This window comes from Myiozetetes cayanensis, unplaced genomic scaffold, assembly GCF_022539395.1.
Source record: "Myiozetetes cayanensis isolate MyiCay16 unplaced genomic scaffold, myiCay2020 scf34, whole genome shotgun sequence".
Taxonomy (NCBI): Eukaryota; Metazoa; Chordata; class Aves; order Passeriformes; family Tyrannidae; genus Myiozetetes; species Myiozetetes cayanensis.
In genome coordinates this window covers 764,878-825,825 of record NW_026087566.1, presented here as the reverse complement: position 1 = coordinate 825,825, position 60,948 = coordinate 764,878, and the positions used below count along the sequence as shown (strand labels likewise).

Below are 60,948 nucleotides of genomic sequence, written 5' to 3'. Positions count from 1 at the left end.
CACAGCTGAGACGGGCCCAGGCTACCTGAAGGACCCCGCATGTCCTCAGGTTTCACTCATGACCATCTGACAGCAGCGGCAGCTGCTCTGCCAACAGGCACTCGCGGAGCCAAAGCCTCCTCCAGGAGTCGAAGGAGAGGGAAATTTCTGGCCCTAAAAGGTCTCTCCTTGGGATTTCGCTCTCTCTCCACCCAACAGTAAGTACTGGGTTAGGCCCTGGGCTGCTGCCTGGTCACCCGGGCAGGGTCCACGGGGGCTCGGATGTCCCCAGGTTTGCCATTCTCGCTGTGCCTGCAGCGGTGTAAGCAATGCCTGGGGCTTTGCAGCCCGAGTGCCGGAGGTGGATGGGAGCAGGACACCCCCCCGAGTCGCTGGGGTGGTACTTAGGGCTGTAGGCACCTGCTGGACCCCACTGCGTGGAAAACAACCCGTGAGAGGGGAGAAAGTCCCCTCAAAGATGCAGGCAGGGCAGGGGGAGGAGGGTGCCAGCAGCCAGGGGTCCCTCAGTGGCCACTGACCTGTGCCAGGACGAGAGGGGACGGTCAGGGACGTGACGGGCGAGCGGTTTCTGAGCCACCTTCCCACCCGGAGCGAGGGAGCTCCAGGCAGGGCTTAAAAGTCACAAGTCGCCTTTCTCCTGGCTTCTCCTCCTGGAGGTCTAAATATAAACCTCGCCTTGGCCAAGCCAAGGTTGCAGGAAAGGTCTGCGGGTGCTTGGTAGTGTCTCCTTTTGGGAAGGCACCTGTCCCTGCAGAGCCACTGTCCCCCCGTGGGGCAGCAGGGAGGGACCCCCGTGGGGAGAAGGGAGGAGTGGGATCCCTCTGCCGTGCTGGAGTGGCAGTGATGGGATGGCACAGAGCTTTGGAGGCCTTTCACCCCCGCGGGGGCTGCGGGGGCACAGGCACAGCCTAAAGCTTTGGGGTGCTTTGGGGTGCTGGCTGAGCCCCCAGTGCGGGGCTCAGGGCTCGTATCCTCCCACGGGATGCAGAAAAACAGGCAGTGCCAGGGTGTGGGGTATGATTTTTTTGGGTGCTGTTTTCCCCCATGTGGCTGTGGCTGTGCTGGCTTCCATCACTCTCTGCACGGGCAGGAACCACCGGGCACCTTGGGACATTCTGGGGTTTATTCAGGGGCAATCAGCCCCCCTGACCCCACCAACCCTCACTGCTCCCTCAACTCCCCAGAGCCAGGGCTGAGTTGCAGAGTGAAGTTTGCAGATAAGCACAAGCATTTCCTCCCCTGCCCACACTGCCGCTGATGGAGTTGTCAGGGATCAGACTGGGAATGTGGCAGGCGAAGGATTGAACTTCAGGGAGGCAACAACTCCATAAAGCCTGGGGAACAGCAGGAAATCCCAGTCGGCCCCATTATACAGGAGAGATCCTGAGCAGATTGATGCTCTGAGGGCCGGAACTGCCTCCTCCAGTCCTTGCCAGGAAAATGCCTGATTCATAACGGTTTTGGGGCCAAAAGAGCATATTTACAGGAACTGGTTAAAGAGCACAAAGTCCTGCCTTGACTCTGTACTGCTAATATTTGAATAGCATTTTTTGTTTTCTGATGTGGGCGGAAGGGTCCAGATCAGAACAGAAGGGCTCTGTGGAGCCTCGTGGTCAGCTCCCACTTTGCTCAGGGAGATTTGCTGGATTTGGGGTAGGACAACATGCGGCAGCAGGTCAGGAAGAGACATCCATCATCGTTTCTGTTTCCAGGTTGGACTTATGAGGTCGTTTCTGTGTAGGGGAGGAAGGGGGAGAAAGTGGTGGATGTTTTGTGGAATTGTGAGGGCAAAGATCCCAGCTCTAGCTGCGGAGATAGTGGGAAGGGTGCTCGGGCTCTGTGCCTGTCCAGCTGCCTCCTTCCTTGGTTACTCACACAGCCCTTGGAATAGCTCATCTTTGGGTCTTCATCTCCATGTGGATTTGAATGGGACCCCTTGGGAGCTGGAGGACAAGAGTGGTGGTGTGGGGGTCAGCACCCAGAGGGCTGTGACAGCTGCAGGTGCCCCGTGCTGGTCCCGATTTTCAGGGTGTCTGGTCCAGGGTATTGGGGTACAGAGGCTGCCATGGGAAAACTGGCATCCTTCAGCCCTGGGATGCTGCAGGGATATTGCAAATCCCAAAGGAGCAGCAGGTCTGGGAGCTGCTCCCAGCGCTGTGTTGGTGATCCCTGTGGGAGCTGGAGTCTCTTCTGGCATCCCCTGGAGGTGCTGCATCGCTGCCCCCCTCCCATGCTCCCCGAGTGTGGGGACCCCGGGGGGATAGCAGGTCACTGCAGCTCCACGGCATCCTCCCTTCCCCCACGCTGTGCCCTCGCTGCCTTCGCAGCACGGCTCAGATCTGTTCCAAGCCTGACACGAGAGCTGCCGGCAGGGAGGAGCGGGAGCTTTGGGTGACACCCGAGCGCGGGCAGTGGGCAATGGGAAAGCGCAGGGTCCCCTCTTTAACCCTTCCCCCCTGCTCGAGCCTCCACCTCGGCCAACCCCCGTCCCCCCCCCGCCCAAAAGAAACCCAAATCGCCCTCCACCCCGGTGTCTCCCCTTTCCAGCAATCCCCTCCCGGGGGTCAGCAGGGACAGCGGGATGGCGGGAGACGGGGGCACGGGGTGGCATCCCCCGCTCCGGGCAGGAGGGGGTTAGTGCGTTGCTGCGGGGTGTTGCAACCTCCTATTTCCATCTGTGGCCGGGGAGAGTATCCCAGGACTTCACAGCTCCCAGGCTGTGTGTGCCACCCCCGCCCCCAGCACAGCAGGTACCCTCGGGTGGGCCGTGGGCACACGGGCATCGAGTGCCGCAGTCCCCGGTAACTCCAGGCCGGCAAAACTCAGGGAGTTGTAGGAAATTAATTTCCACGTGGCTGGTGGCACCTGCAGGGCTCACAGTTTTCTCTGCAGGGCTCATAATTTCGGGGGGATGGTGGTTTATGCCCCGGGGGGCGCTGGTGCCCCCTCAGTAGGTTGAGCATTGAGGATTTGACTCTTCGTCAACTCAGCCAGTGACAAGATGGGCTCAGCTGTGTCTTTCCAAGGAGCTGGAGCCAGGGAGCAGCACCTTGTTTGGCAGGTGCAGAGCACTCATGGTGGTGGGGACCCCATGGAAGGTGCTGCTGCAGTGGGCTGTGACACTCAGGATTTATTCATCGTGTCCTTCTCCTCCTTGTAAATCCCCCAGCGCTGGCACAGCCTCGGCTCGCTGGTGTCCTTGTCCAGAATGCATCACAAGGATGGAGTGGGTTGGCTGTTGCCAGGAAAGGGGCTGGAGAGTGCTAAGAGCGCTCCTCTTGGTTTCCTCAAGACAGGCAGTCTCCAGCAGGCAGAAAACAGCAGAGCAGCATCACTCCCTTAGCAGAGAAATCGTTCATCATGTGCTCAAAATCAGAGTTGTGGAATAATTGGAGTTAGAAGGGACCTTGAAGATCATATTGTTTTACTCCCCTGCCATGGGCAAGGACACCTTCCACTAGCCCAGGTTGCTCCAGGCCCAGTCCAACCTGGCCTTGGACACTTCTAGGGATCCAGGGGCAGCCACAGCTTCTCTGGGTAACCTGTGCCAGGGCCTGCCCACCCTCACAGCCAACAATTCCTTCCCAAAATCCCATCTAAACCTCCTCTCTGTCAATAGGAAGCCATTCCCCCTTGCCCTGGCACTCCAGGTCTGTGTCCAAAGTCCCTCTCCACCCCTTGAATTTGGCCCACACAGCCACACCAGGGGTGTGTGACCTGTGGTTGCACACACTGAGTGGCCTTGGCTGCTCTGGACCCAGCTGGGGGACTGTGGTGGCATGTGGGGAGCAGGAATGTGCTGCAGCATCCCAGTGCCCCTGTTCTGGCTGGGGAAAGGCATCTCCTGTCGCTGGGCTCACTCTGGAATTGTTTTCCAAAGGCTTTCAGGCCATGCCTCTTGCTGGGGGTCGGGTGGATCGCAGCAGCACAGACTCACCCAGCGCCTTGGGATGATGGGTGCTGTTGGAAGCATCCCCACATTCCTGCTGGCCCACTTGGCTTGGGCCACCCTTCAGGCAGAGCAACAAACCCACAGGGGGTAAAAAGCCACGGTGGTGGTGGCAGGAGTCAGCACAGGGGACGTGTCACTGACGGCAGCCAGAGGTGTTTGAGCCCCCCAGCCCAGGGGGCTGCCCCGCTGAGGGCTTTAAAAACCCCAGGAATTCGAAGGATAATGCTGAAAAATGAAAACCTAATTTTTTTTTTCTCATTCTCTAACTCTGCTGAGCCCACTACTCTTTGATAATAGAGTGGGGAAAAGGGTCGGGGTGACTCCCAATTTCCTCACTGATATTGTTTTCTTCTTGTGAAAACTGAGCCCACTCTCTTTTTACAGCAAAGCAGCCTAAAAATACAGTGAATTTCTAGACCTGCCACAGTGGTGGAGACCCAGCATCCCACAGCAGTGCTGGTAGGAACCATTTGTTTGCAGGAGATGATTTTGGAGACTTCCCTTATCTTTCCAGATGGTGTTTGTGATGTAGTCACAGCAAAGCACTAAGGGATGACAATTTATCCAGGGATAGTAAACATCAGACTCTTAAATGGCTCATTATCGTGTTACAGAAAGGGATGTAAATTTGTTTATGAAATGGCTCGTTTTGTCTGGCACAGATGAGGGTGTTTATCTGAGTTACTGGTAGAAATACATACAATCCTGAAAACAATAATGTGGCTCCAGGCCCTGCTCAGCAGCCAGTAAATCACCCACCTGCAGGACTTAGCGTGGATCTCTCCACCCCCAGTGCTATTTCTGGACAGAAAAAAAAAACATTTTAGATTTTTTTCCGTTATCCCACTTTTTTTTTCCCCCAACTTATGGAAATTACAGTAGGAAATAAACAAATAAATGCTTTTTCAAGCCGTGGCATCCCATAGGACCATGCTGGACATGGGCAGGGACACCTTCCACTAGCCCAGATTGCTCCAAGCCCCATCCAACCTGGCCTTGGACACTCCCAGGGATCCAGGGGCAGCCACAGCTTCTCTGGGCAACCTGTGCCAGGGCCTGCCCACCCTCACAGCCAGGAATTCCTTCCCAATATCCCATCTAGCCCTGCCCTCTGGCAGTGGGAAGCCATCTCCCCTTGTCCTGTCCCTCCATGCCTTGTCCCCAGTCCCTCTCCAGCTCTCCTGGAGCCCCTTTAGGCCCTGCAAGGGGCTCTCAGGTCTGCCTGGAGCCTTCTCTCCTTCAGGTGAACCCCCCCAGCTGTCCCAGTCTGTCCCCAGAGCAGAGGGGCTCCAGCCCTGGAGCAGCTCCGTGGCCTCTTCTGGACTCGCTCCAGCAGCTCCACATCCCTCTTATGTTGGGGGCCCCAGAGTTGGATGCAGAATCCCCCCCTCACCTGCTGCCCACACTGCTGGGGGTCAGCCCAGGACACAGCTGGATTTTTGGGCTGGAATTCTCCTCCTGGGCCGGTGGGGATGTGCAGCAGGGAGCGTGGATGGTGTTTGTGGCAGCACTTGGGACACATGTCACCAAGAGCCCGTGGCTGAGCTGTGACTCATCCCCAAACCTCTCAGGGCCAGCTGGTCCCAACTGCACCATCCTGCCCCACCCCGGGGTGTCCCCATGGGGATAAATAAACGGGATGCAGGGGGTTGGGTTATCCCGTGTGCTTCAGCCTCTGGGTGCTGGTGGGGGTGGAAGTGGGGCCTCCCAGGACGTTCTGGGCTGCAGGGAGCCAAGGAGGGGGTGCTGCAGGACTGTGCTTTGCTTGTGCTGTGTGGGTCTGGTTTCCTGAGCTGCTGGGTGCTGGCTCATCTCCCCTGGTGCTAACACAGCTCCCAGAGTGTGGGCCAGCCCCGGGCTCACTTGGCACCATCTGTCCCCTGCTCGTTTCCTTTGTCACACGAGAGCCCCTTGTTCCTCACTAATCCCTGCTCCAGGGCCCCCGTGCCGGGCACTGGGAGCACTTGGCTGAGCATCACCTGGCTCTGCTGGTTCTTGCTGAGTGAAGCTGATTTACACCTGCTCATGGCCATTCTGGTTGTTTTCTCACTCGGATTTAAGTCCCCATTGGTCCCTCTGGTGTTTTTACAGTGTGTCCTGTTATGAGGCTGAATCTTGCAGGGCAGGTTTACAGGTAAACTTAACTTACACCTCCTTGAGCTGTGTTGGAATGCTGCAGATGGTCAGGGGGTCCCACTGCTGTCTCCCAAGTTCTGGGTATCCGTAGGGCTGAGATCTCTCAGGAGCAACTTGTCTTCACTTGAAACACCCCCAGCTGTATCTGTCCTTATTAACCCAGGCCTGAGTATGGTGGGGAAACAACTGCATCACTCTGGACTGACTCCCCAGGAGACTGCAGGTTTGCAGATGCTCTCCCAGAGCAGAGGGAGGAGCAGAGCCCCAGGGCCAGGGTGACCCCAGCCACTCTCTGTCCCCCACCGCCATGTGTTCATACACAACAGCCAGGAACATCCTTCCCCCTCTTCCTCAGCCCACGGGAGGTTATTTTACTGTGCAGGGGTGAAGTGCCAGCTCTGGGTGAGGTGACTGTCCCAGCAGTCTCAGACAGGACCCTGCCACCCTCCCATCTGTGCTGGTTAAACAGAACCAATTACGCAGCATCTCTGGTACCTCCCAGACCACCCCTGCTATTTCGGAGGCTGATTCATTTACGTGTTGCCTCAGAGCACCAAAAATATCAGAGGAAACTGAATTTCTTTCCAAGTGGAGGCCAGGCACTTCTGAGCAAGAAGCTGGTCCCATCTGCCTGCTGTTAATTGCTGATGCTGAACTGGGGAGGGGGTGAGATGCTCATCCATGGTGTGCCATAGGAAGAGTGTCCAAAAGCTGCAGCTCACGTGTGTCACAGCAAAAAAAAAGGAGTTATCCAGCTCATCTGGGCTGCCCAAAATTTAAGAAGGCAATAAATAGCAGATCAGAGCTTTATGACTGATTTCTCAGCAGGACAATCAACGGGCAGGAGTCTGCCTTTAATTCAGAACCCTCACAGGTCCCACCCAGGTCTTGGAGAGCTGGGGCAGAGCCCCGTGGGACCAGGGGGATGGGAACTGGGAGAGGCAGAGGGGCTGGGCTGAGCCCCTCACACAGCCCGTGTTTGGCTCCTGGCTCCTCTTTTTGGAAGCAACAATCGACCAGAGATGCTGGTGGCTGCAGGGCTGTGGGGTGTGGGAGCTGGGCAGGGGCTTAAGTCCTGGGTTTGATCCCTGGAGTCATCCCACTATCTCTCTGTGGTCACAAAGGGGTCAGAGCAGGACCAGGTGCTGCAAAAGACCCCAGAAAGCCACGAAGCATTTTCATACTCAGGGCAGCATCCCCTTTGAGGCCTCCCCAGCATAGCCTTGTGGGGTGGTGCCCACGCCCAGCATCTCCCTCCATGGCCCTCCTGGCACCTTCCCCTCCTTTCTGCTCCACGGAGCGCTGGCTCTGCCTCCCTTCTCGCCCACCCCCGTGCTCCCTGCTCTCCATCACCCGAGGACAGAGCTTTCTCTGTCTCTCTGACCCCTCAGCCCCCACACCCTGTGTGGGCACGGCACGATGGCTCCATCCCAGTGGGAGGAAGAGCAGACACGGGCAGGAGCAAAAGCTGGCGCTGCTCCCTCCAGCTCCCCTCCTGCTCTCTCTCTCTCTCTCTCTCCTCCTGCCGGGAGAGGAATGAGCAGAGTCATGGGGCTGCAGAAACCTGAGCCCGGCGCTGATCGCTGGTGGCAGCTGGAGGCACGGCCACCTCCGCCGCGCCACGGGCTGGGCACGGCGAGGGGACACGGCAGTGCTTGCGAGTGGGAGGCTCCAGGAAAAGCGTGGAGCCTGCAGCGCCCCGTGCACTGAAGGGCTGGACAGCAGCGATGCTGCCGGAGGGGCCGGAGCCCCACTACGCATCCCACAGCACAGGGGTTTCCTAACGGCTCTGCAAGAGTTTCCAGGGAAACTGAGGCTACCCGGTGCAACAAGCTCCTGCGAGCCCTCAGAGCTGCCAGAAGGTGGGGTGGGAAGCACCCCCGTTGGTCCTGCTTGAGCATGTTTGAATGATGCTCCAGGGAGTCAGACTCGATGGGTCCCTTCCAGCTGGAGGTGGTGTGTGATTCCATGCCCCAGTGCATCCCTGGTGGGACTTAGGGTGACAGAGCCAGACGCAGCCCCAAGTTCTGCCTTGAGCTTTGAGGCCACCGGTATCGAGGAGCAAGTTTCTAGAGGTGCCCAAGTGGAGCAGGGAAATGGGTGTCAATCCAGCATAAATAATTCCAGGAGGAGCAGCAGTGGTGGTAGCTGCTGCCCCACTGCCCAGGCACCATCCCATCCCCTCACACGTGGGGGAAAAAAATCTCTTCTTGCTGGCTTTGATGAGGTCCCACCTTTGGGTCCAGCAGGAGTGGGGTGAGATGGGCTGTGCCCTTCCAGGGTAGCTGCTCTGGGCTCTGTTTTGCATCAGTTTGGGCCACAAGTTGAGTTGGAGCTGGACTCCACTTTGCAGTGATGGGACTCAGTTCATGCTAATAAATAACCCTGTACAGCAATGGCAAAAGCCTCCCTAAAACAGAATCACAGAATCCGTCAAGTTGGAAAACCCCTCTGTGATCATCAAGTCCAACCATTCCTCAGCACTGCCAAGGCCACCACTAACCCATGTCCCCAAGTGTCACATGTACATATTCATCCCCCAGGGATGGGGACTCCACCACTGCCCTGGGCAGCTGTGCCAGGGGTGGACAACCCTTTCTTGTGGAGAAATTTTCCCAATATCCCATCTAAACCTCCCTGGCACAGCTGGAGGCTGTTCCCTCTCCTCCTGTCCCTGTTCCCTGGGAGCAGAGCAGAACCCCCTGGCTTCCCACTCCTGTCAGGGAGTTGCAGAACCAGAAGGTCCCCCCTGAGCCTCCTTTTCTCCAGGCTGAGCCCCCCCAGCTCCCTTGTGCTCCAGACCACAGATTTAAATACAAAAATTGATGCTCTGTCCACTTGATTTTGTTTTTAGAAGTTGCCCTTTCTGAAAGGCAGCAGGTTGCTGCCATCCCTGCAAGCAGCTGCATTTTGAATGAGCATCAAAGCCATGGTGCCAAAATTTAATTCACCAGCGACAGCAAGGGACTGTGGTGGTTTGTAAAATGCAGCTCAAAATCAATACCTCCCTGTGCCATTGCTTTATCCCCTGGCTTTACCATCACCACAGGAACGTGATGCCATTACGCTCCCAGAGTCTCTCTTCCCATCAGGACTATAAATGTCCAGTTCTCCCTAATCTCAAAGGGCTGAGGGTTTGCAGCTCTCAGAGCTGGGGTTCTGAGGAGTATTGATCCTAAAGTTTTTTGGGGTCAGGTGCTCGGCAGCATCCTGGAAAGTTTGGGTTGGCCAGTGGGGTGCTTGTTTTGGGGAGGGTGAGGCACAGAGGTTCAGTGATCCCAGTATTCCTGAAAAGCAGGATTGAGCAATAAGGAATATTGGGCTCATCTCCAGCACAAGCTGGTGGTTATGGCTCAATAGCAAGGCAAATAAAAGTGAACCAAAGTACAGGGGCTCAAGGCAAGAACCTTTCTGGTGCTGAGGAACTTGGTGTCAGGCATCTCAGCCTCTCTCAGGGCATGGCAGACACATCCACCGGGTGCAGCCACTCCTTTCCTCCCCACTTTCCCCTCTCCAACAATGTTGTTGTTGTGCTGCAGAGGAGCCATCCTTAGATATCCTAAACCACCCAGCCTATTCCTGCCTGGGGATCCATCCTGATCCTTGTAACATTAGAAAGTGCCATTATTGCTTTGCTTTTTGGCCCAGGATAAGACTTTAACCCCTGCAGACTCCTTGTGTTCCCCATGGCTGGGTGCTGTGAGGTGGCCATGAGCCCTCAGGACCTGGATCCTCTGGCTGAGGAGCCTTTTCCTTTGGGCACCACAAGTCCCTTGCACGAGGAGCAGCAGGAAAGCTGTCGATGCCCTGCCAAGGGGAGGCAGCTGGAGTGGTGCCAATGCTGTCAAAGGTGTTTTGTTTTGTTGAACAACCACGTTCTAGGTTGTGAAACTTCGTGTCTAACACATTCAGCTGGCGCCAGGGACACCAACTGCTCGGCTCATATGGTGCTCAGCTTCACAGTGCCTTCTGATCAGAGGTGGAATGAGGGTCTGGGAGGAGAACTAGCTCACTTGGTGCTCTAACTAACCCTAAGCTCACCCCAGCCAGGTGAGGGAGGGGATTGTCCTGCTCTGCTCTGCACTGGGGTGGCCTCACCTGCAATACTGGGGCAATTTTGGGCACTTGGTGTGTTCAGGTGGAGGAGACTGAGGGGAGACCTCACTGCAGTTACAACTCCTTTGGCAGTGGCAGAGGAGGGGCAGGCACTGATCTCTGTGGGGATCAGGGACAGGAACCCAGGGAATGGCCTGGAGCTGTTTCAGGGCAGGTTTAGGTTGGATCTCAGGGAAAGGTTCTTCCCCCAGAGGGTGGTTAGCACTGAACAGGCTCCCCAGGGCAGTGGGCACAGCCCCAAGGCTGCCAGAGCTCCAGGAGGGTTTGGATGATCCTCTGGGGCACAGGGTGTGACAATGGGGGATGGTCCTGTGCAGGGCTAAGGATTGGGCTCCATGATCCTTGTGGGTCCCTCCCAACTCAGCATATCCTGTGGCTCCGAGGAGGAACACGCGGGATGCTCTGCCCGCGAGCGACCCACACGTAAATAACCCTTCCCGCCAGCCCAACGTCCCTCCAGACAAACCCACTCGCCAAAACCTGCCATCACCCTGAGCAGAAACGCCCCAAACCCACCCACCCCACCCGCTGTCCCCCCAGGCTGGGCGCGGGCGGCCCGGAAGCAGAATGCGAGGATGGCCAGCCTGCCCTTCATCCCGGGCCCCGAGAACCTGCGCCCCTTCACCCCGGCCTCGCTGGCCGCCATCGAGCAGCGCATGGCCGAGGCCGAGGCGCTCCGGATAAAGAGGCAGCAGGTGGAGATGCCCGAGGAAGAGGAGGTCAAGCCCCGCAGTGACCTGGAAGCCGGCAAGAACCTGCCCCTCATCTACGGCGACCCGCCCCCCGAGCTCATCGGGACCCCGCTGGAGGACCTGGACCCTTTCTACAAGGACAAGAAGGTGAGGGGGAAAGCTTAGCCCGTGGGGTGGACTTGGTGTTAGATGCAAGTCCCAAGAAAAAGAGCAAAGTAGAGACCTTCTCTCCCTTTTGTCTGGGTCTCCTCTTGATGATCCACAGCCCCAGACTGTGATTGCTTCTCCCTGTTCCTTGGGGAAAGCCCCAAGACTTGAGAGGTGCAAACATGCGTAGGGGTCTCTCCTCTGACAGCAGCACTTGGTCTGTGGGTGTATCAGGGGTGTGCAGAAGGGTTAACCCACCTCCTTCCCCTCTTTTCTCCACAGACATTCATCGTCCTCAACAAAGGGAAGTCCATCTTCCGCTTCTCGGCCACCCCTGCCCTCTACATGCTGGGGCCCTTCCACCCCATCCGCAGAGGAGCCATCAAAGTGCTCATCCATTCATATCCTTGACCTCTGGGATGCTGCTCTGCTGGTCAAACCCTGGTGCTCAGGGTGCAAACAGACCTGGGAGAGGGCTGAGAGAAGGGTTTTATTGATGGTGTGGTGAGGAAACCTCTTGGGCTGCCCCCCCAGCATGGCCAGGACCCACTGACCAGCCGACCAGCTCTTCAGGAGTGGGGGATTGGAGGCTTTGGGCACCTTGGTGGCACCAAGAACTTGGTCTTGGTTGGAGAAGGGAGGAATCTGTTTGTTTGAAGAAGGGGAGAAATCCAAATGGTGGAGCTTCCTAGGAAGGGATTGAAGGTGTTTGAGGTCTGGAGAGACTTGGAAAGGAAGGGAAATGTTTACAGGTCAGGGGATCCTGTCCCACCTGGGAAGTGGGTGGGTTGGGGAGCTCAAAGGATTATTTGGGAGAGGGAAGGCAGAGGAACCAGGACATTGCAGTGCAGGGGAGGAGACAACTTGGGCAGTGCTGGGGCTTTTGGTGTGAGACAAGCAGAGATGGAAAGGCAGGAAAGGACCCCAGGAGCAAGAGGGGCACTGGGGTGGGTGGGAAGTGATCCCAGCAGAGCTCTGGTGGCAGCAGAGGTTGGTGGCCAGGAACGGGGTATAAAATGAGGGGGTGTTTGTGGCAGAGGGGCCAGAGAGGCAGGGAAAGCTGTATCCTGGGGTGATGGAGAGGAAGGAGCACAGAGGGGCAAGAAGGGGGGCAGAGCCAGCACTGTGGATCTGGGAAGGGGAGCAGAAAGGAAGGGAAAGAGGCCAGGATCACACATGGGAGCAGGGAGTCTAAGGGAAAAGTGTGGGCACAGGAGGAGCAGGTCAGGGTGAGGGAGCAGGCCAGGCGGGAGCCAGGACAAGAGGAGCAGGGATGCTTGGCCTCATAACCGCAGGAAGGGGATGATCCAGGCAACAGCCACAGCATTTCTCCTTGACCAGGTTTTAAATTATTCAGCATGTTCATCATGATCACTATTTTAACCAACTGCGTGTTTATGACCATGAGCAACCCCCCGGCGTGGTCCAAGAATGTGGAGTAAGTCCCTGTGACCTCCCCTGGCCATGGGGGCCACCCCAGCTCGGCCATCCTCGGGAGGGACAGGACCAAGGCTGAGAGAGGGGGGTGTTGAGTTCCCAGCACCCTTCAGAGCAGGAGGGGTGTCCCTGGAAAACGCTGGTGACCCTCTTGATCTCAGCAGGAATCTACATTAGGCATTGCAAAGAGTGTTTCAGAGCTACCCAAAACCTGGTGGGGGCCCTATGATGGGAGTTCAACCTGTAGAGCAGGTTGGGTTGGGTCATTAGTGACGTTCTGGAGAGGGTGAGCAGATCCACGTGTCCAAGGATCATGGACACCCTGTCCCAGGTGGGAGGGGGATATCCAGCATTTCCTGCTGTGGTTCTGCACAGTCAGGTCTCAGCGGGGCTTCACAGAGAGTACGGTGGGGCTGGGACATCAGCAGGCATCAGAGGTGTTGCAGAATAATCCCCAAAGGAATGGGTACCTCAGGATGCCCCAACTTACCTTATGAGGTGAGGTGAAAAACTCTCCCAGTGCTGAAGCACCCCAGAAATCCATCAGCCCCCCAACCTCTGCACCCCAGCGTGGTCCCATTGCCAGGGGTGGACAAAACCTCATCCAGAGCTGGCCCTTGGACCTAGGGGAGCATCCCCCGAGTCACTGCTCCCGTTGCAGATACGCCTTCACTGCGATATACACCTTTGAGTCCCTCATCAAGATCCTGTCGAGAGGTTTCTGCATCGACGACTTCACATTCCTGCGCGACCCGTGGAACTGGCTGGACTTCATGGTCATCTCCATGGCGTGAGTTCGGTGGGATGGGGGGTGACAGGAGGTTTGGACACTGCTGAGTGCCTGGCAGAGACCCTGAAGCCGTTTCCCTCCCCTGTCCTGCAGCTACATCACCGAGTTTGTGGACCTGGGGAACATCTCTGCTCTCAGGACCTTCCGCGTCCTCCGCGCCTTGAAAACCATCACTGTCATACCAGGTGGGACTTGAAGAAGGACTCTCCCTTCTGTGTACTCCCCTGAGCTCAGACATTCCCACCTTTCACAGCAATTCCTTGTTCTTTTGACAGCTCTAGGAGAAAACAGGAAATAAGGTATTCCACACCTACAGTTTTCCACAAAATTCAGCTTTTGGGTTGTTTGGCAGGGAAAGCCCCTGATGAGCCAGACATCATTTTTAGGGCTCCTTGGAGATACCTTAAGGGGGTTTGTGCCCACAGTGGGTTTGTGGGCTCGATAAACCAAATAGTTCAATTCTTAGAGCCACGAACTCAGTTTTGTCCCCACTGCTGAGTTTGCTTGGATTGAGATATTTAATGGGTATTAGTGCAAGAGCCACGTGGTGAGTGTTTAATATCAACCCAAACCTCCTGCCTGTGGTGTGAGGAGCACGTTATCAGTTATCTCTGGTGGCTGTTGCCCAAATCTGATACCACCCTGCTTGGTACCAGCTGATGCAAGCCCACAGAAAGGATCACTCAGACCCCTGGAGGAAGCACGAGACTGAACTGAAACTGATAATCTCTTGTGGTGAATAAATTCTCATGTCCCTGCAGCCTCCAGATCTTTAGGGTTCACATTTGAACATTTTTTTGCCTTCACCAAACAGGCTAAAAATTGCATTCAGCAAAATGTAAACTGCTGCTTTTTTTTGGGGAACGACATCCCCCAGAGGCCCTGCAGAAATAGCAGTTGCAAAAATAAGCTGGTATGAGAATGGCTGACCTTGGCCATTTCCCAACACAGACAAACCCTTGAAGGACAGGGTTTTTACCTAAATAGTTTGGGGAGCAAGGAGCTGGCACGATGAGAGGGCTGAAAATCATGTCTTTGGAGAATTGCCTCCACATGAGAAAGCTCTGTGCTCAGAGAAGCTTTCAAGATCAATGCTGGGATGTGCCAGCATCACCCATCACCCATGCAGACCTTGGGTGATGGGAACAAAATCCTCCATGGCAAAAGCCCACTGAGGATCTGTAGACGAGCCTCCCCTGTGGAGGAAACAGCTTGGGATGTTGGGAGGGGGAGATGAGTTAACCCAGATGCTTAATGCAGATGTCACTTTGTCACTTTCACTTGGACAAACGGGGGATTCTCCAGCTGGAAGGATCAGGATGGAGGGTCTGGCTGGGCTCCTGACCACCCATGGGACAGCAGCACGTGTGGTGTTGGACCACAGAGGCTTTCCTGGAGCTGAGAGAGGTGCTCAGCATCATCCAGCTGGGCCAGCAAGAGCTTTTCCATGTGCCAGTGTAGTGGTTTGGGCCAAAAAAAGGGCCAGGTCATGACATTTGGGGCAAACAGGAAGTCCAAAGGAATTGACAGGCCGGGGTGAGCTTTGGCTCGTGATATCCCAAGGTTGGGATGGGGAGGCTTGGCCAGCACCGGTCCCAAGGGGAAAGTTTTGGGGGAAGGGTTTTTACTGCTCAGCAATGTGTGGGGACAGGCAGACAGCTGGGATGTGACATGGGACACAGAGCTGGGGGTCTGAGCACGTGCGAGGGGAATTTGGTGAGGCCACACATTCCCCCACCAGATCCGGCAGCTTTTGGGAACACCACAGCACGTTCCCCCGCAATTGGCAAGCGAGCAGTTAGCTCAGTGGTGATACAACTTCTCCTCAGGGCTGAAGACCATCGTTGGGGCTCTGATCCAGTCGGTGAAGAAGCTCTCGGATGTCATGATCCTCACGGTGTTCTGCCTGAGCGTGTTCGCCCTGATCGGCCTCCAGCTCTTCATGGGGAACCTCCGGCAGAAGTGCGTGCGGTGGCCCCCCCCCAACGCCACCTTCCTGGGGGACCTGGAGCTGGACAATGACACGTTGGTCAACTCCACATTTTACAACTTCATGGATGACTTTGCCGGTAACTTCACCGGCAACTTCACCGGCAACAGCACCTTTGATTTCGAGGCCTACATCAGTGATGAAGGTGAGTGAAGGCTCGTGCAGCCCCTTCTCTCCACACCCATCACCCTGGTTTGCTCCTCTGTTTCCCTGCTCTTCCCATGCCAGAACAAGATGGTTTGCTCACAGGGATCTTCCTGCCAAGGTGCTTTGCATGGAGATGTGGCTGGTGGGAAAACGGGTTGTGCACACACACAGGAGGCACAGATGGGATGGAATCCACCTTGACAGGGAAAATGTGGTCCTCCTGGACAAGCTAAACTCCTCCAGAAATGCTTCACCATTGGATAAACCAGTGTCTCCACCTCTCACTGGCTAGTGAGGGCACAATCTCCCACTGGGGTGGTCAAAGCAGGGAGACCAAACCCTGCAGGGACAGATGGGACTTCAGGTGGAAATACAGAGGGAAGGATGCAGGAATGACATTCCTCACCCACTTTCACTGCTGCATCATAGCTGGGTCCTTGCCCAGGTACCACAATGTCCCATGAGCATTGCAACACCACCACAGCCACAGGAGGGGAAGGAGGGAGAGGTGGGACCAGCACAGGTCCTCAGACAGTCCTCCAAAACTGCCCTTTTCCTATCCCTTCTCTGAAAATTCTGTCCCAAAGTGTGGGGGTTTTTTGTTTGCTCTTCGGTTTTGAGGTTTTAAACTCCATGAAAACGTAGAAATCTCAGAAAATCCTCCTGGCAGAGGTGTGTGGTGGAGGGATGGTCCGCAGGAACATTCCACATCTCACTTGGGACCCGTGGCAGAGCTCAGAAGGTCAGGTTATGTCTCGGCATTAATTACAGGAAGGCTTTTGGTAGGGGGGCAGATTCAATCCGTAGGGGGCAGGTGATCTGTGGTGGCACTGCTTGGCAGCTCCTGTGGCTCTGGGTCTGCCCTGGAGTTCTGAGGAGGAACTTTAAGGAGCCCTGGTGTGCGAGCAGGGTGAGCTTCTCCAGGAGGAAGGCAAAAGCTGTGGAGCAGTAGCAGTTTCACAAGGTTTCTCTGGGACTCCATGCTCAGCATTCCCTGGGAATGCCCTGCTTTTCCCAGCAAAACAGGCCAGCCCTGATCCTTTGACCACATGTTAACCCAGTTTCCCGGGAGCCCTGACCCTGGCCAGCTCCAAAGCTGTTCATGGGCTTGGGAGTCCTCTGGGTCGATGAAACACTGCCATGAACCAGCACCAACACAAAGAGTAAAGTCAGAAGAGCTACCCCAATGCCCCATGCTGGGATTCAGTGACATTCCCTGGGATTCAAGGAATTTCCCTGACAGCAAGCTGCTACCAAGAACTTGAAAATCAATATCTGTGTTTATTTAGGTGTTTATTTATTGTTATGTCTTGCTCTTTCCCCAACTCCAAAGCCAATTTCTACTTCCTGGAGGGAGCCCTTGATGCCCTGCTCTGTGGGAACAGCAGTGATGCCGGGTGAGTGCAGTCCCTGCCAGGGGCTGGGGGACCCTCTGGATCCCTGGGAGGGGATGAGGGAGGTGTTGCAGCCAGCTTGGGATAGGACAGCGTTGGGGCTGGGAGTGTTTTCTGTAGGCAAACAGTCTGGGAATCTCAATGGATCAGCTTGGGGTGGGGGTATCAGTCTGGGCATCCCAATGGTATCTGTTGGAGCATTCCAGTGGTGTCAGCTTGAGCAGATATGGATCCAGGCATCCTGACCATATGAACTTGGGTGGTTATGAGTTGGAACATCAGTTTGGGGGAGTATCAGTCTGGTCATCCTCACTGTAACAGCTTTGGTGGGGGGGTTGGTCCAGGTACCCTGGTGGTATCAGCTTTGGGGAAGGTGGTATCACAGTCCAGGCATCTGACTGTCTCAGTTTTGGGTGGTATCACTCCAGGCATCCCAACTGTATCAGCTGGGGTGGGGGGTGGTTATTGATGGGAGCATCCCAATGGTATCAGCTTGAGGTGGTATTTCTCAGGGCATCCTGACTGTACCAACTTTGGGGAAGGTGGTATATATCAGTCCAGGCACCCAAACTTATCAGCTTGGTGGGAAGGGTCCCCCTGGTGCATCTCCACATCTCCAGGGCTGGAGGGTTTGGCTGTGGGTGCCAGAAGGGGCAGTTTGGGGGGCTCACACCGGCTGCCCCCACGGCTCCTTTGGCAGGAAGTGCCCCGAAGGGTACGAGTGCATGAAGGCAGGGAGGAACCCCAACTACGGCTACACCAACTACGACACCTTCAGCTGGGCTTTCCTGGCCCTCTTCCGCCTCATGACACAGGACTACTGGGAGAACCTCTTCCAGCTGGTAGGCACCACATTTCTATCCTTGTGCAAGAGCTCCTCTTGTTTCAGTGCTTGCCCCTGGTCTGAGACAGGGGAAAAGTCATTGACTGGAAACCTGTGGGTCTTTGTCTTGTGGTTTATGGACCCAAGCAGGATTGGCAGAGGTGGTGCATGTCACATCCAGTTTCTCTGACCTGAGAGTGCAGTTTATTTTTCAGGGCAAAGCCCAGGTGTCCTGCAGTGGTGCTGTCAGCTCTGCCATAGAAATCAGAGTATTTAATAAGGGTATTTATTGCAGCTCTGGCTTGAGCTGAGGGAGAGGGTAAGGAGGACAAGACATGTCACTTGTCCCCTCATTGAGTCATCCTCTAGGGAGACACCACAAAACCTGTTTCCAGAGGCTGTTCAGGTAAAAGAAATCCTATGTCTAAAGCTATCCCTGTCTTCTGGAAAGGATTATACCCAGATCCAGAGTGAGAAAAGGACCACCTTGTCCCAAGTGTGGGACCTGAGAAGCTGGGGGCTGAGGGACATCAGCCCCTCACAGCAAAGCGAGTCAATGATGAAATCCTGTCCCATCTCCACACACACTCACAGCCCTGGGCACAAGGGGGATGTGCTGAGACTTATGGCTGCTTCCCACAACTCCCAACCCAGTGCCACAGGTCGCAGGAAGGTCCTCTGGGCAATGACCAGCCCCTTGGGGAAGATGGGAACAAAACATTTTCCTCCTCCCGCAAATGGGAGGGTGTCCCACTGCAGGACATTTGGAAGCACTGCCAAAGCCACACCTTGACAGCCCTGCCTCCTGTCCCCACAGACACTGCGTGCAGCAGGGAAAACCTACATGATCTTCTTCGTGGTGGTCATCTTTCTTGGCTCCTTCTACCTCATCAACCTCATCCTGGCAGTGGTGGCCATGGCTTACGCGGAGCAGAACGACGCCACGCTGCTGGAGGAGCAGCAGAAGGAGGAGGAATTTCAGCAGCTCATGGAGCAGCTGAAGAAGCAACAAGAGGAGCAAGAGAAGATGGTCGGTGGGAAGGGTGGAGGCCGAAATCTCGGGAATGGGGGAGAAAAAGGGAGGCGGCAACAAGTGTGGTGGTGCTTCAGTTTATGTGAAATCCGAGCGTTTGGTTGATAGGAAGGGAAGATAAGAACTGAGTAATCCAGATAGATTTTTTTTATCCTGTGGGGTAAAAAAAAAACAAAAAAGAAGGCTGAAAATATTTAATTTCCACATCCAAATCCCAGGATGGGGAGCACAGGGAGGCAGCAGAGAGGAGCAGCACAGAGGGGAGGTGTTGCTTGAGAGGAGGTGGTGAGGGACAAGGCATAAATGTCATTAGAACTAACAATGAATCTCCTTGGAGTACATCAGGGAGCTAAGGCACAGTGTCATCAGGGTTGCAAAGGTGGTGCCCAAGGAAGATGGGGCAGCTGCAGCAAAGCTAAATGTGTGTGCAAAACGTTTGCTTTGGCCTGGAGACAGCACAAAGGGCTTGAGAGACCCTGAGTCTCACTGGGGAAGTTCTGGTGCCCTCACAGTGTCCTCATGGGAGCCGAGGAAACCTGGTATGGTGGGAGGTCTCCCTGCTCATTGCAGGAAGGTTGGAAATGAATGCTCTTTGAGGTCCTTTCTTCAAAGCATTCTGGGATTCCACAAATATCAGGTTGGAAGAGTCCTCCAGGGTCATCTGTTCCAACCTTTCTTGGCAAAAGCACGATCTGGACAAGAGACATCTGCTCTGTTGTGATCCCAGGGTGTTACCTTAGCCCCTTTTTGGTCCTTGGGTGTGTATTTTCAGCACAATGTGCTTGTAAAAACATGGCCAAAAGCCTCTGCGATGTCTGGTACTGCAGCCCAGCCATTTTCCATCCCTAATCATCGTTTTGATCCATGTCAGCAACATCCACAGGAGCCATCCCTGCAAATCTGTTAGTTTTGGGCAAAACACCAGCTCCCTTGCATGTAGGGAGACACAAAACAATGTCTGACTGTCTCTAGAGCTTATCTGTGCTGAGCCACAACATCCTCTGAGGAAGTGGCTTGTTTTTATCCGGTTGCTCCTGTTTGCAGGATGGGGCTGAGCAAGCCCTGCCCGAGGGACTCCGGGTCAGGCTGAACAAATTAACCAGGAGTTGGCCAGAGGCTTTATTAAGGGTTGTTTTTCCTTCCTAGTCACACAGACAAATTTAAAAAGACAGAGAGAATAAGGCTGAGTGTGAGGGCAAAGCACCTACGAGAAATGGGGGCTCGGATCTATTTAATGTGCCCTGACTGAGAGTGGAAACTGTGTTGGAATCTCAGCAACGTGCAGGGGCAATAGAGATGCTCCCAGTCCTCTGTGGCATCCTTAGGGTGTAGTAAACTTCAGATGTTAATAGCATTGTCAGAAAGAAAAAATAAAAATAAAAAATTCCACGTGCAATAATAAGACACTCGGGGGAAAAAAAGTAATTAAATTTTGATCCAAACATTCCCAAATTCAGTGCAAGCCCAAAAATCTTGGGGATCACACTTCAGAACTATCTTTGAAGATTTTTCTGCTTTCCCATTTGGAATGAAAGCATGTTTCAAAGGCTAAAGTTTCCTGCAAGACAGGACTGAGAAGGTTTGCACAATTTTGTCCTTATGAATTATTCCTCCTGACCAAATTTGAACAGATTTTAATTCATCTGTGAAAAGTGAAAGGGAAAGGCCTGGAACTGCTGGTGAGCTACTGCAAAGAGGTGTAGAATTGCAGAATGGTTTGGGTTGGAAGGGACCTTAAAGCCCACCCAGTGCCACCCCCTGCCATGGGCAGGGACTCCTTCCAACAGCCCAGGGTGCTCCAAGCCCCATCCAACCTGGCCTTGGACACTTCCAGGGCTGGAAGGGGTTTTCCCAAGCCCTCCACAGCCCACTGTGGGACATTCCCGTGGGCTGTGGCCAGGGGGGTGATGGGGCTGTGTGTTGTTGTGCAGTTGCAGGACAGGAGGTCCAGCAGCGATTCCCTGCCCAGCAGCGTGGCCGAGAAGCAGCAGAAGGAGCACGACTCAGACGTCAACAGTGACCAGGACAAGGCAAAGGACTGCAACGGGCAGGTGATCCCCAAGATCACCCTGCAGAGATCCGATACGGTGATTGATGTACGTGCCTGGCCCTGCCTCTGCCATCCCCTGAGGGTGCCCACCCTGACAAACCCCCCTGGAGGGACAGGCTTGTGCCCAGGTCTCTCCACCCTGTGCCCTTTTTTCTGCCTGCTGTCCCTTCAGTGCATTAAACAGCTCTGCATCCATCCCTCCTCTCCTCCTAGTTCAACCCAACTTCTGAGCCGGAGAAACAGGACCACAACCACCTCAGTGTGGGCAACCAGGACGGGCCAGGGCTCGAGAAGAGGGTGGGAAGTGCCATCAGTGTCATCTCCAACGCTGTAGAAGGTACATTTCTCCCAGCCTGGGTGAGGGCTGTGGGTGCCCTGGGGTGTGTGTTGGTGGGTTTGGGTTGGTGATAGTGGCTGTCCCAAATCCCCAGCCCCAGGCAAGGGATGACTCTGGGCCTGGGGTCTCCATACAGGGTCAGGGCACTGCAGTGATGCCTAAGCAAGGCTTTTCATCCTATCTCACTCTGATGGTGCCTGGAAGCAATAGTCCAATATCTCACACAAATTAGGGATTACAGTTCATTGGAGGAGTCTCCAGAGCCAATTTCCCAGGAGCTGCTGTTTCAGCTTCAGCAAAAAATACCATAAACTCAGCAGCACCAGGCTCTGTCCCCCCTGAGAATGGGCACAAAACCCTATGGCCACCCCAGAGGAGTTCCCTTGGATGTCCCTCCAATCTCAGTGTGGCAGGGACACCTCAAATTCTGCCCAGGGGCTGAGAGCAGGATTGGACCAACAGTTCCCTGACTGATCTGCTTTTCCATCCCTCTCCAGTTTGGAGGGTCGAGTCTGCAACCTCACTGTGCCTGGGCATGGGAGGACTCCTCCTTTTGGGACCCCCCCATATTAAACTCATAGGGGTCCATCACCAGGGTGAGGACAGGATCATCCTGCACTGATGTCGTTGTCCTTTCCTGCCCTCAGAGCTGGAGGAAGCTCACCAGAAGTGCCCGCCCTGGTGGTACAAATTCGCCCACACATTCCTGGTCTGGAACTGCTGTTATCCGTGGGTGAAGCTGAAGGAGTTTGTCAAGCTGGTGGTGATGGACCCCTTCGTGGACCTGGGCATCACCATCTGCATCGTGCTCAACACGCTCTTCATGGCCATGGAGCACTACCCCATGACAGAGGAGTTTGAGAACGTGCTGTCTGTGGGGAACCTGGTAGGCAGCTCTGGGCAATCCATCCTTCCCATTGAGAGGCACAGCAGCCCCATCTCCCACCCTGTGGGCAGATATCCCCCCCACCCCACTCTGCTGCTGTTGTGGTATTCAAACAGTGTGGATTCCTACCTGAAAACACTGAGGAAGCACTGCAGGGGCCTGATCCATCATCCCTGCTCAGGGCTGGGCTCCAGGATGGTCCAGATCAAGGGAATTGATGTGGGGGTGGGATCCATCATTCCCTGCTCTCCTCCTGCTGCGGCCTCTGCCTGCCTTGGTGCGTCTCCAGTGTGGCCATGGCCTTGCAGAGCCCTTCTGAGCCATCCTCTACATCACAACCCAGGGTCAGGCACGAGCTGCTGCCAAGCCCTGGCTGGCACCACGCTGTCCTCGTGATGCTGGGTGGCCACAGGGCAGAGAGGGGGCATTGGAGATTGTGGGAGCAAACAGGTCTCCACTGAGCAGGAAGAAAGAATGCTGGCAGCACTAAAAATAATAATAATCAGGGCTTTTCCTGGTGAAATCACTGCAAATCTGAGCTGTCCTGATTTTATAGGTGCATTTAACACCCAGCTGTGGCTGCTCCTGCTCCGAGCTCAAGGCAAATGGCTTTCAGCTGGATGGAATCTGCTGGTGGGAAAAGACCCCTGGTAGTAGTGGGAAATGCATTAAGGGACGGGAGAGCTCCCATCTCTTCTCCTCTCCCCTTGCCCTGCTCCAGCACTTGCTGAGACCTCTCTGAGCACAGGCCCTGGAGTGACAGATGCCAGTGGCTGTGCCCAGGCGGGCAGGACGCCGTGCAGCACATTTCTGCTTTGTCTCTGATTTCAGTCAGGAAATACAAGGGGATTAATGGGCTGGTGCTCAAGGCACGGCCACGCTGCAGGATGGCTCCAGCCCTTCCTTTGGCCCAGCAGCTTTTCTGGCTGGGGATGGTTTGCTGGGAAAGGGCCAGGTAGGGATGGGAGCAGGAGAAGTAGCTCCCACTGAGATGTGGTTTCCCCCCACCAGATTTCCTGTCTGTGCCAGAATTAAAGCTGCAGTGCTGCTGCCTGAATCATGCAGGCTGTAAAGGACAGGAGCAGGGATCAGCTGGCAGGAGCAGAACAGGGGGTGTTTGTGGGCTGGCATTCAAAGGGCATGTGGGGACCACCCCCTGGGATGCTGGAGCAGGAACAGAACAGAGGATGTTTGTAGGCTGGCACGCAAGGGGCATGTGAGGACCATCCCCTGGGATGCTGGAGCAGAAGCTGGGATGTTACAGCCTTTCCTCCCTGCCCAGTGGAGGCACAGAGCTGTGTGTCCCAACACCACCCACAGCCAGGCCAAATCTGTCCCCAGGCCCCTCTGCACGTGCTGTGTCATGGAATTGTATCAAGGATGGCAATTGTCACTTCGCTGAGCCCTCTCTGGAGTAACGTGATAATTCACAGAGCTGTTGTAGTCCCAGGGAAGGAGCAATGTGTAAAATCTACATCAGCTGTCACAAGGCTCAGGGAGGGACAGGGGCATCCCAGTAGCAGCCCAGTTCCCAGTGCTTGGTGTCTGTGATTCACCAGTTATTCAAAAGGGGTCCCTTTGCCAGTGAAATTTTTATTTTTAATTCCCAACTGCTAACTCGCACCTCTGTGTCCCTCCAGAAGAAATCAGTCACCAGTACTCCCAGTCTGGCTTCACCAGCCACACTGGGCAGCAGCTGGGGAGCTTGTTCCCAACTGGGACTGGACCTAAAGGGGCAAAATTCTTTGGGAATACACCAAAAAAAGAGAAGTGCTGCCCTCCCCCTTCCCCAGGGCTCTGCACTGGTTTACAACCAAAGTGACAGGGTGCTGCTTCCCACAGGTCTTTACAGGCATCTTCACTGCAGAGATGGTCCTGAAGCTCATTGCTCTGGATCCCTACGAGTACTTCCAGCAGGGCTGGAACATCTTCGACAGCTTCATCGTCACCCTGAGCCTGGTGGAGCTGGGCTTGGCCAACGTGCAAGGGCTCTCCGTGCTCCGCTCCTTCCGCTTGGTAGGTGCCAGGGAGGGACTCTCAGTGCCCGGGGGTTGTGGATGTGAGTGGCACCAGGGTGGAGATGGCTTGTTCAGCCTCCTTTGTGATGGTCACCAGCTAAAGGTAACACTGAGAGTCAAGCTAAATGTTTAGGGGAGTCAGTCTGTGCTCCTCCCAGAGTGTTTGACCCCTCCTGCCTTAGTAAAACAGCCACGTGGAGGTGTGATGGCAGCGTCACAGCCTTGCTGGCAGCCTGTTGGTAACATCAGCCCCAGCCAAACCAGCGCCCCCTCCAATCCAAACCAACACCTCCCCTCCTTGCTCCCCCCACAGCTGAGGGTCTTCAAGCTCGCCAAGTCCTGGCCCACCCTCAACATGCTCATCAAGATCATCGGCAACTCCGTGGGCGCCCTGGGGAACCTCACGCTGGTGCTGGCCATCATCGTCTTCATCTTCGCCGTGGTGGGGATGCAGCTCTTCGGGAAGAGCTACATGGAGTGCGTGTGCAAGATCTCCGTGGACTGCACCCTGCCCCGCTGGCACATGCACGACTTCTTCCACTCCTTCCTCATCGTCTTCCGCATCCTCTGCGGGGAGTGGATCGAGACCATGTGGGACTGCATGGAGGTGGCCGGCCAGACCATGTGCCTCATCGTCTTCATGATGGTCATGGTCATCGGGAACCTCGTGGTGAGCCTCGGAACTGGGGGGGAAGGTGGGGGGCAAGGGCAGAGGGTGTGGTGGGGACAAGAGTCGCAGAGTCACAGAATCACAGAATCAGTTGGGTTGGAAAAGACCTCTGAGGTCATCGAGTCCAACCCATGACCTAACACCACCACCTTGTCAACTAGACCAGAGCACTGAGTGCCACATCCAGTGTCTTCTTAAAGACCTCCAGAGTTGGTGACTCCACCACCTCCCTGGGGAGCCCACTCCAATCCCAGTCACTCCTTCTGTGTAGAACTTCTTCCTACTGTCCAACCTAAACCTCCTCTGGTGCAGTTTAGGACTGTCCAGCTCAGCTCATCTACAGGGCTGGTTGGAGCTGGATGGGAGCACAGGAACAGGGCTCCACCTCCCTCCCACGGGCCTGGTGGGACGTGCTATGTGTCAGCCCTGTGTGAAACAGGGTGGGAAGCGATTTCTGAGGGACCTTCAGCTGAAACCAGAGCAGGGACTGAAGGGAAAACTGAGGCACAGAAAACAACAACGGGCTTTAGGCAGAGGCAGGAGCAACTCTGGGACAAAAGAGAGCTCAGCTTCAAGCTGCCTTTCTTCTCCACTTGGCTTTTCAGGCTTCCCTCCCTGCTTCCCACTCTCCTGCAGTAAGGGATGGAGGCAGAGCTCTAATCCAGCACATCCCAACACTGGCCCTTTGTTTTTTGGCAGCAGCCTCCCCCGCCCAAATCTCTTTGCAGATTCCCAACATTCCCAGTCCTCACCTCAGCCCAGGAGGTGATACACAACCCCTCTGCACCTCCTGCCGTGGGTCCTGGTCCTCATCACCCCCTCCCTGCCCACCTCCCTCCCTCCCCACTAATCCAAGCTGCTCACTGCCTGCCCGGCAGGTTTGCGAGTTCCAGGAGAGCGTGAAATCCTTTCTAAACTTGGTAACCCTCTCGCTGGCAGCTTTGACTCTTGTTTTCCAGCCTGCGTGGGCCCTGCTCTCCCTTCTTGAGGAGCGGGGCAGGGGAGGGGAGGGCAGCGGCCGCCTGCCCGGATCGCTCCTGTTACTTGCCGGGGTTGTGTAAGCCTTTTGGAATTTGCTTTGAAAAACTATCTGCCCCGGGGAGCTGCTGACGCCTGCGTCCCCAGGGCGGCTGGCAAAGCCCTGCAGAGGGGTGAAAGGAGCCCCAGGGAGAAACACAGAGCACCCTGTGGTGGGGGTCAGGGACTGGGCAGCCTGGAGTGTCCCGCTTCCAGGGCAGAAAGTTGGGATTTGGGTGCTGCTCATGAAAAGTATTTATTTGAGGCTTTGAACTGGTCCCCAGAGCAGGACAGAGCTCGGCCCAGGATGTCCTGGGGGTCTGTGGGTAGTGCTGGGCAGATGAAGGGAGCAGCCCTGGGCACCCCTTGAGCTGCCCATCGCCCACCATTCAGCATTTTGTGATGCCACCTTCGGAGGGGAACCCATTCATTTGGGTTGTAATGCTGAGTGAGGCTGAAAATCACCCATAAACAGCTGGAGCCTCTCCAGAACCATCTGCAGAGAGCACAGGGGACTGGGAATCACAGCTGGGCCTCTGGAGATGTTTCCTCTTCTGGAGCTTGTTTTTTGTAATAGGACAGCCCATACACCCCTCCAGGACACTCTCCTGGAAAAGGCAGGGGGGCAGCAGGGTTTTCAGCTGGTGGGGTCAGCTACAGCACTCCCACAGGTGCAGGGGTTCCCCTCCCTGAGCTGCACCCCAGCCCTGGCAGCTCCCGCCACGCTCTGTGCTGCTGCAGAGCAGAGAAACGTGGAGCACAAACACGTAGAGAGCCGTCTCTGCCCTCTTCACCCCCTCTGCCAGGCTCTCCTGGCCGTGCCTCAGGTATTTCCAAGTCCTGGAGCCTGTCCCAAGTATCCCAGAGCCTCCCCAAGTATCCCAGTGCAGGGAGGTGTGTGTTTCTCTCCGCTTCCCCTGCGGGAGAAATCAGGTGACAGGGCTGTCGTCCTTTACTGTTAATGACACTCCGAGCATTTCCTTTGGGGTTATTAAGGGAAAAGGGAGGAAGTCAGTCGTGTGACAAGGTAAGGGACTCCTGTCCAACAAAGCCAGAGCCAGCAATTAGCTGTAATTGGTACTTAAAGTAAGCATTAAACTGATGGGCCCGGGGATTTATTTAAAGACGAGGTTTAAGGCATGTGGTATGAGCCATGTGAAAGCAGCAGTGACCTTGGATAGCAGCTAATTCCCGGCTCAGATACTGCTGCTGGCACAAGAGGGCACAAACATCAACAGCTGTGGGCTGGGCCCATCTCTGCTCCACACAGAGGGTGCCTGGCTGGGTGCAGGGGTGCCTGTCCCACTCCTCTTCCCATGAGCTGCTCCAGATTTCTGGCGTGCAGGGAGTCAAACTGTGCCAGGGGAGGCCATGGAGGGGTCCAGTCACGTTTTGGGCATGGTGAAGTAGGTGAGATCCAGAGGAAGCAGCAGAGCCCGTGTTTGGAGCTGTGTGGAGCATTTACATCCCATGATCTGACTCGTGCCGAGATGAAATACTGCTTTTCACGGAGCAGAGCAGTTTCTGGGAGACAGGGATGAGGTGGGGGGCTCAGGCTCCTCTGTGGCACTGGGGTGGGGAAGACCCTGGGCATCTGAACTGCCAGGGAAGAGGAGAGGAAGAGCTGCAGCTGGTAGGACAACAAGCAGGAGATTCTCTCCCTGGGGAGAGAAATAACATAACCATAGGATCAAGAGAATCCCAGAATGGTTTGGGTTGGAAGGGAACTTAAAGATCTTCCCATTCCAACCCCCTGCCATGCCAGGGACACCTTCCACTAGACCAGGTCACCCCAATCCCCATCCAACCTGGCCTTGGACACTTCCAGGGATGGGGCATCCCCAACAGAGCTGAGCTGCATCCCTGTGGGTGGTGGGGAGTCCCACACGGGGACCAGCCAGGCCAAGAGCTCCCAGAGACCAAAGGGAGGGACACGGTGATGGACCCACAGGAAAGCTGGTTTGAGAGGGGCTGAAGCTGTGGTTGGTATCACTTAAAAATGCATCAGCAGGACCCAGGTAGTTGGGGGTCAGAGCCCAGGAGGAAGTGAGGAGGAGCATGTCCATGTCCTCCAGGAGATGAGGATGGCATCTCTGCAGTCCCCAGAGCTGGGTGAGGGGAGGGCAGAGCCCACGACACGCTCAGCGAAGGGGTTTCTCCACAGCCACAGGTGGTCCCTGTGGAGCTGAGGTTGGTGCTGGATCTCAAAACCGGTGTTTTTGGGGTTTGTGTTGTCCCCCCCTCCCCTCCCTCCCAGGTGCTGAACCTGTTCTTAGCTTTGCTGCTGAGCTCCTTCAGCGCCGACAGCCTGGCGGCGTCGGACGACGACGGCGAGATGAACAACCTGCAGATCGCCATCGGCAGGATCACCCGCGGCATCGCCTTCGCCAAGGCCTCCCTCCTCACGCTGCTCCGGCGGCTCTGGAAGGGCAAGAAGGTGGCCCCGGAGGAAGAGCAGGAGCCCAGCAAGAGGGAGAACTCCGTGCTGAACCACGTGGACGCCACCCAGGAGACCGCCAAGTCAGGGTACCTGGACGGGCTCGCCGGCAAAGAGCATATTTTCATGGATGAGCTGGACCACATGAATTTCATCAACAACCCCAACCTGACGGTGCAAGTCCCCATCGCCTCGGAGGAGTCTGACCTCTACGAGGAGACCAGCACCCAGTCTGAAACCGAGGACACCACCAAGGTGAGGAAGGCAGGTGGGAAGGTTTCGCCCAGAGCCAGGGATTGCCCCCGTTCTTGCTGTGCTGCTTAAAGAACGATGCTTGTTTGAGTTACTTTTTGCTTTCCCACGGCGTGCGGCAGGAGCCAAACTTGGGGTTTCCCAACCTGGCATTTCCCAGGTGTAAGCTGGAGTTGGGGGGTCGGGTCCAAGCCAAGAGGTTTGGCCTGTTTGGGGTCAGATTATGGGGTTTTTGCTAATGCCAGAGGGGCCCTCACACATCAGGGGTGGTGCAGGGGTCAGTTTGGGGTTAAAGATGTTCCAGAGGAATCTGATGCCAGTAAATCTGCTGATGGCACTATCATTGGATCCACTGCTAATGCCTCCAAAAGCATCATCGGGGGGGGCCATGGAACCAGATGGAGGAGCTTAGCAGGAGTGAACATGAAGCGATGCAGGTTGGATCCAAGGCTGATGAGACAGCTGAGGTCAGCACTGAGGTGTGGGGGGAGCTGTCAGGGTTCATGGGACACTGATCACCTCACTGGGAGGGTGGCAGGGGGACATTGAGACAAGAAACTCAGGAACAGTGGACACAGAAAGGAGGGTGATGGTCTGATGGGAAACTGCTGCTCACACCAAAGTGTTGGGGAAACGTGGGGAGGATGAGGGTGCTGTGATGGAGAGGAGCAGATGCATCAATCTGGAAAGGGGTTTCATAGGAATAAAAGAGCAGTTCTGACGGGTTTGTCATGACTGTCAATGCAAAAGTGTCTGCCCAGGAGCTGAGGGGCCTGTGGGAAGCTCTGTCCCAACTAGTCCTGCTGTGTGCCAGGGTAGAAGGCAGCAGGGTGCTGCTGAGCACCTGGATGTGACTGCACAGGGAGCCCAGGGAGGGCTGGAGAACGAACCAGAGTTCCTAAAATGCTGGAGCCTCTCACCTCCCCCCATCCACAGGAATGCATCTCTCAACAACTGAACACCAGTTCAGACCATTACTGCTGCTGGGTTTGGTGGCTTAATCCAGTCAAAGAGATGTGCAAGCCAAGGGGGTGCCCTAACAACCTGATCCCCACCCAAACAGGCAGGGTGGGCAAAGGCACTTCCATAGCATTGCCAAATGGTTTGGGTGGGAAGGAGCCTGAAAGACCACCCAGTCCCACCCCCTGCCATGGGCAGGGACACCTTCCACCAGCCCAGGTTGCTCCAAGCCCCGTCCAACCTGGCCTTGAACACTTCCAGGGATCCAGGGGAAGCCACAGCTTCTCTGGGCAGCCTGTGCCAGGGCCTGCCCACCCTCACAGGGAGGAATTTCTCAACAGTATCCCATCTATCCCTGCCCTCTGGCAGTGGGAAGCATTCCCCCTTGTTGTGTCCCTTGAGGCCCTTGTCCCTCCCCAGCTCTCCTGGAGCCCCTTTAGGCACTGGAAGGGCCTTTGAGGTCTCCCTGGAATCCTCTGCCTTTTAGCCAGGCAGAAAGGGACCTGGGAGCCTGGATTGACAGGAAGCTGAACATGAGCCAGCAGTGTGCCCAAGTGGCCAAGAAGGCCAATGGCATCCTGGCCTGGATCAGGAACGATGTGGCCAACAGGTCCAGGGAAGTGATTCTTGCCCTGAACTCAGCACTGGTGAGGCCACCCCTCAAATGCTGTGCCCAGTTCTGGCTCCTCAGGTCGGGAAGGACATGGAGGGGCTGGAGCAGGTCCAGAGAAGAGCAGCAAGGCTGGGGAAGGGACTGGAGCACAAGTGCTGTGAGGAGAGGCTGAGGGAGCTGGGGATGTTGAGCCTGGAGAAGAGGAGGCTCAGGGGAGACCTCATCACTCTCTGCAGCTCCTGACAGGAGGTTGCAGCCAGGTGGGGATTGGTCTCTTCTCCCAGGAACCAGCAGTAGGACAAGAGGGCTCAGTCTAAAGCTGTGCCAGGGGAGGTTTAGGTTGGATATCAGGAAGAAATTCTTTCCAGAGAGAGTGCTCAGCCATTGGAATGGGCTGCCCAGGGAGGGGGTGGATTTTCCATCCCTGGAGGTGTTTAAGGTGAGACTGGATGTGGCATCAGTGCCATGGGCTGGAAAGTGTGGTGGTGTTGGATCAAGGGTTGGACTCGATGATCTCAGAGGTCTTTTCCAACCCGGCTGATTCTCTGATTCCGTGATTCTCTTCTCCAGGCTGAGCACACCCAGCTCTCCCAGCCTGTGTATATATAAGGTGAAATTAGAAATCAGGTCTAATTGGTGGGAGCCCCGAGCTGGCCCCTGGGGAGGGTTGGTGCCAGCCGGCTGTGCTCACATGCCGGAGATCAGCTCCAGGTGGAGCCAGAGCCCAGCACACCGCCTTGTACCAAGGACAGCCCACCGTGAGGACCGAAAACCGGGGGGGTTTCTCTGGATGGGCTGCTCAGAAGATGCTGACAAATGCTCTCCCCCTTCCAGAGCAGCTCCTTTGCCAGACAAAGATATTTTTCAGGGTGAAATGAGAGCGGCAGGACCCTCGCGGCTGCTCTGCTCGAGCACTTTGGCATCTTCTGGTTACCTTTTGCAGCTCATCCTGCTGGGCAGGGTGATGTGTCCTGGGATATGATGGGGGCTGTCAGTGGAGCTGAGGGAGCTGGAGGGGCTCAGCCTGGAGAAAAGGAGGCTCAGGGGGGACCTTCTGGCTCTGCAATCCCTGACAGGAGGGGGGAGCTGGGGGGGGTCGGGCTCTGCTCCCAGGGAACAGGGACAGGAGGAGAGGGAACGGCCTCCAGCTGTGCCAGGGGAAGTTTAGGTTGGATATTGGGAAAATTTCTCTGCAGAAAGGGCTGTCCAGCCCTGGCAGAGCTGCCCAGGGAGGTGGTGGAGTCCCCATGCCTGGAGGGATTTAAAAGCCCTGTGGGTGTGGCACTTGGGGACATGGGTCAGTGGTGGCCTTGGCAGTGCTGGGGGGGGGGCTCAATAATCTCAGAGGGGTTTTTCCAATCCGAAAGGACCTGCCCTGAGCACCAACCACAGAGTTCCTGGGTTCCATGAGCTGTCCAAGTGCCCCTCTAGGGACAACCTTCCCCCCATCTCCAGGGTGGCTGGCTCTGGTTTGTCCCCACCTCATCCCTTTGCAGGGCTGTCCTGGAGGCAGGTGGTGTCCGTGTGTCCTTCCCCGGGGTCACAGCTTGCCTGGCCCCGTGCTGAGGCCTCCTAATCCCCTTGTCCCTCCTCTCCCCTCCTCCAGCCCCAGCAGAGGGTGGTCCCACTGATCCTGGAGAGCCACCAGCTGATGGTTCTCATGCCACCCCCACTGCTGTGTCCTGCTCCTCCAGGCAGTGTCCTGCGTGTTCCCAAAGGGTCCCCCAAAACAACATCTTCTCGTGGAGATGTGGCTGTGGCCGCTGAAGCTGCAGGCAGTGACAGTGCCTCAGTGCCCTCCAGGGGCTCCTCCCTGGTTTTTGGAGGATGGAGCAGCTCTTTTATGGACTTCCAAAAGCACGAGCAGCCTCGGGGGAGGATTTTCTCCTTCCCACCAAAGCCAACACCGTCCTGTGTTGGAGATACCTATCCAAGATCTTCTAGTTCCTGCTGCTCCCAGGTAGGACAGGCAGGGCTGGGGATCTGCTCTTCATTCAAGTGCTGCAGAAGGTCTTCCCGGAAAACCAAAAAAACCCTGAGGAAAAAGAATCCCCGGGGCTTGCCAAGGTTTTCTCTTGTTATCAGCCCCTCTGGGCCTTGCTGAGTGGTGTCTGGGAAGCCTGCCAAGCTGAGCTGTGGAGCAGGATGGAGCTGGAGAGAGGTATTTGGGGTGCAGGTTTTGAACTTGGGTGAACCTCAGGCAAAGGGCCCTTCGGCACGAGCCGGGCCGGCAGGATGTGAGAGAAGTGCCACGGTGGCTTCTTAGGTTTCTGTGGGTCTTATTGCACCAAAGGGGGTTTGGCAGAGGAATTCTTGGATGGGGGATGCAAGGAGGAGGAGGAGGAAGAGAGAAAATCAGCCTGAGGTGATGGTACAAGTAGATGGGAGGTGGAGTTGCTGTGCTGGGAGGAAGGCTGTGGTAAGGGGACCTTTTGCTCCTCTGAAGCTGGATGAAAAGTGAAGCTTGTGAAAGCTCAAGTACCAAAACCCTCCAAGGTTTGCAGCCCTGGACAATTCAACCGCTTCACTCTGGGCTGTGTTTCCATAAGGGAGGGACTTGGGGCATCCTCCAAACCACGGGGTCCCACCAGCCAGCTGTCCCGCTACTGCAAGGTCTCTCTGGGGGCAGGAGGAGGGTGGCTGGAGGCAACCAAAGCCCAGGAGTGTCCCTCCTGCAGGGCAGCCCAGCCTGAATCCTCCTCTCCCTCTGCAGAACCCCCTGAGCAGCGACAACGCCTCGTCCCTGTGCAGCACGGTGGATTACAAACCCCCCGCGCCCGAGGAGGAGCAGGTGGCAGAGGTGGCCGAGGAGAGCAACGAGCCCGAGGAGTGTTTCACCGAAGGTGAGGGACCAAGCAGGGCAGGAGACCCTGTGGAGAGGGGCAGGGGGGTGTGGAGAGGGCCAGTGCCAACCAATTCTTGCAGCATAAGGACCCCCCCAGGCTCACTGAGCTCGGCCCAAACTCCAAATCCTCCTGTGCTCCCCCAGAGGTGATCCCCATGGGCCCCAGTTTGAAATGCCAATAAACCAGGAGTAATGTCTCGTTTGGAGGTGACCCCCAGCTCTGTGTCCCAACCCCCAGGCTGCGTGAAGAGGTTTCCCTGCCTCTACGTGGATGTCACCAGCGAGAAAGGGAGGGTGTGGTGGAACATCCGGAAAACCTGCTTCCGCATCGTGGAGCACGACTGGTTCGAGACCTTCATTGTCTTCATGATCCTCCTCAGCAGTGGGGCGCTGGTAGGTCCCAGTTTGGTTTGCTCTGGTCCCATTGGCTCTGCAGCAGCTTCCCAGCCTGGGAGGGCGCAGGGAGGTGGGCAGGGCCCAGGCTCTGGGTGTGTCCTGGTTGTCTCCCGTGCCAGATCGCCCAGCTGTGGGCAGATCTCTGATGGAAAAGCCCGTTTGGCTCAGGTCTGTCCCATGTGCAGCCTCGCAAGGGGATCTAAACATACTCTTTTAAGAGTTCTGGTGTGGCCACCCCTTCCCAGCATGGCTGTTGGTCTGTGGGCTCGAGGGATGTGACTGCAGCTCCTACTCCAGTTATCAATGTCAACCACAAACTATCATCTTCTGCACCTTCTACTCGGCCTCATGTGGGTGGTTCCTCCTTTCACCGCTGCCACCACCGGCTGTTGGGAAGCGCTTGACAAAAAAATTCACGGTTATCATGGGGCTGTTCAGCACCTCCAGCCACTGAGTGGTGCCCCTTCCCAGCTGGGAGGGCAGACTGGGGAATGAGATGCTGGAAAGCAGTGCCAGGGAACGGGCCCTGGAGGTCCTGGTTGATGGCAAGTTGTCCCTGAGTCAGCAGTGCCCTGGCAGCCAGGAGGGCCAACCCTGGCCAGGGAGGGGATTGTCCTGCTCTACTCTGCCCTGGGGAGCCTTCATCTGCAATATTGGGGCAGTTTGGGGTGCCACAATATAAGGAAGATACTAAACTATTACAGAGTGTCCATGAAGAGGTGAAGGGCCTTGATTTGAAGCCATGTGAGGACACTGAGGGCACTTGGTGTGTTCAGCTGGAGAAGACTGAGGGGAGATCTCACTGCAGTTCCAACTTCCTGGGTAGGGGCAGAGGAGGGGCAGGACTGAGCTCTGCTCTGGTGAGCAGGGACAGCACCCAGGGAAGGGCTGGAGCTGTGTCAGGGCAGGCTCAGGTTGGATCTCAGGGAAAGGTTCTTCCCCCAGAGCGTGGTTGGCACTGAACAGGCTCCCCAGGGCAGTGGGCACAGCCCCAAGGCTGCCAGAGCTCCAGGAGGGTTTGGATGACCCTATGGGGAGCAGGTTGTGACTCTTGGGGATGGTCCTTTGCAGGGCTGAGGGTTGGACTCGATGATCCTTGTGGATCCCTTCCAACTCAGCATGTTTTGTGATTCTGTGACCTGGGTGTCCATTTAAATCAACCTCATTAATAAGCTGTGTGTCAGCCCGTTGGCCCTCTGTGAGTTTTTGGGCTGGATGTAACCCAGAGACCCCTGGAAATACCAACCTCTCTGCAGGTTTGGAGGTGAAGGGAGAGGGAGGGAGAACAGAGGGGACTGAGGGGGTTTTCAGACATACTTTACATGTCTGCATCGCGCTCTGAGGTGCAGTTTGGGGATGTCTGAGGTTGTAGCTGGTGCCGGAATTGAAAGCTGTGCTAACCCAGCTGTGCAGCACCCGCTCACCACGCCCGTACCTCTGACTGCTCACACTTCACACGCCAGGGGGGTGTAGCAGTCACCCAAACTCCTAAGGGCGTTTTCAAAGCATCCAGAGGCGTGGGTTGGTGTCCTTGGCTTTTGACTTCAGATGGGCAGGAATTTGACGCAGCTGGACTTTTGCTTTGAGTCAAACACCGCCCCACAAAGCCAGCGGGAAACTTGCCAACAAGAGTTAAGGCCCCAGGTTGATCGGGGACACCAATAAATGCCACCCATCATTAGGCTCTCAACTTCCCCGCGCTTCCCCAAGCCCTGAGAAAGCAGGTGTGGGTGTGGCTGCCCCGGGAAGCAGTGGGTCTAATGGAAGAATGACTGTCACATAGCTCCGTGCCTCTCCCAGGCGTTCGAGGACATCTACATCGAGCAGCGGAAGGTGATCCGCACCATCCTGGAATACGCCGACAAGGTCTTCTCCTACATCTTCGTCATCGAGATGCTGCTCAAGTGGGTGGCCTATGGCTTCAAGGTGTACTTCACCAATGCCTGGTGCTGGCTGGATTTCCTCATCGTTGATGTACGTGATGAGCACCCCTAGAGCCAGAGCCAAGGGGTTTGGGGGCGTCAGGGGACTGTAGCAAGCTGTTGGAAATTAACCCATGTTGTACTTGAAAGGGTAATGGTGTGGCTGTGGAACAAGGGCTGAGAACATTTGTTAAAATAATGGTCCTGCACAGGATGGACCACTTCTTTCCCTGGTTGCAGAAACCCTTTCAAACCACCTGTTTTACACCAAAGCCAAGAACAGCCCATGCTGTTCAACGAGATCCCAGCAGAGACTATGAAGGGTCTCCTAAATGCTCCGTGACAGAGCAAGCTGTTCTTCCTGTGCAGTATTTCTGTGTCCCCCATCAGCTCCACCCTCACACTCAAGAGATGGGGACATCCTGCCCCTTCCATCCCTGGAAGTGTCCAAGGCCAAGTTGGACACTGCTTGGAGCAACCTGGTCTAGTGGAAGGTGTCCCGACCCATGGCAGAGGGGTGGAACTGAATGAGCTTTGAGGTCCCTTCCAACCCAAACCATTCTGGGATTCTGGGATTATTGTGGGTGGTCACCACAGACCTCAAGGACTCAATGTCCGTGTCCCAAAACTAGAGGATGGCCACCAGCCCGAGGAATTGTTGGGGAGAGAGGGAAAGGCAGGAGCTGGAGGATGTGGCTCAGCTGTGTTTCCACCTGAGATGCTGCTAATCCCTTGGGCTGCTCCTTCCAGGTTTCCCTGGTCAGCCTGACAGCGAACTGGCTGGGATACTCCGAGCTGGGAGCCATCAAGTCCCTGCGGACGCTGAGGGCTCTGAGACCACTGCGTGCCCTGTCCCGATTTGAGGGCATGAGGGTAAGTGACTCCCCTGTGTGCTGCTGGCTCTGACCTGGACGTGCAACACTGCACCCTTCAGCAGTCACCTGCACCAGGGACACATCCCAGCTGGTTTTCAGGGGCCTCCAGCCCAAAGGGATTGATGCTTTGGTCCAGTCTGAGTCCACGTGGTGCTGCTGGGGCATGAGCACATGAAGGTCCACGCCATTACCAGCCCGATACCCCCAGCCAGGTTCCTCCAGGGTCTCTTCTCGCCTCGCAGGTGGTGGTGAACGCCTTGCTGGGCGCCATCCCCTCCATCATGAACGTGCTGCTGGTCTGCCTCATCTTCTGGCTGATATTCAGCATCATGGGGGTGAACCTCTTCGCGGGGAAGTTCTACCAGTGCATCAACACCACCACGGGGGAGGTCTTCGACATCAGCGTGGTGAACAACAAGAGCGACTGCATGGCCCTCCTGCACACCAACGAGGTCAGATGGGTCAACATCAAGGTCAACTTCGACAACGTGGGCTTGGGATACCTCTCCTTGCTGCAGGTGGTACGTAACGAGGGCAGCTGCCACCTGCCAAGGGGCAGGGCAGCGTGACTGGCGTCAGGGCTGGAGTGGGATGCTGCCCTGATGCCCACACGGGGTCTATGAGCTGCTTCTTAGCTCCAAAGCTGGGTTTTAACACAAAAAAAAAATGCTACAGAGCCAAAGAGGAAAGGGATAGGGTAGAAGATGGGAGGGGAAGGTGTCAGCAGGGAGCTGCTGCAGATGACAGACAGCACCAAGCTGCAAAAGGACCCCTGCACAGCACGGGATGCAGGAGTGAGGAGGAGAGGCTCTGTCTTACCCCCCTCACCCCTTTGGAAAGTCCAGCCTGCTGTAGCTGTAGGCTGTGGAACTTTTGCACGGGGAGAGTGACGACTGGAAAAAGGGGGCACGTGTCCCCTGCAGGCGGGGAGCGAACGCAGCCGAGTTCCACGGAACTCAGCCCAGCTGAGCCAGGCAGCAAAAGGGCAACTGCTCACCACAATTTCAACAAAAATAGAGCTGTGGGCTCCGTTATGGGCCGGGCTGGGGCCGCTCCCATCGGATCCAGGCAGACTGGTGACTGCAGAATCAGACTGTAAGCCAGGCTGATTAACCTGCTTCTAAATTCAGCTTCCTCTTCGGTCTTGTTGTTCCATCTGATTCAGGAAACAAGATGTGCAGGCCTTTTGTTTAACAAATCAGCAGCAAAAGGCTGTAAAAGATGCAGTGTAGTCCCTGTAAAAGATGCAGTGCAGATCCCCACCCTGCTGGGATGGGAATCCAGCTGATTGTGGAAGCCATGGCACAGAAGTCAGGGCTGTGGAAGTGGCACAGTTTGGGAATGGGAGGGAGCTCTGCTGTTGGGAAAATGTACTTTGGTTTGGGGAGAAGAGTCAGTAGCTTCTTTTCCCAGCCTGGGTTTGCAGCAGTGTTTTGGGAAACCTTGGTAATCTCAGCCCCAGAACAGTCCATGCATCTGCACAGGCAAATCTCCCTATTTCTGCACTGGGACATTTTTCTTGTGGATTCAAATCATGTCCCTCTCCTGCCATTCCCATGGAGAAGCTGCAACTCCAGGCTGAGCAGGAGTGCCCAGAGCTAAACCCCAGAAATGCACCCATCACACTCCCTCCCCTCCCAGCCCCAAATACCTCCCAGAAAATATATTCTCCATTTTCATAGAGTCATTTAGGTTGGAGAACACTCTCAGATCATTGAATTCAACCCTTCCTGTTCCCCTCAGGCAACCTTCAAAGGCTGGATGGACATCATGTACGCCGCCGTGGACTCACGCGAGGTGAGGGGACACGCAGGGAGGTCTCACAACCAGCACCAAGGATCATCCCAGGGGTTGATTCCCCACAGCAGACTGGGAACAGGGTCCTGGAGCTGAGGTGCAGCTCAGCACAGGCTGGGATGGGTCCTCAGCTGCAGCATCACCTCTGGCTCTGCCCTTTGGTGCTGGGGGCTGCCTGAATCCCACCCCTGGCTTCAGCAAGCACGTGGGCTACAGAGTGGGGAGACCCACAAAATTTATCCTATCATGGAATCCCACAATGGTTTGGGTTTGAAGGGACCTTAAAGACTGTCCAGTCCCACCTCCTGCCTTGGGCAGGGGCACCTTCCACTATCCCAGGTTGCTCCAAGCCCCGTCCAACCTGGCCTTGGACACTTCCAGGGATGGGGCAGCCACAACGTCCCCCCTTGCTGAGGTTCACAGCCTCAAAAAGAGCAGCCAGTTGAGTCCCTGTGCCACCCATGTCCCTGTCACCTGCATCCCAGCTGCAGCCTGGCCCCCACAGCGGGCTCCCACCCCACCCAGATACAGCTGGGGCTCAGTCCACTCCTCTTGGCTTCAGTTTTGGGGTCCAAAATCCCCGCTCAGCCTGGAGGGCTCATCCTTCACCCTGCTGTGAGCTCATGCCCTCCATGTCCTCTCCAGCTGGGAGAGCTCATCCCACCCTGGAGAAAGTGCCTGGCTTGCCTTGAGCAATAAATGGGTTATGAAAACAAAGCAGCCAACATTTAACCTCTGAGTTAAATGGGTTATAAAAAAAAAACCCACAACAGCTGTTTTGAAGAGTGTCATGCAAAGGCTGTTTTACCATGATCCATCCCCAAAAGTGTCCATGTGGGCACACACTGCCATGAGCTAGTGCAGCAGGAAGGGCTTCCTACTGTCCTCTAACAAACCTAGGTGTGGGGGGGAAGTTGGGTCATCCCACACACCCACGGGCCTGAACTTATTGTTTTCATTGCCTTTTTTTAGCACCAGAAACACCCGCTCTGCTCACCCCAGCTGCTGGTGCTCAGCTTCCAGGGCCCTCTGACAACAGCTCAGGCTCCTGCCTCCCACAGCACCTGGGGCAAAGCTGGTTTGGGAGGAAATCCACCCTGTCCTGCCAAGAGCTTCCTTTGAAATGGGGGGAATCAGTGGGGCCAGCTTGGCGTGTCTCCAGCCAAAGGCAGCGCAGGATTAAGGGGTGCCCCTTGAGATGAGTGCTGCCCAAGGCTGCCAGGCTGAGCCAGCCCCAGCCCAGGCTGTGGACTCAGGGGTCAGCATTTCCTTGTCCCCCCAGACGGTGTCACATGGGTGTCCCTTCCTGTGGTTGCTCCCATGGGTGCCACTCCATCCACAGGGTCCGAAGTTGTGGAGCAGCCACCCCACGGCTCTGTCCGAACACCATGACCCCTTGTCCGTGGTTTTGGGGACAACACTTCTGGGAGAGGATTAATCTCACATTTCTTCTCTCTCCTGGACAGATTGAAGAGCAGCCACAGTATGAGATCAACCTCTACATGTACATCTACTTTGTCATCTTCATCATCTTCGGCGCCTTCTTCACCCTCAACCTCTTCATCGGCGTCATCATCGACAACTTCAACCAGCAGAAGAAAAAGATGAGTATTTTCTGGGTCCTGCAGGGCTGTTCCTGTCTGGGGTGCTGGTCCAGGATGGAGGGGACCAGCACGATGGTGGGGTGAGGGGACCAGAGCCACCAGGGCTCAGGTGGATCCCAGGACTCCTATCCATTAGTGGCTTCCTGCACTGGACAAAGGGCACACAAGGCTTTGTGTCCTGGTCATTGCATTTACACAGGGCTTAATTTATGGGTGCAGAGGGTGGAGGCAAATGGAAACTGCATTTTCTTTCTCCTGTGCTGTCACTTTTCATTTCTTTTCCCACCCTGTGACCATTTCTCAATAATTTTTCTCTGCCTCAAGTTGAGACTCAAGTTCTGCTTTCCAGCAAGTAGCACAGGACTAACACCTCAGGGGTGCTGGAGTGGGGAGGCAGCAGGAGGAAGGAACAGAACAGAGCACGTTGTTGGTGCTGAGTGAGGTCTGCAGCACATGGAGCACTGAGCCAGAGCAGAGAGCAGTGCCTGGCAGGAGCTTGGCTGGGGACCCTTGGTGGGCAGGGACATGGGCAGAGATGCTTGGTGGGCAAAGAGATGAATTCAGGAGACTAACAGCAGCGATTCCCTCTATACTTTGGAGGCAAAGACATCTTCATGACAGAAGAGCAGAAGAAATACTACAATGCCATGAAGAAGCTCGGCTCCAAGAAACCCCAGAAGCCCATCCCCAGGCCATCGGTACGTTGGGTTAATCCCCCTGGAGTGGAGCATGGAGGGAACACTTCAATCCACCAGCTGTCCCAAAGGGAATGAGAAGGATGCAGGGGTTTGAGTATTCTCCCAGCTCAGCTCCCAGCTCCTCTGTGGAAGAGAGATGGGCTTGGGGAAAGCTCAGCTTTCAAGCCCCCTGGAAGGGACACTGGTCCAGCCACTGCATTCACAGCTGAAATTTGTGTTTGGGTTTGGTAGCCCTGCACAGCTGAGGCCTTTTCCATGTGTTTATTTGTGCCCTATTAACTGTGGATATAACTAGAAAGTGACTGTTCCCCGTGCCCACAGCTCCTGATTGCCATTGGTGTTACCAATGGGCTCCATCCCGTGAGGTGCTGGGTATCCTACCCCATAACTTCTGGGGCTGTGAGAGCTGTACTGGCCACAACCCCGAGGTTTTAAGTGCTCTTTTTAAATACAGTTCTTTCTTCTCTTTCTGTTGTGTCTTTTATTCTCTGTGTGTCTCTCCTGTGTTCCCCCCTCACCTCTGGCGCTCCATCATCACCCACACGGCCCCTACGGCAGAACAAGTTCCAAGGGAAGGTGTTTGACTTTGTTACCAAGCAAGTGTTCGACATAACCATCATGATCCTGATTTGCCTCAACATGGTGACCATGATGGTGGAAACAGATGATCAGAGCGAGCTCAAAACATCTGTGCTCTACAAGATAAACCTGGTCTTCATCGTCATCTTCACCGGGGAGTGCGTGCTCAAGATGTTCGCCCTGCGTCAATACTACTTCACTGTTGGCTGGAACATCTTTGACTTCGTGGTGGTCATCCTCTCCATCTTAGGTGAGTCCTGCTGGTCCCTCCAGTTCCTCAGGGATCCCACTGGACAGTGAAGAGTGGAAATGGTCTGCTACTGGCCCCCTCTCTTACACCCACGCTTTGAGCAGGGCCAAGCCAGCAGGACCCCGAGACAAGAGGGATGTGAGGCCACCCCATGCCACCAGCTGGGTGAGGGGCTGGGGATGTCTCTCGCTCCTCCTTGGTGTTATTCCCCCTTGTCTCCATGTTGCTGAAATGGAGCAGCCAGTGTTTAACCCTTGTGTCAACCCTGTGCTCACAGTTTATTTTTCATATGTCCCCTCTGTCCCCAGAGGAGCAGAGTGTTGTGTGCCATGGCGGGTGGCCTCATCTCCCTGTGTCTGCCCAGCTCTGGCACATGGTGGTGGCTGCAGAGCAGGGCAGGCTCACCTCTCCTTCATCCCTTCCCAGGTATCGTCCTCTCCGACATCATAGAGAAGTACTTCGTGTCACCCACCCTCTTCAGGGTCATCAGGCTGGCGAGGATCGGCCGTGTCCTCCGGCTGATCCGAGGGGCAAAAGGCATCCGGACTCTCCTCTTTGCTCTGATGATGTCCCTGCCCGCCCTGTTCAACATCGGCCTCCTGCTTTTCCTCGTCATGTTCATCTACTCCATCTTCGGGATGTCCAACTTTGCCTACGTGAAGAAGGAGTCGGGGATCGATGACATCTTCAACTTCGAAACCTTCGGGAACAGCATCATCTGCCTCTTCCAGATCACCACGTCGGCCGGGTGGGATGGGCTCCTCAACCCAATCCTCAACAGCGGCCCCCCGGACTGCGACCCTGAGCTGGAAAACCCTGGAAGTTCGGTGAAAGGGAACTGTGGGAACCCCTCCATTGGCATCTTCTTCTTCTGCAGCTACATCATCATTTCCTTCCTCATCGTGGTGAACATGTACATCGCCATCATCCTGGAGAACTTCAACGTGGCCACGGAGGAGAGCAGCGAGCCCCTCTGCGAGGATGACTTTGAGATGTTTTATGAAACTTGGGAGAAGTTCGACCCGGACGCCACCCAGTTCATCGCCTACAGCACCTTGTCTGACTTTGTGGACACCTTACAGGAGCCCCTGAAAATTCCCAAGCCAAACAAGATCAAACTAGTCACCATGGATCTCCCGATGGTTGCCGGGGACAAAATCCACTGCCTGGACATCCTCTTTGCCCTGACTAAGGAAGTGCTGGGAGACTCGGGAGAGATGGATGCCCTGAAGGCCAGCATGGAGGAGAAGTTCATGGCCGCAAACCCCTCGAAGGTCTCCTACGAGCCCATCACCACCACTCTGAAGAGGAAACACGAGGAAGTGTGTGCCACCAAAATCCAGAGGGCCTTCCGGAGGTACCTGCTGAGGCGCTCGGTGAAACAGGCGTCCTACATGTACAGGCAGAGCAAGGACGAGGACGCCCTGAGCGAGGACGCGCCCGAGAAGGAGGGTCTGATTGCCATCAAAATGCAGGAGATCTATGGGAACAGTGGGACAGGGGTGGAGACAACCCCTGCCATTGGCCTCGAGCCCATTCCCAGCTCAGAGACGCGAGATGCTCCCGAGGAAGCAAAAGCTTGGGATAAGGAGCGCGTGGTGAAGGAGTCGCTGGTGTAGGAGAAGGAGCTTCCACCTCTGGCCCAGCCTGAAGAGATTTCATTTGTATCTCCTGTCCAAGAGCTCTTCCATGCACAGATCACTAGATCTTAGATATTGAGCTAATTTCAGATGTTTCAAGCAGCCACCTTTCGAAGCAGGATCTCCTCCTGGGTTTTCCAGCTCACTGCACTTGCAAAGAGTTTAATTATTTTTCTTATGAGAACTGAATGTGAAATCTGTTGTTGGTGAAAGAGAAACATGTTAGTTTGGAAATGATCTCATCACGGTAACGATGTTTTTCAGACATTAACAGAAGAGTAAGTACATTTAAGGTAATTATTTATTAATGTTATTTCACAATTAAGAGATGTTCTTGTATATTGTTCTTCCAGAGTGCAGCCAAGCAACCAGTGAAAGATGAGCCAAGTGAAATAGCATTAAGAATAATTACAGAAAACAAAAGGTTTTGTGAACAAAAATCTCCAAAGTCTTAAAGTAGCACCTTTCTTTTGAACCTTTGAATAAGCTTGTTGATTATTTTTTTGTTACCTACAGAGAAAGTGCAATTATGTCTTAAAAATTGGTTTGCATAGCCAAAACAAAGCATCTGCAGAAATGTTCTCAGGGTTAAATATCAGGTTTTCAAGGTCTCTGAATACGCATTGAAACCATAAATCATTCAGGGCTCTGTGATACGAATGTAAACACTACTTATAGTCATGTTTTTTCTCTGTTTTCCTGTTTCATCCAGATTTTGTGGCAGGAAAGCAATGGGCAAAAAGGTAGGGTTTGGAAAACCTCCTCCAAGAATCCCCAGTCTCCATGACAAAACCTTCTAGGGTTTTTTTCTAGCCCCATTGCAAGAGGAAATGTCCTGTTGGAGTGCTCTTGGCTGGCGTTCCCAATGTCCTCTTCGTTAGTGTTAATTATGGAGATGGACCCCCAGGGATCGGAGCAGGTGTTTGACTGATCCTTTCCATGAGCTGCTTCAGTGGGGTCCCTTAAATCCCACACAAGCCCCTGGGGGGCTCAATGCAATGAATGCTCCTACCAGGGTGTGAATCCCAAAATCCTCAAGCAGAGATTCCTTCCCTTGGCTGGGGCTCCAGAGAGGATCCTGTGGCACCTGCTGGGGTCTCTGTAGAGCTGGATGGGGCCATTCAGGTCCTAACCAGGAAATCTCTGGGCAGAGGAGTGTTTTCCCACGGGGAAAAAGGGTTTTGCTGCTCTTTAAACAGGTGGGCAAAAGGAAAGAAAACCAAGAAAAAAGGGCACTGGCACAGGTTGCCCAGAGAAGCTTCGGATGCCCCATCCCTGAAAACATCCAATTCCAGGTTGGATGGAACTTGGAGCAACCTGGTCTAGTGGAAGGTGTCTTTTGCCCATGGAAGGAGGGTGGAACTTTGGATTAAAGATGAGCTTTAAGGCCCTTCCAACCAAAACCTTTCCATGATTCTGTGCAAAACGCACGAAAGGCCCCGAGTTCACCTCTGACCACCTTCTGCCTTCAGAAGGGGAAAAAAAACCCACCTCATGAGATCAAACCAACCACGAACCAAAACCTCTTCCAGTTAAAACAAGGGCTGCTTCTCGAAACCAAAGGGTCTGTCTTTCTTTTTCTTTTCTTTTCTTTTCTTTTTTTTTTTTTTGTATGATTATAATTATTTTCTTTTCTCGGGCTGATTTGGGCGCTGAGCCGTTCCGGATGCCCCACGTTACGTTCAGGCTGGCCGGGAGCGGTGCTGAGCTTGCTTGTACCCACGTGTCATCCCACAGCCTTTGTGCTTTCTTTTTTCCATGTCGTTGCTCCCTGGAAGCAGCAGCCTGAGCTGGTGTCACCAGCGTTTCTGTGGGAAGCATCCCATCAGCACGGCCGTTCCCAGCCCGGGTTGCGGCTCACAACCGATGCTGCTTGTACGTCCGTGTCGTCAGTGATGGGAAAAAAAAATGCCACAGAGCGGGATTTGTGTGAGCTAAAGCCGTTTCACTTTGTACATTTCTTACAATAAACAACTGTAAATGATCTGTTATTGCGATACCAAATGTGTTGGGGTGTGTTAGAGGAGGGGGGAAATGTTTTCCCCTGGGCTGGGAGGGCTCTTGCTGGAACAGCTCGTCCCAGGGCTGGTGTAATTCAAGTTGGGAGCAGCGTGGTACCAACGCAGCCAGGGGGCTGCAGCACGGAGGAGGCACAGCCCAGGAAAGGTTTCTTTTGAAACCCAAAGCCTGATGAACAGGAATGGGGCTGGGGAAGCTGCAGCTGCCCAGCAGTGGCTCTGGACTGTGGGTTATGGGGTCAGGGTGGTCCAGGAGAAGAGGCATGAGGACACAGGACCCTCCCCACGGGACCACCAGGTCCCTCTGCATCCCATGTCATGTGTTACTGCAAACACAGGGGACTTCCAGGGGAGACCAAGCCCCTCCAGCCCAGGTCTGTGCCTGTTCCAGGGTGCCAAGAAGCCCCCAGGCAGCTCAGTGGGTGATTTGGCCACTGCCACTGCAAACCCTCTTCAGCTTGTGCCCTGCTCCTGGTTTTACCTTGCAGGGCTTTCCCAGGCACTCCCAGCATCCCAGCTCCCATCTCCAACCTCCAGAGCCTGCTAAACCCCCTCCAGCGCCCACCAAGCACGTGGGCATCCCGTTGCCTTTGCCTTGCTGGGATGTCATGGCCAGGCTCTGCTCTTCCAGCAGGACCTGGGGGATGATGGCAGCAGGGACGGAGAGACACAGCCCCTTCTCCTGCAGTGCCAGGAGAAGGCACCTCTCCCATCATCCCTCTTTCCCTCACACAGCCAGTATTTCTCTGGAAAACTTCATTTCTTCTTTTCTGTCCCTTTGCACACAAGGTGAGGCTCGAGCTGGTTCCCAGCATCGGCCAGATGCTCAGGACTGGCAAAAAAACCAGCAAACTTGCAGAAGATGAAGGTTTGGGGAGGCCCCAGGCAGTGGCACCCAGGCCCTGGGGACCAGCATGACTGGCAAGAGTACCCAAAGGTGTTTTTCACTTGAAGTCACAGCTCAGTGCTCACCCACAGCCGCTAACGTGCTGCAGCCGGGGGGCACAGCATGGAGGGAAACGGTGCTGTGCATCCAAATTCACCTTGGGGTGCCTCACTGTGCTTCCCCAGGGTCTGTCTGTCTCCAGAGGATTCACGGAGAGGGGTCTTGATCATGGAAAATGGGGTGTGAAGCACCCATGACACTCGGGCGTGGCTGGTGGCCAAGGAGGTGAGCCCTTATTTTGGCCATCTCTCCCTTCTTCTCTTCTCTTCTCCCTGGAAGTGTTTAAAAATCCTGTGGATGTGGCACTTGAGGACATGATTTAGTTGTGAACATGGGTTGACAGCTGGACTTGATCTCAAAGGTCTTTTCCAACCTTAACGATTCCATGGGTTTATGACTCTAGATTTCACTTTTCCCTGGAAGGGCAGCTGCAGGGACTCTCTGGGAGTACATCCATAAGTACATCCCTAAGTAACTCCATGAACATCCTCTGTTCCTACCCCTGCTCCAACTCTTGGCAACTGGGGCCAACATCAACCCCTGCCCATCACCTGAAGAGCCAAACACCCTGGAGGGGATCTTTGGAGCTTGGGGAAAACCCTGGAGGTCACCCCCATCCTACATCCCCCAGGGATGTGGCCAGGAAGAAGCCACATCCCACTCCCTGGGCTCATCCCCTGTGCTCATCCCAGGTTTGGCATCACCAAGTGCTTTGCAGCCGGGGCTCCTCTCCAGCTCTGCTGCAGAACCACAACAGTCCCTGTCACCCCCATCAAATATCAGCCCCACGGTGGGCACAGCCTGGGGACACGAGGATGGGCAGTGCCCAGGGACGCGGGGCTGGACGGTGCCCAGGGCGCAGGCACCTGCTGCCCCAGCGTCTGCACTGCATTCAAAACCAGCCCCGAGGGGAAAGTCCCCAGCCAGGAGGATTTACATGAGCAGGAAAGGGGCCGTCTCGCGCTGCAGCAGCAGCTTTGCCATTTTTAGGTGCCGGGGCCGGGCCGGCGGGAGCAGCCACCGTGTTTTGCAGCAGCAAAGGCTGGATGTCTCCCTGCCCCGGGGGGTGAAACATGGCTGATCTGGGCAGGAGGCTCTGGGTGCTCCAGGTGAACCTCTGGCTGCTGGCTCTGCTCACAGGTAGGCATCAGACGGGGTTTGAGCGAGGAACTGTGTGCCCAGGGATGGGATGCACTGGCACCTGTGCCCTGCTCGGGGGCTTCACCCAGCTCTGCCTTTCACTGGGTTCGTTTTAAGCTTTGCTCTGGCCTCTCTCAGTCCTGCTCTGGGCTGGAAGCCTCCCAGGTGCAGCAGAGCCTGGGGGGACAAACAGGGCTCAGGACTCAACGCCCACCTCGGGGTTTAGGTTTTGTTTCCCACTGGGATGTTGAGACAGGGCACGTTTTTGGGTGGTCAGCTGGCTCTGGCAGGAGCCCAGTGCCAAGGGGATGCAGGGCCTGCCTGGCTGTGGTTGCAGGAAAGAAGGGTTGTTGTGGTCTTTGTAACCATTTTTTGCTCTCAAAGACCCGAGGATGGGGCTGCCACATCACTGAGGCCATGGCCAAGCCACAACCCTTTGCTCTGTGGGGTTCAGTGCCTGGGAGTAGAGGAGAAATGGGACGAAAATGGCTTCTGGGGGAGATTTGTGGGCCCTGTGTGAACATCCCTGTGCTATTCCCCTTGGCATCCCCATGGAGAAGGAGTAGCTACACCCAGGATGTGACTCCTATCCCCTTCCAACAACCCTTGCCTGCTGCAGGGACACCCATGAGAACCTGCAGCAGATCCCACACATGATTCCTTGGTGGGGAAAACTTGCACCCACGGGAGGAAGGGCATTCAAAGTGTTTCTGTGTTGGCCACACAAGTCCAGTAGGGATTTGAGGTCGCAGGGTTTCAACGTGGCTCTCATGGTGACTTCAAGGGAGGAAAGGGGAAGCTCAGCCCACCCATGGCTGCAACAGAACTTCTGGTTTGGAAGGACTGTGAGGGCTTTCAGGGTGAGGAACCAGCCTGGTCTTCATTTAGAAACACCAACAGAGCATGGAGAGCAAAGCCCTGTGCCTCACTCACTGGTGGCCCCACAGGTGACAGGGACACGTACCCAGCACACAGCCTGGTCAAGGCACATCTCCCCATCCTGGAAAAAAATGAAATGGGGCTGGAAGGGAGAGTTCACCTGCAGAGATGCCAGTGCTGGAGGGGAACAGGGCAGCACAGACCTGGAAGGGGCTCTGGGGCAGGGAGAGGGGCCCAGGGCCAAGCCTGGATGTGCCTGGGGCAGGGGGTGGTCTGCAACAAGGTTGGGTTGAAGCTCAGGCTGGGGAATTGAACTCTCTTCTTCTTCTTTGTCTTCTTCTTCTTCTTGGGGGGGGAAGGGGTGGTTTGCAGCTGCCCCAACGTGCTGGGAGGTGGTGCAGCCCCCCCTCTGTGCCAGCTTCTCCACGGTGAGGTTTGGCCAATCTTCCCCAAAGGCAGAGCTGGGCACTGGAGCGGGGCAGTAAACAGGGCTGGTCCTTCCTGAGCAGCTGCAGCAAGAGGAACCGAGGCACAGGGGCACTGGAGCTGTGGGCAGAGGCACCCGTGGGGGCTGGGGGGGTCCCCACCTCACCCCGCTTCCTGCACTGCATGGCAGGCCCCACTGCTCCAGCCCACAGCCCTTGTCCCAAGGGGTTCTGTGGTTCCAGGGTCTGAGAACCCCCCTGGCCATCACAGGGCTCTGAATCCAGGGAAGGCCCAGCAGGGAAAGTGTTTCTGTTTGATTCAGAGTGGGGTGAGTGTCTGGACGCTTCCAGAGAGGCACCAGCCTCGGGACCATTAAGAGTGAAGGCAGTTTTCCACTGGGGTGTCGACCCAAAAACAACTTGGAGAAGATTCAGGAGATAGATGGAAACAGCAGGGTTTGTCCCCAAATCTGCACTGCCCCGTGTCATCTGAGCAGGGCTCTGTTGATGCTCCCCAGCACTCCACCCCATATGGAGTAGGCACAAAGGACCCATAGCACATGCCATTCCATGGGGGACACCCTCTGTAAGCTCCTGGCTGTTATCTCAGGGTTCTTCTTCTGTCTTGCAGGTGGGATCTCAGCAGACAAGAACACCACCAGCAACAGCACAGGTATGGTTCAGACCCACTGGGCTCTTCCCCTGCATGTGTCCCCAGGGTCCCTCCCGTCCCCACTGGCCATAGTCCCTGCAGGCTGTGACCTCCTCCATGGCACATCCCCAGCCCTGCACCTTCCTCTCCCTCCACAGAGCCAGATCTGTTTTGTCTTTCCTTGTTGTTTCCCTCTGCGTTTGCAGAGGATGTTGCATGAATAAGCCTTTCCTTGGCACCAGGCACTGGGTTTGTGCTACAGCACTTGTGCCATTCCCCCCCATGGGGCTCTAAGCGTGAAGTCTGCAGCCCAAAGGAGCCCTCAAACTCACCACTCTGGGACCAAAACATGGCAAAAAAACCCAAAACATGGTAAAATGCAAAAAATGTGGAAGTCTGAGAGAAGTCAGATGGGGAGATGGGGCCCAGCAACGCTCTGGGGTGCCAGCACTGGCTGTAATCTGGGAGCTGGGATTAACAAGGTGTACACAGAGAGTGGTGGGAGCAGCATGAAAGAAGTATTGGAGTGAAGCCATTCCCACAGAAAATGGAGTTTCCATGAAAAGTGTGTTTCCACCAAAAGGCTCCAATTTCGTAGAAACACAGAATATCCTTAGTTGGAAGGACAAAGACAATTCAAAGCAAAGCTGAATGCTCAAAAGCAGTATAATCCATGAAAGCAGGGAGCTCCTGGTGGGGGAGATGCTGGGGGTCTCGTGGGTGCAGGGTCTGTGACTGCCCCTGTCCCTGCAGACAGCGTGTGCCCCTCCGTGTACCAACACCCACGTTACGTGGTGGTCAAGAAGAACATGCCCGTCTACTTCGTCTGCTACTCCGACAACCCCAAAAACGTGCAGTGGTACAAGACAGCAGAGGACAGTAAGGACATTTGTGGGCTGGATAAGAACACCTCCCAGTACACCATCAACAGGACCGACACCTTCATCAACCTCACCATCGTCAGGGTCACCTACAAGGACAGTGCAATCTACGTGTGTGACAGAAAGAACATCCTGGAGAAGGAGCACCTGCACGAGTGTGGGACAGAGCTCAGAGTCGTGGGTGAGTGGGAGCTCCCAGGGGATGCTCTTTCTCCTCCTCCTCTCACCCTCCCACCTCCATCTGAACCCCACATCAGGCTCCTACACACCCACCTTTCCCCATGCTGGTGGGACCCCTCGTTCCTCATTGCCAGCACCAACCAGCAGGACAAGCCTCCCTGGTTTGCCCTGGCATGCCCATCCTGCAAAAATACTCCCCAGGGACCACGTTCCTCTAATAAATCAGATTTATCCTGCTCCTGGCCAGTGGTGGGTTCTGCCCAAATTGTTTCATCCCAGAGCTGGTCCCTGATGCCAGTCCCAGGGGCAGTTTACAGTGCTCTGGTCTCTCCCAATCTGTAGCATGTGTCACCCTAATCCCTCCATCCCCCCTTGCTGACACACCAACCTGTGGCCATGCCGAGCTCCTCCCCATTCCCTGGGAGCCTGGCACAGAGGTGAGACGTGGGCTCTCCCCACGCTGTTGCTCCCAGGTCACAGCAGCATCAAGCAGATCCAGAACAGGAACACCCTGAAGGATGCCATGATCATCATCCAGTCCATCCTGCTTGTCATCTTCATCAGCATCCCCGTACTCCTCTTGCTAGATAAAGTAAGTGACCGTGTCCCCAGCAGCGGGGATGTCCCCAGCTGTGCCACTGTGGTGCTCACAGCGGTGTCCTGCCCTCTGGGCAGGACAGTGAGGGGGATAGGGATGGACCAGCACCAAGTTTGGGGCTAAAGTGGTAAAACAAGCATCTAAAATGCTGTGTGGGACTACGTGGATTTGCCTATGGAATAGTGGGACCTGGCCTGGGGGTCCAAGGCTGGGGACAGGGGATCCTGGTGGGCGCTGACACCAACCTGTGACTCTCCTCTCCACAGGGAGAAGACAAGAAAGGCCCAGAGGAGGACCACACCTATGAGGTAATTAATTACAGAAGGACCTTCCCAATATCAACCTGGGCCTTGAAACGGGGAGTTGTGCCCGTGCTGGGTGTCTGCTGGGTGTCCCTAGCCCTTGTAGCCTTCCTCCTTGGGAACCTTCCTCCCAAGTTCACATCAGCCATAAAGAGCTGCTCGTAGAAACAAGCCAAGCTCAGAGCACAGCCAGCCATCTGTCTCCATCTTCTCCCTGTCAGAAGATGCTCCAGTCTTGGGGAGAATAGCCTGGAGATGGATTCCCACTTGGAGGTCCTAAGGGGGGATGTGCTGTGGATGGAACCGTGATCCGCCTGGGGTGTCTCAACCTCCTTTGTGTTTGTGCAGGGGCTGGAGGTGGAGCAGATGGCCACCTACGAGGACATCATTCCTTTCCGGGACGTGAAGGCCAAGTGGACAGTTGGGGAGCACCCGGGTGAAGAGTGAGGGGTCCCTGCACCCACGGCCAGGCCGGCACCAACGCCCTGCCAGGACCCTGCCGGCACCTGTGGGGGTGGATCCCACGGATCACAGCTCTGCCGGGCACCTGGATCCCGGGCTGCAATCCTGGGACTGCAAACCACCTGCAGCAGCCCTGCACGGGGCTGGGACCCTGCTGCCCTTGGGCGCTCGCTTTGCTGTGCACACGAGGCTGCCCTGCCCCGGCTGTCGCTGTCCCCGCCCCACTGATGAACCCCTGAACTAGAAATGAACCCCTGTGTAGAAATTAGGAGCCACCTGTGATGCCCCCAGCAGTAAAAATGGCCCCACAGGCTGGGCAGCCCCACCACACCTGGGCAGCCCCACCACACCTGGGCAGCCCCATGCCCTGGGCAGCCCCACCACACCTGGGCAGCCCCATGCCCTGGGCAGCCTCAACCACAGGCAGGCCCACACCCCAGCACGGAGCTCCTGTGTGGTCAGTGCAATGGAAGTACCAGGGGAAAGTGGGTCTCCTCCAGTCCCACCACCCCTGGGAAGGAGAGGACCAGGCATGACCGATCTCCAGCTGCAAGGACCCTCCTGGGCTGTGAGCCCCTGCTGCAGCCCTGGCAGAGGAGCCGAGGTGTGCAGCACCGTGTGAGTGTTATGAGAGTGAATTTTGGGCCACTCTTCAGCTGTCAAGTCATGGATGTGCCCACAGGCCAAGCTGGCAGATATCTGAGATGGAGGAGCCTCCAAAAGCACCTCTTTCTCCCCAAAGCCTGCAAGGGAAGTTGGGGAGACAGGTCTCAGCCAAAGGCTTGCTCCTCCCCAGGCAAGAGCTGGCCCCTGTCACAAGGACATCCCTGTGGTGAGGGACACGTGTGACCTCAGAACCTACAGCAAAGCTGTAAACTGTGGGACACAAACCTCCAACTGCTTTCTGAAGCCCTAATAAAGGTAATGGATAAAGCTCATCCTGCTCCATCCTGCCGTGCCCGGTCCAGGGCTGTCCCATAAGCCTGGTGCCAGTGCCCTGGGATGCCCTGGGAATAAGGAGCAGTTTTTCATGGGTCCAGCTTAGCTAGAAACCAAACTTCACCCCTTCAAACCTCACCCTGAGGGTGGGTAGGGATGGAAAGGAGCATCTCCAGGATCCAAAGCACGAGGACAGGGCCTAGGGCCAGGAGTAGCCACTCGTGGCTACGTCTGGTCTCGCAGGAGAGGCTAAAAAAATCTGGAGAGGAGCAGAGCGGTGCTAATTGGGTTTGTTAATAAAACTATCTTGGCAGAGCAGCAGCAGCTGCAGGGGGGGTGGGATCAGGGCCTGCTGGGCACCTAAACCAGGGCCAGGGGACAGAGGGGTTGGCTGGAGGAGACAGCACAAGGGGGTGACAAGAATGTTGTGGTTTAAACTCTTGTCACCCTCAGAGAGCCCAGGGCCCCCTGTGCCCCTATGGCTCACCAACATTTGGGCCTCCAAGAAGCAGCTGGAACTGCTCCACACCCCAAAACAGCCAGAGGAGGGTAAAATTATGAGCAAACAGGGCTTTCCAGAAGGAACAGGATGGTTCTTGTTTACCAACAAACCACCTCCATGGAAAACTGGAACTCTGTTTAAACAGCACAAAACCAGGATTTTGAAACTGATTTTTACTGGTTAAATAAAACTACCCCAAACTAATTCCACCACATGTTTTATATAAGATGCCTAAACATAATAAATTGATTATTTAAAGAAAGGAACATTCACAGTGAGAGAAAAGAACTGGCTGTTCCTGGTTTCCATGTTTGCCAAGATTTTAGGAGCAGCAGAGCTCATCTCTCCATCCCTTGTTTTCAGTTTCCAAATGGAAGAGGAAGGCATATTTTCTGGCCTTCCCAGCTCCCAGTGGGTTCCTCAGCTCTGTGTAAACAACTAATTCAGCTGACTGAGCTGAGTAATACCGAAAATAAGGAGAATCTGCTGTTTGCAGCTGGCAAGGAACCACCAGTGTCAAAAGCAGTTTCAGTGACCCCAGTTCTGCTCTGCTGCTCCAGAGGCTTTGGCTTCCTTTAAAATGCCAGAAGTAAACCAATACTTCTGTGGTGTTAATGGTTTATTTTAAATGTTTAGACTAGATCCTAAGGAGCCTAGAGATGTGGGTTGGCTTCATTCTGTACTGAGACAGGTCTGTGCTTAAAATGCATTTAATGTAAATAAATGTATGTCAATATATACAGTCCAGGCTCTGTGTTTTGTCCTGATTTCTATCATGGAAGCCCCAAATCATTTAGGTTGGAAAAGCCCTTTGAGATCATGGAGTCCAACCATCCCCCAGCACTGCCAAGGCCACCACTGACCCATGTCCCCAGGTGCCACATCCACAGGGCTTTTAAATCCCTCCAGGGATGGGGACTCCACCTCTGCCCTGGGCAGCTGTGCCAGGGCTGGACAAACATTCTGGGGAAGAAATTTTCCCTAAAAACCAACCTAGACCTCCCCTGGCACAGCTTGAGGCCATTTCCTCTTGTTTTTGTGAGAAGAGATTGACCCCTGCCTGCCTCCAACCTTCTTCCAGGTGATTGCAGAGAGCAGGAATCCTTTTCCCTGCCACCAGTGGGATCCTCAGGCAGGCAGACAGCGTTGCAGTCCTGGACCTTTTCAGCCTCACCTTTCCAGATGGGTTCAGGGAAACTGAGCAGCTCCAGCTGCAGTCGATAAATCCGAAATGGAATTTATTTTCAGAGCAGTGAGCTGGCAGAGGTTATCACCCATCACCTAAAAGCTCTGCAGAGCCTGGGCTTTGGGCTGGCAGCAGCTCCTGGGTCAGGATTCACTCGGCTGTGCTCACTCATCGGGGTGGGAAGGTCCTCCCCACCCAGCCACCCAGGTTTGGGGTCACCAGAATCCAGGGAGCAAAGGAAAGTTGTTTTCACTCGTTTAGATGCTCAGGGTAAGGTGGGTGGGCATGGGACCAACCCCCAACCCGAAGAGAATCTGAGGTTTGCTTGTTTGTTTTCTCTTTCAAGAAACAAAAGGAATTTGGAAATCACAGGAGGAAACTGGATGCTTTGGGTCGCAAAGCTGGAAAAAAAGGCCGAGCTGAGGTTTCAGAGCCGCTTATGCAACCTCGGCTGTGCCCTGGGCGCGTCTGCCCAGCCCGGCACTGCAGTCACGCACTGCCCTCGCCGGCGCTTCTGCCTCATTTACTGCCCAGACGGGGCTGGGGACAAACCCAGCCTCGGGGGACCCGCACAGCGAGGACCGTCCCGAGCTTGGCTGCGGCGTCAACACTGCGGATTAACCACCCTGCTCTCCCTCCCAGGGCTGGGGAGAGGCAGCAAGGGACAGGCAGGGCACAGAGTACGAGGTGCTGCAGCGGTACCTCGAGCCCTGCGGGCAATTTGGGGTACCACGACACAAAATAAAAATTAGGCAATTAAAAAGCATCATTGCGAGGAGCGGCTGAGGTCACTGGGTTTGTTCAGCTTGGAGAAGAGGAGGCTGAGGTCAGACATCCTCGGCTCTTCAGCATCCTCGCGAGGGGCAGCAGAGAGACAGCTCCCATCTCTGCTCTCTGTGATCAGTGACAGGACTCGAGGAAGTGGCTGAACCTGAGCTGGGGGAGGTTTAGGTTGGATATCAGGAAAAAGCTTTTCACCCAGAAGGTGGCTGAGCACTGGAACAGGCTCCCCAGGGAAGTGGCCACAGCACCAAGCCTGCCTGAGTTCAAGGAGCATTTGGACAATGCTCTCAGGGACAGAGTGGGATGGTTGGGGTGTCCAACAGGGGTCAGGAGTTGCTTTCAATGATCCTGATGAGTCCCTTGCAGCTCAGCATATTCTATGATTCACAGGCAGCAGAGCCTGGGCTGGGCTGGGCTGGGCTGGGCTGGGCTGGGGAGCTGCTGCTCTGCTCATCTCTGACAAATACTGACATATTTAAACACGATCTCGAGTAGAAAAACACAAAAACACACCCAGATGCTGCTGGCTATTGGGTGACAGGACACCTGATACTGCAGGACCCACTGTTCCCTCTTCTCTGGGGTCTGACATTTACCCTGTGACACCACCACGTCTCCAGCAGCAACAGCCGGGGACTTCTCGGAACACACCGAGCTCTCCCCCATGATTATTAACCAGCCCTCCACCCTCTGCTCCAGCTGCCCAGGGGGTGATGCTGCTGCTCTGAAACCAGAGCCACACTGGGGAGCACAGCAAACCCAGGGCCTGGGGAGAGCCAAATCACCTCCCAACCAGGCACAGTCCCTGAACACCAGAAAAGGGCCAAACAGGGGTGGCTTGGGGCAATCACTGCTTTATGGGGAGTAACCCTGGAGTTGCCCATCCCAGGTTCTGTCTTGCTTTTTCTCAAAAGCAGGGATAGTGTTCTGTGTCCTCTCCTCTTCAAGGCCACAGTTGGACAGGGTCTGGAGCAACCTGCTCTAGTGGAAGGTGTCCCTGGAACTGTCCAGTGGAACTGGGTGGTCTTTAAGGTTGCTTCCAACCCAAACCCTTCTGTGATTCCATCATTCCCTTCCCCATCTCCTCCACCTCCTTTCCAGACCCACCCTCTCCTTAATCCAGAGGTATTTCACGTTCCTCAGGCAAGAGCAGGAAGATGCTCATAACCAGATCTTCCCATAGGCTTATCCAGCTGAGGATGAGAGAAACCTCCCAGAGCTCTGGCATCTGGATTTGCAGTGGGCTGGCTGGGATCCAGATGAGCACCTGGACAGGACAGCTTCATGTCACACCTTTGGCAAACCAGCTCAGCAAAATTATCTGCTGAACTTTCGGCTTTTTGGTAGAAAGCAATTTACCTGGCAGAAGTAGGACTTATGTGACAGTACCCATCTAGGTGTATCCTCACTAAAACAATATAGAGGAAAACATCACAGAAAGGTTGGAAAAGGCTTCTAAGATCATCCAGTCCAACCCCAGCACTACCAAGGCCACCACTAACCCACGTCCCCAAGTGCCACAACCACATGTCTTTTAAATCCCTCCAGGCATGGGGACTCCACCACTGCCCTGGGCAGCTGTGCCAGGCCTGGGCAACCTTTCCATTAAGAATTTTTCCCTAATATCCAAACTAAACCTGCCCTGGTGCAATTTGCCAGTTGGTTTAGGCCAAAGTGTCCCCAGCTGGCCAGTCAGCCCTGTGGACTGCGGGCCAAGGCTGCAGAGCCCTGCAGGAACATCACGTGGACACCACAAATTCCACCATGTAAAAGCACTGATCTGATCTGGGATGGGTCTTGCCGTGACCAGGAAACTTTTAATTGCAGTAAACAGCGGAATATGGTGAAATCATGGAACACTGATTTAATCCCCAGGCAAACAACCTCCCCAACCTGCACGAGTGTGATGAGGTGACACCTTCCTGAGCACTTGTGCATTTATTCAGTGGGAAGATACAGAGCTGTTGATGTGATCATGGATACAGAGATCCATTTTAAACAGCCCCCCTGCTATATAAGGGGGTGCCTCTACGGTTTCCTTTTACCAGATGAAAGGAGGAAACATTCAGTGTCAAGGGACACCTGAGCAACTCACCAGGCAGAAATGGCTCCAGGTACATTTTATTTCGGTTTTAAAGGACTGGCAGTGCTGCTGCATGTGTAGGGTGATGGGAGATGACAATGGGGTGGGTTCTGTGGTGGGCTATATCCTCCTTGCCATCACTTAATTAAAACATGGAAATTTATAAATCCACAAAATTTTCCTCTTCAGTATGACTTTAATCCATGAATTAATCTTCAGCCTAAACTGGGAAAGTGAGAGCGTGGAGAACATGAAGAACAAGGTCAAGTCACAGTTATAATAGTTATTATTACCATAAACGTTGGCATGGATATGAAAACTCATATTCCAAGCTTAGGACAGGGATCAGGATTATTTTGTGATCTCTGTAAGCGCAGATGGACACTTGTGTGAAATGTCAAGGGTTGGAAACCTCTAGGCTTGACAAATGGCACCAAATCCTACAGGTCTGTCCCAGAGAGCAAAAGCAGCTGGTCACAGAACAGGGAATGTCACCGGCTCTCATCCCAGTGAGTGCAGAAGGTGACACCCCAGCAAACCACAGCTGAAGTGAGGTGCTCCCAGGCCCTCACCTGGCCTCACCACCTCCTGCCTTTCCACAGGCAGGGCCTATGGGAAAACACGAGCGTGTCAGGGAGAACCGCAGGGACACAGCTCAGTTTTCATGGAGCAGCCACGACTCCAGGCAGGAATATGCTGCTGGAAACACTGAGAGCAGTACAAGCCCTGAGGGCAGGTCTAGTGAAAGGGTTTCACTCGTGACCATCCTGGGCAGGGCCAGGGGTTGGACTCAACGATCCCTGTGCGTCCCTTCCAGCTCAGGAGGGGTTGGTGATGATGATGATGATGATGATTCTGTGATTCCCTTGATTCTGGGGAGGGCTGAGCTCACCCACAGCATCCAACAGGGCACCAAGGCAGGTGAGGGCTCAGCTATCATGGATGGAAGAGGCTGGCAATGAATTCCCCCTCCTCAGCACAGTCCCCACACCCTGCTAACACCTCCTTTCTGCTTTGCTGCAGGGTCCTGGTTTTCTCCTCTGGCCATTGCCCTGATCACTCTGGGACTGCAGTGGCCACAGCAAGTTGCCACCTTCCCAGCCATGCCCCTTTCCAGCCTGTTTGCCAACGCTGTGCTGAGGGCTCAGCACCTTCACCTCCTGGCTGCTGAGACCTACAAGGAGTTTGTAAGTGGTGTGGCCTCAGAGCACCTTCTCCTCTTACTCAGATGGCTTCAGGATTGTAGGACTTCCTAGAGACAGAGACTTCTCAGCTGTTGGGGTCTTTGTCAGCTCTCAGTGAGGAGAAAGAGTCCACAAGTTGTGGAGAGACACCAGAACAGGTTATAAGTAGTCAGAATCTTTTTCTGTCCAGCATTAAATTCTGAAAATGGTATTTGTCTCATATCTAGATTTATATGTCTGTAATTTCAGTTGTAAACCTTGTGTCAGGATCAGCCCATTGACTCAGTCATGGCCAAGTAGGTTGAAATGAAGAGATGAGTCCAAATGCCTCAAACTTCTGTGTACTTTCATTCTAAGAATTTTCCAAGGCTCTCAGAGGCACTTACACAATCAGTATTTCCAGCTCCAGATTCTGGCACTTGTCAAATCTGAACATCTTCCATTCTGTCCTCTGTTAGTATCTTGCACTAATTAGCTGGTTAGGTTTTACTACATAATATTGAAGGGAGACTGCCATTCCATCCTTGTGCTCTCTCCCATCAGCCTGGAGACTCTACTCTCTCCTCCTCTCAGCTCTCTGTCCCATCTCTGACCCCCTCCTCAGGGACATTCCTGCCCATGTCAAGACCCCCTGCACAGGATAAGCTGGGAGGTGGCACTGATATTCTGCAAGATTTCCCTGGGAGAGTCTGAGTGCTTAAAACCACCCCGTGTCTGCTGCTGCCAGGAGCTGGCATGAGATGTGCCTTTGGCAAGAGCTTTCCTTGGGGATCATCTGCTCCTTGGCAGTACCATGTGTGTTCTGAGGCCCCTTTAGGACCAGTAACTATTGTGCCAACACACAAACTCCTGTTTCCCACCCTTGTCCGGAGGTACCTCGTGTCTCACATTTATTCTTTGCGAAGAGTAACCATGTGGGACAGCTTGGGAAGCATCTGTGGTCTCCTCCAGCACACGGGGTGACAGATCTGAGTGTATCTGGGATGTCTCTGCAGGAACGCAGCTATATCCCAGAGGACCAAAGACACACCAACAAAAATTCCCAGGGGGCAAATTGCTACTCAGAGACCATCCCTGCTCCCACGGGGAAGGACGATGCCCAGCAGAAATCGGTAAGTTCTCTCCCACAGGGCAAGCACAGACCTGTCTGAAGACTCCTCATTGCAGGAACAGAGAGGTTTCCATCTGTGAGGACTTTGGTGCTTCCTCCCTCCTCTCCCTTTTTCACTGTTTAAGCCCTGCATGAGGAAAGGATGACTCTCCTGGGTTACATTATAAACCATATTCTCAACCCAAGCACAGAACATGGGTCTGGGTGATGTTTCTCAGGCTGAAAACTTGTCTGCTGAAGCTGCAGGAGCAGTGACACATCTCTGGGTGACTCCAGGCTGTTCCAGAGGGAGCAGGACACTCTACCAAATACTCTAAACACAGCTTTCACCCTTTCTTGTCCTAATTTTCAGGACATGGAGCTGCTTCGTTTTTCCCTGGTTCTCATCCAGTCGTGGCTGACCCCGGTGCAGTCTCTAAGCAAGGTGTTCACCAACAGCCTGGTTCTTGGCACCTCAGACAGAGTGTACGAAAAACTAAAGGACCTGGAAGAAGGGATCCAAGCTCTGATGAGGGTAAGTCTCAGCACACAGCATGACTGTAGAGCAAGAGAATTCCCGGGCACAGGGCACTCAGCTCTCAGGGACAGCACAACAAAGCTTGTTGTCAAGGTTCACTCTACCCCTTTCTAAATGGTTAAGGCACACTGAGGAAAAGCAGACAAAAATCCAAAATCCATCAATCCAAATCAAAACAAACCCAAAATCGTCTATGTGGAGGGTTGGGGAGGGGGAGGTAAAAGGGTAGGACAGGGTAAGGATAAAAAGGAATATGGCTTAAAGGCACAACTTAACAGCATTTAACTTGACTTAAACTGTAACTGAAGTTAAACAATTTAGCAAGGGATTCATATAAGATTTACTACACCAGAACACTAACTCACAGTACTAACTCAGTACGTCAGAATCCAGGAGAGCAGCGTTCCCAGGACATTTTCTATGGCATATGCACACAGACATAAAGAGTCTGGACAAGGTACCTGTGAACAATTCCCCTGGGATTCAGGGAAATCCCCCCTTGGGATGCCTTCTCGGCAGGATCATCCCCAAGGGTCTGAGAATATCATCCAAACTCTCGAGCTCTTGGGTCTGTGACCACTCCTCAGGTCACATCAAGGCCTAATGAGCATTTCTCAGATCGTAAAGTGGATGAGATGGTGGGTGCTCATCCCCAGCCTTGCCCACCTCTCCATCCTCCCCCAGGAGCTGGAGGACCGGAGCCCGCGGGGGCCCCAGCTCCTCAAAGCTGCCTACGAGAAGTTCGAGGTCCCCCCACGCGGCGAGGACGCGCTGCTCAAGAACTACGGCCTCCTGTCCTGCTTCAAGAAGGACCTGCACAGGGTGGAGACCTACCTGAAGGTGATGAAGTGCCGGCGCTACGGAGACGGGAACTGCGTCGTCTGACCCCTGGGATGGATCCCGTTCCCGCTCCAAACCCTCGGCCTCCGCTCCTTGGAGAGAAAATCGGGGAATAAACGCGCTACTGCCATCGGGCTTCTGCTTTTTGGGGGGACAGGCTCTTGTGGGAGAGGGAGGGACGAGCTGCCGCCGGGACAGGGTGGATTTGGGGCAGGAGAGGGGGGATTCGGGGCTGGGCGGTGAGGATTTGGGGTGGGGTGGGCAGATTTGAAGCTGAGAGGGTGGATTTGGGGGATAGATTTGAGGCTACGGGGTGGGTTTGGCTTTGGAAGGGACAGAAGTGGGGCTGAGGGAGGTGAATTTGGGGCTGGGGGTGGATTTGGGAGTAGACTTGGCTCTGGGCAGTTGATTTGAGGCACTGGGGGAGGGGATTTGGGGGTAGATGTGGGGCTGGGCAGTGGATTTGGGGTTGGAAGGTGAGGATTTGAGGCTGGGTGGCGGATTTGGGGCTGGAGGTGGATTTGGGTCTGAGGAGGGTGGATTTGAGTGCTGGGTGGTGAGAATTTCGGGGCTGGGAGTGAATTTGGGGGTAAATTTGGGGCTGAGGGAGTGAATTTGGAGATGGGGGTGTGGCTGGAGTGGTGGACTTGGGGCTGGGAGGGGTGGGTTGGGGCTGTGGGATGGACTTGGGACTGATGAGTGAGGATTTGGGGCTGAAGAGCAGATTTGGAGCTGAGGGGGGATTTGGGTCTGAGAAGGGTGGACTTGGGGCCGGGGGGACTGGATTTGGGGCTGGGGAAATGAATTTGAGGCTTGG

At 55.0% G+C, this 60,948-nt stretch overlaps 3 protein-coding genes across 3 annotated transcripts; all 3 read left to right on the top strand.

The window, feature by feature from the left end:
- Nucleotides 1–1,568: 1,568 nt before the first annotated feature.
- Nucleotides 1,569–44,487, top strand: SCN4A (sodium voltage-gated channel alpha subunit 4). Its single transcript, XM_050327450.1, has 26 exons — nt 1,569–1,712; nt 10,745–11,043; nt 11,326–11,446; nt 12,394–12,481; nt 13,142–13,270; nt 13,364–13,455; nt 15,100–15,405; nt 16,741–16,804; nt 17,502–17,643; nt 18,442–18,654; nt 20,589–20,753; nt 20,921–21,044; nt 21,692–21,930; nt 23,773–23,946; nt 24,262–24,618; nt 27,893–28,327; nt 32,611–32,740; nt 32,981–33,135; nt 34,939–35,112; nt 35,811–35,933; nt 36,178–36,456; nt 37,679–37,732; nt 39,199–39,336; nt 39,930–40,034; nt 40,593–40,863; nt 41,290–44,487. Exons 1-26 carry the CDS (start codon nt 1,664–1,666, stop codon nt 42,480–42,482), a joined length of 5,619 nt encoding a protein of 1,872 aa, XP_050183407.1. The 5' UTR covers nt 1,569–1,663; the 3' UTR covers nt 42,483–44,487.
- Nucleotides 44,488–46,540: 2,053 nt separating this feature from the next.
- Nucleotides 46,541–50,986, top strand: CD79B (CD79b molecule). Its single transcript, XM_050327478.1, has 6 exons — nt 46,541–46,607; nt 48,543–48,584; nt 49,317–49,625; nt 50,098–50,216; nt 50,489–50,530; nt 50,873–50,986. The coding sequence occupies exons 1-6, from the start codon at nt 46,541–46,543 to the stop codon at nt 50,969–50,971; spliced, it is 678 nt and encodes a 225-aa protein (XP_050183435.1). The 3' UTR covers nt 50,972–50,986.
- Nucleotides 50,987–56,440: 5,454 nt separating this feature from the next.
- Nucleotides 56,441–60,188, top strand: GH1 (growth hormone 1). Its single transcript, XM_050327455.1, has 5 exons — nt 56,441–56,510; nt 57,503–57,666; nt 58,659–58,775; nt 59,127–59,288; nt 59,976–60,188. The coding sequence occupies exons 1-5, from the start codon at nt 56,501–56,503 to the stop codon at nt 60,174–60,176; spliced, it is 654 nt and encodes a 217-aa protein (XP_050183412.1). The 5' UTR covers nt 56,441–56,500; the 3' UTR covers nt 60,177–60,188.
- The last annotated feature ends 760 nt before the right edge of the window (nt 60,189–60,948 follow it).

Bases quoted from the DNA above. Each gene is read 5' to 3' on its own strand.
- SCN4A (XM_050327450.1), top strand. From the start codon at position 1,664: ATGCGGCAGCAGGTCAGGAAGAGACATCCATCATCGTTTCTGTTTCCA. The intron at 16,805-17,501 runs GTGAGTGCAGTC...CTCCTTTGGCAG, and splicing joins GGGAACAGCAGTGATGCCGG to GAAGTGCCCCGAAGGGTACG. The intron at 36,457-37,678 runs GTACGTAACGAG...TGTTCCCCTCAG, and splicing joins ACCTCTCCTTGCTGCAGGTG to GCAACCTTCAAAGGCTGGAT.
- CD79B (XM_050327478.1), top strand. From the start codon at position 46,541: ATGGCTGATCTGGGCAGGAGGCTCTGGGTGCTCCAGGTGAACCTCTGG. The intron at 49,626-50,097 runs GTGAGTGGGAGC...TGTTGCTCCCAG, and splicing joins GACAGAGCTCAGAGTCGTGG to GTCACAGCAGCATCAAGCAG. The intron at 50,217-50,488 runs GTAAGTGACCGT...TCCTCTCCACAG, and splicing joins TACTCCTCTTGCTAGATAAA to GGAGAAGACAAGAAAGGCCC.
- GH1 (XM_050327455.1), top strand. The intron at 57,667-58,658 runs GTAAGTGGTGTG...ATGTCTCTGCAG, and splicing joins CTGAGACCTACAAGGAGTTT to GAACGCAGCTATATCCCAGA. The intron at 58,776-59,126 runs GTAAGTTCTCTC...CCTAATTTTCAG, and splicing joins ACGATGCCCAGCAGAAATCG to GACATGGAGCTGCTTCGTTT.